Below are 60,011 nucleotides of genomic sequence, written 5' to 3'. Positions count from 1 at the left end.
TGCCAGCCACCAGGTTCTTATAAGAGCCACTATGCCTTATGCCAGCTATATTGCCTCCTTTTAAGTCACAATCAACTCTCTTCCATGCAATAATCAATGCCCTTTAAGCCAGCCCCTATGCCCAAGTGGTATTTAAAAACTGGCAATATCCCTTTACGGGCCACTATGCCGCAATAAAAAGCAACAATGCGCTCACTTCCCCCTTTGCCAACTAGCACATGACAGATACAAATCCCCATGCTAGCCATGACACCTGCCAGACACAATGCCCTCATGACCCCTGCTGTCCCTTATCCCAGTTAAAATGCCCCCAATGTTAGCCACAATTTCATTCATGCCAGCCACAATGCTAACTAACCACAAAAACACCATGACAGTCAAAGTACCCCGTGACACCCAACATGCTTATATGAAATCACCAATATCCCATATCCAAACCAAAATGCCCCCATTACAGCTACAATGTCCCCAGTATCCTTTATACCTCTCACAATTCCCCTTATTCCAGACACATTGCCCTCAATGCCCCCCTTAGCCAACCGCAATAAAACCATGACAACCACAATGGCCTCAGTGCCCCAATGACAACTATAATGCCCTATGACAGTCCAAAAAGTCATCTTGCCAGCCACAATGACTCCATGAAATTTACTAAACCCCCATCTGCAATATTCCTTATCTCCTCAAAATGCCCTCATGACATCCACAATGTTCATAATCCCAGTCACAATACCCCATGAAACTCACAATAAAGCCCACATGAGAGCCACAGTGCCCATGACAGAAACTATTACCCTACAATGGCCAAAATGCCCCAATGACAACTACAATGCTCTCATTGCCCATTTTACCAGCCACAATGCCCACATAAATACCTCAATGCCCTCCATGCCAGCCCTAATACCTTCATAACTATTAAAATGCCCCCATGACAGCCACACTGAATTAGAATTCCTCAAAGACAACTGCAATAAGCTTAATGATCCTCTAATCAGTCTCATTGCCCCATGAAGTCCATCATATCCTTTAGACCAGCTATAGTGCTCCATGCCATCAAAAACTCATATTTTCCAGTCACAATGCTCACCATAAGAGCCAATATGCCACCATGACACCCACAATATCTCTTATCTGAGCCACTTGTCCTTATTACAGCCACAATTAAATTCATGCCAGCCAGAATGCCCTCATTTCCACCTTTCCAGAAGGAAAGTCTCCATACCACCCACAATGCCCCTGTGCAATCTACAATGCCAAAATGACAACAGCTATATCCATTTTCCCAGTCACAAATCCCCCATGCCAGCCACAATGTACTTTATTAAAGCAACAATGCTGTCAATGCACCTTATCCTCGCCACAATGCCTCTTTGACCAGCAAAAGCCTTTAATACCCTTATGCCAGCCACGAATCCCCACTATAACCAAAATGCCCTCACTTCCTCCTTTGCCAGTTACAATGACCTCCATGCCAGCCAGAATGCCCTTAATTTCCTTTTAGCCAACCACAATATCCCCAAGGCAACCACAAAGCCCTCATGCCAGCCATAATTCCACATTCCAGCCACAATGCCAGATACAATGTACTTAATCCCGGAAACAATACTCCTTATGCCAGCCACATTGCCAAAACGACAACCACAAACCTCCAATGCCCGTATACCAACCATATTGCCTCCATGACAGCCAAAATGTCCTCACATCCCCTTTTGCGAGAAACAATACCATCCATGCCAGTCACAACGCCCTCACTTCACCCTTGGCCAAAAACAATGACAACATGACAACCACAAAGCCCCCATGCCAGCCACAATAACACCCGATATGTCTATTATTCCAGTCAAAATGCCACCATAACAGCCAGTAACAATGCTGCCAATGCCCCTTATGCCAACCACAATGACAGCTACATATAATCAATGCCCATGGATAGATAAGCTCTAAGCATATATTGGTTACAGGCTAGGTAAAGTATGGAGAACCAACTTCCCCCCATATTATATCAAATAGACTGCTCCATAATTTATAGAACCATACCGAAGAAAAAAGAGCTAATAGCGTCTAAGTATGCAAGAATATATAAATTTTATTAATAGAAAATAACATACATTTAAAAACACATCATAAAAAGACTCTAGTACTAATACCGTGGTATACAATACAGCACAGGACAGAATTAAACAACAGAGTGGTATATTAGGGCAGACTCATATTCACTACCCATACAATAAAGTATATAGAGTATCTCATCCAAGTGGATCATATACTGATAATTCTCAAAGTCCTAATGTTTATGTGGCAGCAATGGATAAATACCTGGCCAGAATATAGTGACATAGGGAAAATCAGTAATTGTATGGTGAACAATTATAGTGATGCTGTCTTACCCATTAGAAAGTGAGAGTCTCACGATATGTCTGTGCTGAGAGGTCCACAGCACAACCCCAACGCGCGTTTCGCTATCTTTGGTTGCTTCCTCAGGGGGTACATTAAGCCCATAGTGTGTGTAGTCCTTTTATAGTGTGTGTAAATAGAGAAGTGAATCCATATTAGCGCCGAGACAAGAATCGGCGCTTGTCCGATGACACGACCGGAAGAGAGGCATGCCCCACATCTGGCCCCACATGCTGGAGCGCATATCCGGACTCCCGACGCGTAACGGGAGTTCCGGACATGCGCAGTGCATGTATCGAGGCCGAAGGGGGCAGGCGTCGCCGCAGGCTGCCCCACCGAGCAAGCGCACATCATCAAGGAGGTAAGTGGATTCAAAAGACACAATTGACAAGATCAGGATCCCAGAGTCACAAATGTACACTGTATATTGTATTTTGGTAGTTCCGTTGACATAATGATATAATTATAAGATCGTCTTAGATTACAATAGGAATCAAAGGCATATGTGAAGATGCAACAAGAGAGAGACGGTGATAAAGAATCAATAAATAATTAAATATATTTAGAGGCGTGATGCACAATTATATGCAGTACGATCAAATAAAGAAAATGAATTATATAAATAAAGTGAGAGACAAACAGAAAAGTGTAAAATTGTGTATGATATGTCAATGCACATACATTGTATTGCATTAGACATAAATTAAGGGTACAGCATTATGATATACAGATTGTGTGCATATGATAATGTTGTGAGCAAACAAAAATAATTAATTATTGATAATAATATTAATATTAAGAACATAAGGTTGATAGGTATAGCCTGATGCAATACCAGAATCATACACATTGGTATGATATACCCTATCAAGACAAACACCAAATTAAATGTAGAGCGTTACAGAGAACACTCTCCCCAGGTGATATTATATATAGACTCAGTTGCATCAATACATATAACTCCAGAGATTCACTAACTTAGACATTGTTCCTGAGTGCGTCAATATCGAAAATGTTACATTTCTACCCTATTATATTTAGATTAGTCTCATGACAGGCCATTCATAGGAGACTTCTCTATTTACACACACTATAAAAGGACTACACACACTATGGGCTTAATGTGCCCCCTGAGGAAGCAACCAAAGATAGCGAAACGCGCGTTGGGGTTGTACTGTGGACCTCTCAGCACGGACATATCGTGAGACTCTCACTTTCTAATGGGTAAGACAGCATCACTATAATTGTTCACCATACAATTACTGATTTTCCCTATGTCACTATATTCTGGCCAGGTATTTATCCATTGCTGCCACATAAACATTAGGACTTTAAGAATTATCAGTATATGATCCACTTGGATGAGATACTCTATATACTTTATTGTATGGGTAGTGAATATGAGTCTGCCCTAATATACCACTCTGTTGTTTAATTCTGTCGTGTGCTGTATTGTATACCACGGTATTAGTACTAGAGTCTTTTTATGATGTGTTTTTAAATGTATGTTATTTTCTATTAATAAAATTTATATATTCTTGCATACTTAGACGCTATAGCTCTTTTTTCTTATATAATCAATGCCCATATGACAGACAAAATGCTCTCATTTGCCTAAAAACAAAGCCCTTCATGCCAGCTACAATGTACTCATTTCCTCTTTGTCAACCACAATGTCCACATGACAGTCATAAATCCCTATGCCAGCAATGATGGCACATGTCAGCCACAATGCCCTCCACGACAGTCACAATGACATTATTAGCCTATGCAAACTAGAATGGCCTTGTTCTAACTATAATGCCGCTAATTTAAGCCACAATGCCCACATAACACCCGCTATATGCCTTATTCCATCTGGAATACTCCAACGCCAGCCATAATGGCTCCCATTCAAGCAACAATGCCTAAATGCAAGCCATAATACTCCTATAAGAGCCACTTTGAACCCATTTTACCCACAATGTCCCTTATACCGGCTACAATATCTCCATGACAGCCAAAATGTCCTCTATGCCAGCCAAAATGCCCTCATTTCTGCTTTTGCCAGTCATAATGCTCCATGACAGCCACAGTTACCTCATTTCTCTCAATGCCGGCCACAGGGCCCTCCATACCTGCCACAATGCCCACATGACAGCAAAAATTTCCTATTGGGAAAGGGGAGATGGTGATGAATGTGTATGTTGGAATGTAAATGCAGTAAATCCATGTGCAGAACGCAAAGGCATTTACAATGCCCTGAAATATCTGTAGCCAATATATGTACTACTAGACATGTATTCTTATATACTAGGAAGGTATTACCACACCTCTGAAAGTCCAGAGCTAGAAACTGGCCTGATAATTATCAGTAATTAATAATAATATTAATTACCAGTTCTCTGATTCCTCTATTGCCGCTGACTGGAGGATTCCATATCTTGCTTCTTTTCACTTTCAAATAGACACCTAGAAAAAAAAAAAAGAGGTGTGATAATACGTTCCTGGTATATGCTATAGATGTATTGGATCAGTAAAGAGATGTTAGTGTGCCTAGTTTCTCATAAAACAAAAGTAATTATTAAAGGGCAATTGAACCCATTCTGGGATACCTTCTGATGAGCCAAACTAGAGATACCACCTGAAGAATTCCTATCTAAGAATCTGCAACGACCACCCCATCCTGACTAGAAGCCACAAGTAGCATAGAAATGTCTCTGACCACATTCCCTAATTTACTCACCAATCACATTCTCAAGAATATCTTACAAGAACAATTACTATCGAAAAAAACAAACCTTTTGCAAACCACAACCAAACACAACCTGACCAGGGAAATCCAACTCAAAATCATTTTATTATCAAAACTGTGTGAATTATTTCTATCACACCTACTTTACATAATGATAATACTTTCAAGAGTAATTTTATCAACATTTATTAGCCCCACAAAAGACTGAAAACATACTTTTACCCAAAAGTATAAGTAACCATTTCTCACTTAACTTATGCCTCCTGGAATAAAAACCCTTTTGAGTAAAGTTATTTTTTTCTTCTTTGCTCTCCTAAATTAAGAAGTCATGACAGTCACAATGTTCCAATAACAGCACAATGCCCGTTTGAGAACAGCAATACCTAAAAAGCTGGAGTACCTGCCACAAAGTCCTCAGTGCCAACCACCTTTCCCCATGACAACCACAATGCCTTTAATGAACCCTATAAAAGCCACAATACCTGCTAGGCCAACCAAAATTCCCACATGACAACCAGAGTGCCCTCTATACCAGCCACAATACCCCAATAAAAGCCACAATGCTCTTCAGGCCAGCCATAATGCCCCCATAACACCCACAAAGTACCTTATGCCATCTACTATGCCCCATGCCAGCCACCAGGTTCTTATAAGAGCCACTATGCCTTATGCCAGCCATATTGCCTCCTTTTAAGTCACAATCAACTCTCTTCCATGCAATAATCAATGCACTTTAAGCCAGCCCCTATGCCCAAGTGGTATTTAAAAACTGGCAATATCCCTTTACGGGCCACTATGCCACAATAAAAAGCAACAATGCGCTCACTTCCCCCTTTGCCAACTAGCACATGACAGATACAAATCCCCATGCTAGCCATGACACCTGTCAGACACAATGCCCTCATGACCCCTGCTGTCCCTTATCCCAGTTAAAATGCCCCAATGTTAGCCACAATTTCATTCATGCCAGCCACAATGCTAACTAACCACAAAAACACCATGACAGTCAAAGTACCCCGTGACACCCAACATGCTTATATGAAATCACCAATATCCCATATCCAAACCAAAATGCCCCATTACAGCTAGAAATGTCCCCAGTATCCTTTATACCTCTCACAATTCCCCTTATTCCAGACACATTGCCCTCAATGCCCCCCTTAGCCAACCGCAATAAAACCATGACAACCACAATGGCCTCAGTGCCCCAATGACAACTATAATGCCCTATGACAGTCCAAAAAGTCATCTTGCCAGCCACAATGACTCCATGAAATTTACTAAACCCCATCTGCAATATTCCTTATCTCCTCAAAATGCCCTCATGACATCCACAATGTTCATAATCCCAGTCACAATACCCCATGAAACTCACAATAAAGCCCACATGAGAGCCACAGTGCCCATGACAGAAACTATTACCCTACAATGGCCAAAATGCCCCAATGACAACTACAATGCTCTCATTGCCCATTTTACCAGCCACAATGCCCACATAAATACCTCAATGCCCTCCATGCCAGCCCTAATACCTTCATAACTATTAAAATGCCCCCATGACAGCCACACTGAATTAGAATTCCTCAAAGACAACTGCAATAAGCTTAATGATCCTCTAATCAGTCTCATTGCCCCATGAAGTCCATCATATCCTTTATACCAGCTATAGTGCTCCATGCCATCAAAAACTCATATTTTCCAGTCACAATGCTCACCATAAGAGCCAATATGCCACCATGACACCCACAATATCTCTTATCTGAGCCACTATGTCCTTATTACAGCCACAATTAAATTCATGCCAGCCAGAATGCCCTCATTTCCACCTTTCCAGAAGGAAAGTCTCCATACCACCCACAATGCCCCTGTGCAATCTACAATGCCAAAATGACAACAGCTATATCCATTTTCCCAGTCACAAATCCCCCATGCCAGCCACAATGTACTTTATTAAAGCAACAATGCTGTCAATGCACCTTATCCTCGCCACAATGCCTCTTTGACCAGCAAAAGCCTTTAATACCCTTATGCCAGCCACGAATCCCCACTATAACCAAAATGCCCTCACTTCCTCCTTTGCCAGTTACAATGACCTCCATGCCAGCCAGAATGCCCTTAATTTCCTTTTAGCCAATCACAATATCCCCAAGGCAACCACAAAGCCCTCATGCCAGCCATAATTCCACATTCCAGCCACAATGCCAGATACAATGTACTTAATCCCGGAAACAATACTCCTTATGCCAGCCACATTGCCAAAACGACAACCACAAACCTCCAATGCCCGTATACCAACCATATTGCCTCCATGACAGCCAAAATGTCCTCACATCCCCTTTTGCGAGAAACAATACCATCCATGCCAGTCACAACGCCCTCACTTCACCCTTGGCCAAAAACAATGACAACCACAAAGCCCCCAAGCCAGCCACAACAACACCCGATATGTCTATTATTCCAGTCAAAATGCCACCATAACAGCCAGTAACAATGCTGCCAATGCACCTTATGCCAACCACAATGACAGCTACATATAATCAATGCCCATATGACAGACAAAATGCTCTCATTTGCTAAAACAAAGCCCTTCATGCCAGCTACAATGTACTCATTTACTCTTTGTCAACCACAATGTCCACATGACAGTCACAAATCCCTATGCCAGCAATGATGGCACATGTCAGCCACAATGCCCTCCACGACAGTCACAATGCCATTATTAGCCTATGCAAACTAGAATGGCCTTGTTCTAACTATAATGCCGCTAATTTAAGCCACAATGCCCACATAACACCCGCTATATGCCTTATTCCATCTGGAATACTCCAACGCCAGCCATAATGGCTCCCATTCAAGCAACAATGCCTAAATGCAAGCCATAATACTCCTATAAGAGCCACTTTGAACCCATTTTACCCACAATGTCCCTTATACCGGCTACAATATCTCCATGACAGCCAAAATGTCCTCCATGCCAGCCAAAATGCCCTCATTTCTGCTTTTGCCAGTCATAATGCTCCATGACAGCCACAGTTACCTCATTTCTCTCAATGCCGGCCACAGGGCCCTCCATACCTGCCACAATGCCCACATGACAGCAAAAATTTCCTATTGGGAAAGGGGAGATGGTGATGAATGTGTATGTTAGAATGTAAATGCAGTAAATCCATGTGTAGAACGCAAAGGCATTTACAATGCCCTGAAATATCTGTAGCCAATATATGTACTACTAGACATGTATTCTTATATACTAGGAAGGTATTACCACACCTCTGAAAGTCCAGAGCTAGAAACTAGCCTGATAATTATCAGTAATTAATAATAATATTAATTACCAGTTCTCTGATTCCTCTATTGCCGCTGACTGGAGGATTCCATATCTTGCTTCTTTTCACTCTCAAATAGACACCTAGAAAAAAAAAAGAGGTGTGATAATACGTTCCTGGTATATGCTATGTGGTATATGTATTGGATCAGTAAAGAGATGTTAGTGTGCCTAGTTTCTCATAAAACAAAAGTAATTTTTAAAGGGCAATTGAACCCATTCTGGGATACCTTCTGATGAGCCAAACTAGAGATCCCACCTGAAGAATTCCTATCTAAGAATCTGCAACGACCACCCCATCCTGACTAGAAGCCACAAGTAGCATAGAAATGTCTCTGACCACATTCCCTAATTTACTCACCAATCACATTCTCAAGAATATCTTACAAGAACAATTACTATCGAAAAAAACAAACCTTTTGCAAACCACAACCAAACACAACCTGACCAGGGAAATCCAACTCAAAATCATTTTATTATCAAAACTGTGTGAATTATTTCTATCACACCTACTTTACATAATGATAATACTTTCAAGAGTAATTTTATCAACATTTATTAGCCCCACAAAAGACTGAAAACATACTTTTACCCAAAAGTATAAGTAACCATTTCTCACTTAACTTATGCCTCCTGGAATAAAAACCCTTTTGAGTAAAGTTATTTTTTTCTTCTTTGCTCTCCTGAATTAAGAAGTCACGACAGTCACAATGTTCCAATCACAGCACAATGCCCGTTTGAGAACAGCAATACCTAAAAAGCTGGAGTACCTGCCACAAAGTCCTCAGTGCCAACCACCTTTCCCCATGACAACCACAATGCCTTTAATGAACCCTATGAAAGCCACAATACCTGCTAGGCCAACCAAAATTCCCACATGACAACCAGAGTGCCCTCTATATCAGCCACAATACCCCAATAAAAGCCACAATGCTCTTCAGGCCAGCCATAATGCCCCCATAACACCCACAAAGTACCTTATGCCATCTACTATGCCCCATGCCAGCCACCAGGTTCTTATAAGAGCCACTATGCCTTATGCCAGCCATATTGCCTCCTTTTAAGTCACAATCAACTCTCTTCCATGCAATAATCAATGCCCTTTAAGCCAGCCCCTATGCCCAAGTGGTATTTAAAAACTGGCAATATCCCTTTACGGGCCACTATGCCGCAATAAAAAGCAACAATGCGCTCACTTCCCCCTTTGCCAACTAGCACATGACAGATACAAATCCCCATGGTAGCCATGACACCTGCCAGACACAATGCCCTCATGACCCCTGCTGTCCCTTATCCCAGTTAAAATGCCCCCAATGTTAGCCACAATTTCATTCATGCCAGCCACAATGCTAACTAACCACAAAAACACCATGACAGTCAAAGTACCCCGTGACACCCAACATGCTTATATGAAATCACCAATATCCCATATCCAAACCAAAATGCCCCCATTACAGCTACAATGTCCCCAGTATCCTTTATACCTCTCACAATTCCCCTTATTCCAGACACATTGCCCTCAATGCCCCCCTTAGCCAACCGCAATAAAACCATGACAACCACAATGGCCTCAGTGCCCCAATGACAACTATAATGCCCTATGACAGTCCAAAAAGTCATCTTGCCAGCCACAATGACTCCATGAAATTTACTAAACCCCATCTGCAATATTCCTTATCTCCTCAAAATGCCCTCATGACATCCACAATGTTCATAATCCCAGTCACAATACCCCATGAAACTCACAATAAAGCCCACATGAGAGCCACAGTGCCCATGACAGAAACTATTACCCTACAATGGCCAAAATGCCCCAATGACAACTACAATGCTCTCATTGCCCATTTTACGAGCCACAATGCCCACATAAATACCTCAATGCCCTCCATGCCAGCCCTAATACCTTCATAACTATTAAAATGCCCCCATGACAGCCACACTGAATTAGAATTCTTCAAAGACAACTGCAATAAGCTTAATGATCCTCTAATCAGTCTAATTGCCCCATGAAGTCCATCATATCCTTTATACCAGCTATAGTGCTCCATGCCATCAAAAACTCATATTTTCCAGTCACAATGCTCACCATAAGAGCCAATATGCCACCATGACACCCACAATATCTCTTATCTGAGCCACTATGTCCTTATTACAGCCACAATTAAATTCATGCCAGCCAGAATGCCCTCATTTCCACCTTTCCAGAAGGAAAGTCTCCATACCACCCACAATGCCCCTGTGCAATCTACAATGCCAAAATGACAACAGCTATATCCATTTTCCCAGTCACAAATCCCCCATGCCAGCCACAATGTACTTTATTAAAGCAACAATGCTGTCAATGCACCTTATCCTCGCCACAATGCCTCTTTGACCAGCAAAAGCCTTTAATACCCTTATGCCAGCCACGAATCCCCACTATAACCAAAATGCCCTCACTTCCTCCTTTGCCAGTTACAATGACCTCCATGCCAGCCAGAATGCCCTTAATTTCCTTTTAGCCAATCACAATATCCCCAATGCAACCACAAAGCCCTCATGCCAGCCATAATTCCACATTCCAGCGACAATGCCAGATACAATGTACTTAATCCCGGAAACAATACTCCTTATGCCAGCCACATTGCCAAAACGACAACCACAAACCTCCAATGCCCGTATACCAACCATATTGCCTCCATGACAGCCAAAATGTCCTCACATCCCCTTTTGCGAGAAACAATACCATCCATGCCAGTCACAACGCCCTCACTTCACCCTTGGCCAAAAACAATGACAACCACAAAGCCCCCAAGCCAGCCACAATAACACCCGATATGTCTATTATTCCAGTCAAAATGCCACCATAACAGCCAGTAACAATGCTGCCAATGCCCCTTATGCCAATCACAATGACAGCTACATATAATCAATGCCCATATGACAGACAAAATGCTCTCATTTGCTAAAACAAAGCCCTTCATGCCAGCTACAATGTACTCATTTACTCTTTGTCAACCACAATGTCCACATGACAGTCACAAATCCCTATGCCAGCAATGATGGCACATGTCAGCCACAATGCCCTCCACGACAGTCACAATGCCATTATTAGCCTATGCAAACTAGAATGGCCTTGTTCTAACTATAATGCCGCTAATTTAAGCCACAATGCCCACATAACACCCGCTATATGCCTTATTCCATCTGGAATACTCCAACGCCAGCCATAATGGCTCCCATTCAAGCAACAATGCCTAAATGCAAGCCATAATACTCCTATAAGAGCCACTTTGAACCCATTTTACCCACAATGTCCCTTATACCGGCTACAATATCTCCATGACAGCCAAAATGTCCTCTATGCCAGCCAAAATGCCCTCATTTCTGCTTTTGCCAGTCATAATGCTCCATGACAGCCACAGTTACCTCATTTCTCTCAATGCCGGCCACATGGCCCTCCATACCTGCCACAATGCCCACATGACAGCAAAAATTTCCTATTGGGAAAGGGGAGATGGTGATGAATGTGTATGTTAGAATGTAAATGCAGTAAATCCATGTGTAGAACGCAAAGGCATTTACAATGCCCTGAAATATCTGTAGCCAATATATGTACTACTAGACATGTATTCTTATATACTAGGAAGGTATTACCACACCTCTGAAAGTCCAGAGCTAGAAACTAGCCTGATAATTATCAGTAATTAATAATAATATTAATTACCAGTTCTCTGATTCCTCTATTGCCGCTGACTGGAGGATTCCATATCTTGCTTCTTTTCACTCTCAAATAGACACCTAGAAAAAAAAAAGAGGTGTGATAATACGTTCCTGGTATATGCTATGTGGTATATGTATTGGATCAGTAAAGAGATGTTAGTGTGCCTAGTTTCTCATAAAACAAAAGTAATTTTTAAAGGGCAATTGAACCCATTCTGGGATACCTTCTGATGAGCCAAACTAGAGATCCCACCTGAAGAATTCCTATCTAAGAATCTGCAACGACCACCCCATCCTGACTAGAAGCCACAAGTAGCATAGAAATGTCTCTGACCACATTCCCTAATTTACTCACCAATCACATTCTCAAGAATATCTTACAAGAACAATTACTATCGAAAAAAACAAACCTTTTGCAAACCACAACCAAACACAACCTGACCAGGGAAATCCAACTCAAAATCATTTTATTATCAAAACTGTGTGAATTATTTCTATCACACCTACTTTACATAATGATAATACTTTCAAGAGTAATTTTATCAACATTTATTAGCCCCACAAAAGACTGAAAACATACTTTTACCCAAAAGTATAAGTAACCATTTCTCACTTAACTTATGCCTCCTGGAATAAAAACCCTTTTGAGTAAAGTTATTTTTTTCTTCTTTGCTCTCCTGAATTAAGAAGTCACGACAGTCACAATGTTCCAATCACAGCACAATGCCCGTTTGAGAACAGCAATACCTAAAAAGCTGGAGTACCTGCCACAAAGTCCTCAGTGCCAACCACCTTTCCCCATGACAACCACAATGCCTTTAATGAACCCTATGAAAGCCACAATACCTGCTAGGCCAACCAAAATTCCCACATGACAACCAGAGTGCCCTCTATATCAGCCACAATACCCCAATAAAAGCCACAATGCTCTTCAGGCCAGCCATAATGCCCCCATAACACCCACAAAGTACCTTATGCCATCTACTATGCCCCATGCCAGCCACCAGGTTCTTATAAGAGCCACTATGCCTTATGCCAGCCATATTGCCTCCTTTTAAGTCACAATCAACTCTCTTCCATGCAATAATCAATGCCCTTTAAGCCAGCCCCTATGCCCAAGTGGTATTTAAAAACTGGCAATATCCCTTTACGGGCCACTATGCCGCAATAAAAAGCAACAATGCGCTCACTTCCCCCTTTGCCAACTAGCACATGACAGATACAAATCCCCATGCTAGCCATGACACCTGCCAGACACAATGCCCTCATGACCCCTGCTGTCCCTTATCCCAGTTAAAATGCCCCCAATGTTAGCCACAATTTCATTCATGCCAGCCACAATGCTAACTAACCACAAAAACACCATGACAGTCAAAGTACCCCGTGACACCCAACATGCTTATATGAAATCACCAATATCCCATATCCAAACCAAAATGCCCCCATTACAGCTACAATGTCCCCAGTATCCTTTATACCTCTCACAATTCCCCTTATTCCAGACACATTGCCCTCAATGCCCCCCTTAGCCAACCGCAATAAAACCATGACAACCACAATGGCCTCAGTGCCCCAATGACAACTATAATGCCCTATGACAGTCCAAAAAGTCATCTTGCCAGCCACAATGACTCCATGAAATTTACTAAACCCCATCTGCAATATTCCTTATCTCCTCAAAATGCCCTCATGACATCCACAATGTTCATAATCCCAGTCACAATACCCCATGAAACTCACAATAAAGCCCACATGAGAGCCACAGTGCCCATGACAGAAACTATTACCCTACAATGGCCAAAATGCCCCAATGACAACTACAATGCTCTCATTGCCCATTTTACCAGCCACAATGCCCACATAAATACCTCAATGCCCTCCATGCCAGCCCTAATACCTTCATAACTATTAAAATGCCCCCATGACAGCCACACTGAATTAGAATTCCTCAAAGACAACTGCAATAAGCTTAATGATCCTCTAATCAGTCTCATTGCCCCATGAAGTCCATCATATCCTTTATACCAGCTATAGTGCTCCATGCCATCAAAAACTCATATTTTCCAGTCACAATGCTCACCATAAGAGCCAATATGCCACCATGACACCCACAATATCTCTTATCTGAGCCACTATGTCCTTATTACAGCCACAATTAAATTCATGCCAGCCAGAATGCCCTCATTTCCACCTTTCCAGAAGGAAAGTCTCCATACCACCCACAATGCCCCTGTGCAATCTACAATGCCAAAATGACAACAGCTATATCCATTTTCCCAGTCACAAATCCCCCATGCCAGCCACAATGTACTTTATTAAAGCAACAATGCTGTCAATGCACCTTATCCTCGCCACAATGCCTCTTTGACCAGCAAAAGCCTTTAATACCCTTATGCCAGCCACGAATCCCCACTATAACCAAAATGCCCTCACTTCCTCCTTTGCCAGTTACAATGACCTCCATGCCAGCCAGAATGCCCTTAATTTCCTTTTAGCCAATCACAATATCCCCAAGGCAACCACAAAGCCCTCATGCCAGCCATAATTCCACATTCCAGCGACAATGCCAGATACAATGTACTTAATCCCGGAAACAATACTCCTTATGCCAGCCACATTGCCAAAACGACAACCACAAACCTCCAATGCCCGTATACCAACCATATTGCCTCCATGACAGCCAAAATGTCCTCACATCCCCTTTTGCGAGAAACAATACCATCCATGCCAGTCACAACGCCCTCACTTCACCCTTGGCCAAAAACAATGACAACCACAAAGCCCCCAAGCCAGCCACAATAACACCCGATATGTCTATTATTCCAGTCAAAATGCCACCATAACAGCCAGTAACAATGCTGCCAATGCCCCTTATGCCAATCACAATGACAGCTACATATAATCAATGCCCATATGACAGACAAAATGCTCTCATTTGCTAAAACAAAGCCCTTCATGCCAGCTACAATGTACTCATTTACTCTTTGTCAACCACAATGTCCACATGACAGTCACAAATCCCTATGCCAGCAATGATGGCACATGTCAGCCACAATGCCCTCCACGACAGTCACAATGCCATTATTAGCCTATGCAAACTAGAATGGCCTTGTTCTAACTATAATGCCGCTAATTTAAGCCACAATGCCCACATAACACCCGCTATATGCCTTATTCCATCTGGAATACTCCAACGCCAGCCATAATGGCTCCCATTCAAGCAACAATGCCTAAATGCAAGCCATAATACTCCTATAAGAGCCACTTTGAACCCATTTTACCCACAATGTCCCTTATACCGGCTACAATATCTCCATGACAGCCAAAATGTCCTCTATGCCAGCCAAAATGCCCTAATTTCTGCTTTTGCCAGTCATAATGCTCCATGACAGCCACAGTTACCTCATTTCTCTCAATGCCGGCCACATGGCCCTCCATACCTGCCACAATGCCCACATGACAGCAAAAATTTCCTATTGGGAAAGGGGAGATGGTGATGAATGTGTATGTTAGAATGTAAATGCAGTAAATCCATGTGTAGAACGCAAAGGCATTTACAATGCCCTGAAATATCTGTAGCCAATATATGTACTACTAGACATGTATTCTTATATACTAGGAAGGTATTACCACACCTCTGAAAGTCCAGAGCTAGAAACTAGCCTGATAATTATCAGTAATTAATAATAATATTAATTACCAGTTCTCTGATTCCTCTATTGCCGCTGACTGGAGGATTCCATATCTTGCTTCTTTTCACTCTCAAATAGACACCTAGAAAAAAAAAAGAGGTGTGATAATACGTTCCTGGTATATGCTATGTGGTATATGTATTGGATCAGTAAAGAGATGTTAGTGTGCCTAGTTTCTCATAAAACAAAAGTAATTTTTAAAGGGCAATTGAACCCATTCTGGGATACCTTCTGATGAGCCAAACTAGAGATCCCACCTGAAGAATTCCTATCTAAGAATCTGCAACGACCACCCCATCCTGACTAGAAGCCACAAGTAGCATAGAAATGTCTCTGACCACATTCCCTAATTTACTCACCAATCACATTCTCAAGAATATCTTACAAGAACAATTACTATCGAAAAAAACAAACCTTTTGCAAACCACAACCAAACACAACCTGACCAGGGAAATCCAACTCAAAATCATTTTATTATCAAAACTGTGTGAATTATTTCTATCACACCTACTTTACATAATGATAATACTTTCAAGAGTAATTTTATCAACATTTATTAGCCCCACAAAAGACTGAAAACATACTTTTACCCAAAAGTATAAGTAACCATTTCTCACTTAACTTATGCCTCCTGGAATAAAAACCCTTTTGAGTAAAGTTATTTTTTTCTTCTTTGCTCTCCTGAATTAAGAAGTCACGACAGTCACAATGTTCCAATCACAGCACAATGCCCGTTTGAGAACAGCCATACCTAAAAAGCTGGAGTACCTGCCACAAAGTCCTCAGTGCCAACCACCTTTCCCCATGACAACCACAATGCCTTTAATGAACCCTATGAAAGCCACAATACCTGCTAGGCCAACCAAAATTCCCACATGACAACCAGAGTGCCCTCTATATCAGCCACAATACCCCAATAAAAGCCACAATGCTCTTCAGGCCAGCCATAATGCCCCCATAACACCCACAAAGTACCTTATGCCATCTACTATGCCCCATGCCAGCCACCAGGTTCTTATAAGAGCCACTATGCCTTATGCCAGCCATATTGCCTCCTTTTAAGTCACAATCAACTCTCTTCCATGCAATAATCAATGCCCTTTAAGCCAGCCCCTATGCCCAAGTGGTATTTAAAAACTGGCAATATCCCTTTACGGGCCACTATGCCGCAATAAAAAGCAACAATGCGCTCACTTCCCCCTTTGCCAACTAGCACATGACAGATACAAATCCCCATGCTAGCCATGACACCTGCCAGACACAATGCCCTCATGACCCCTGCTGTCCCTTATCCCAGTTAAAATGCCCCCAATGTTAGCCACAATTTCATTCATGCCAGCCACAATGCTAACTAACCACAAAAACACCATGACAGTCAAAGTACCCCGTGACACCCAACATGCTTATATGAAATCACCAATATCCCATATCCAAACCAAAATGCCCCCATTACAGCTACAATGTCCCCAGTATCCTTTATACCTCTCACAATTCCCCTTATTCCAGACACATTGCCCTCAATGCCCCCCTTAGCCAACCGCAATAAAACCATGACAACCACAATGGCCTCAGTGCCCCAATGACAACTATAATGCCCTATGACAGTCCAAAAAGTCATCTTGCCAGCCACAATGACACCATGAAATTTACTAAACCCCATCTGCAATATTCCTTATCTCCTCAAAATGCCCTCATGACATCCACAATGTTCATAATCCCAGTCACAATACCCCATGAAACTCACAATAAAGCCCACATGAGAGCCACAGTGCCCATGACAGAAACTATTACCCTACAATGGCCAAAATGCCCCAATGACAACTACAATGCTCTCATTGCCCATTTTACCAGCCACAATGCCCACATAAATACCTCAATGCCCTCCATGCCAGCCCTAATACCTTCATAACTATTAAAATGCCCCCATGACAGCCACACTGAATTAGAATTCCTCAAAGACAACTGCAATAAGCTTAATGATCCTCTAATCAGTCTCATTGCCCCATGAAGTCCATCATATCCTTTATACCAGCTATAGTGCTCCATGCCATCAAAAACTCATATTTTCCAGTCACAATGCTCACCATAAGAGCCAATATGCCACCATGACACCCACAATATCTCTTATCTGAGCCACTATGTCCTTATTACAGCCACAATTAAATTCATGCCAGCCAGAATGCCCTCATTTCCACCTTTCCAGAAGGAAAGTCTCCATACCACCCACAATGCCCCTGTGCAATCTACAATGCCAAAATGACAACAGCTATATCCATTTTCCCAGTCACAAATACCCCATGCCAGCCACAATGTACTTTATTAAAGCAACAATGCTGTCAATGCACCTTATCCTCGCCACAATGCCTCTTTGACCAGCAAAAGCCTTTAATACCCTTATGCCAGCCACGAATCCCAACTATAACCAAAATGCCCTCACTTCCTCCTTTGCCAGTTACAATGACCTCCATGCCAGCCAGAATGCCCTTAATTTCCTTTTAGCCAATCACAATATCCCCAAGGCAACCACAAAGCCCTCATGCCAGCCATAATTCCACATTCCAGCGACAATGCCAGATACAATGTACTTAATCCCGGAAACAATACTCCTTATGCCAGCCACATTGCCAAAACGACAACCACAAACCTCCAATGCCCGTATACCAACCATATTGCCTCCATGACAGCCAAAATGTCCTCACATCCCCTTTTGCGAGAAACAATACCATCCATGCCAGTCACAACGCCCTCACTTCACCCTTGGCCAAAAACAATGACAACCACAAAGCCCCCAAGCCAGCCACAATAACACCCGATATGTCTATTATTCCAGTCAAAATGCCACCATAACAGCCAGTAACAATGCTGCCAATGCCCCTTATGCCAATCACAATGACAGCTACATATAATCAATGCCCATATGACAGACAAAATGCTCTCATTTGCTAAAACAAAGCCCTTCATGCCAGCTACAATGTACTCATTTACTCTTTGTCAACCACAATGTCCACATGACAGTCACAAATCCCTATGCCAGCAATGATGGCACATGTCAGCCACAATGCCCTCCACGACAGTCACAATGCCATTATTAGCCTATGCAAACTAGAATGGCCTTGTTCTAACTATAATGCCGCTAATTTAAGCCACAATGCCCACATAACACCCGCTATATGCCTTATTCCATCTGGAATACTCCAACGCCAGCCATAATGGCTCCCATTCAAGCAACAATGCCTAAATGCAAGCCATAATACTCCTATAAGAGCCACTTTGAACCCATTTTACCCACAATGTCCCTTATACCGGCTACAATATCTCCATGACAGCCAAAATGTCCTCTATGCCAGCCAAAATGCCCTCATTTCTGCTTTTGCCAGTCATAATGCTCCATGACAGCCACAGTTACCTCATTTCTCTCAATGCCGGCCACATGGCCCTCCATACCTGCCACAATGCCCACATGACAGCAAAAATTTCCTATTGGGAAAGGGGAGATGGTGATGAATGTGTATGTTAGAATGTAAATGCAGTAAATCCATGTGTAGAACGCAAAGGCATTTACAATGCCCTGAAATATCTGTAGCCAATATATGTACTACTAGACATGTATTCTTATATACTAGGAAGGTATTACCACACCTCTGAAAGTCCAGAGCTAGAAACTAGCCTGATAATTATCAGTAATTAATAATAATATTAATTACCAGTTCTCTGATTCCTCTATTGCCGCTGACTGGAGGATTCCATATCTTGCTTCTTTTCACTCTCAAATAGACACCTAGAAAAAAAAAAGAGGTGTGATAATACGTTCCTGGTATATGCTATGTGGTATATGTATTGGATCAGTAAAGAGATGTTAGTGTGCCTAGTTTCTCATAAAACAAAAGTAATTTTTAAAGGGCAATTGAACCCATTCTGGGATACCTTCTGATGAGCCAAACTAGAGATCCCACCTGAAGAATTCCTATCTAAGAATCTGCAACGACCACCCCATCCTGACTAGAAGCCACAAGTAGCATAGAAATGTCTCTGACCACATTCCCTAATTTACTCACCAATCACATTCTCAAGAATATCTTACAAGAACAATTACTATCGAAAAAAACAAACCTTTTGCAAACCACAACCAAACACAACCTGACCAGGGAAATCCAACTCAAAATCATTTTATTATCAAAACTGTGTGAATTATTTCTATCACACCTACTTTACATAATGATAATACTTTCAAGAGTAATTTTATCAACATTTATTAGCCCCACAAAAGACTGAAAACATACTTTTACCCAAAAGTATAAGTAACCATTTCTCACTTAACTTATGCCTCCTGGAATAAAAACCCTTTTGAGTAAAGTTATTTTTTTCTTCTTTGCTCTCCTGAATTAAGAAGTCACGACAGTCACAATGTTCCAATCACAGCACAATGCCCGTTTGAGAACAGCAATACCTAAAAAGCTGGAGTACCTGCCACAAAGTCCTCAGTGCCAACCACCTTTCCCCATGACAACCACAATGCCTTTAATGAACCCTATGAAAGCCACAATACCTGCTAGGCCAACCAAAATTCCCACATGACAACCAGAGTGCCCTCTATATCAGCCACAATACCCCAATAAAAGCCACAATGCTCTTCAGGCCAGCCATAATGCCCCCATAACACCCACAAAGTACCTTATGCCATCTACTATGCCCCATGCCAGCCACCAGGTTCTTATAAGAGCCACTATGCCTTATGCCAGCCATATTGCCTCCTTTTAAGTCACAATCAACTCTCTTCCATGCAATAATCAATGCCCTTTAAGCCAGCCCCTATGCCCAAGTGGTATTTAAAAACTGGCAATATCCCTTTACGGGCCACTATGCCGCAATAAAAAGCAACAATGCGCTCACTTCCCCCTTTGCCAACTAGCACATGACAGATACAAATCCCCATGCTAGCCATGACACCTGCCAGACACAATGCCCTCATGACCCCTGCTGTCCCTTATCCCAGTTAAAATGCCCCCAATGTTAGCCACAATTTCATTCATGCCAGCCACAATGCTAACTAACCACAAAAACACCATGACAGTCAAAGTACCCCGTGACACCCAACATGCTTATATGAAATCACCAATATCCCATATCCAAACCAAAATGCCCCCATTACAGCTACAATGTCCCCAGTATCCTTTATACCTCTCACAATTCCCCTTATTCCAGACACATTGCCCTCAATGCCCCCCTTAGCCAACCGCAATAAAACCATGACAACCACAATGGCCTCAGTGCCCCAATGACAACTATAATGCCCTATGACAGTCCAAAAAGTCATCTTGCCAGCCACAATGACTCCATGAAATTTACTAAACCCCCATCTGCAATATTCCTTATCTCCTCAAAATGCCCTCATGACATCCACAATGTTCATAATCCCAGTCACAATACCCCATGAAACTCACAATAAAGCCCACATGAGAGCCACAGTGCCCATGACAGAAACTATTACCCTACAATGGCCAAAATGCCCCAATGACAACTACAATGCTCTCATTGCCCATTTTACCAGCCACAATGCCCACATAAATACCTCAATGCCCTCCATGCCAGCCCTAATACCTTCATAACTATTAAAATGCCCCCATGACAGCCACACTGAATTAGAATTCCTCAAAGACAACTGCAATAAGCTTAATGATCCTCTAATCAGTCTAATTGCCCCATGAAGTCCATCATATCCTTTATACCAGCTATAGTGCTCCATGCCATCAAAAACTCATATTTTCCAGTCACAATGCTCACCATAAGAGCCAATATGCCACCATGACACCCACAATATCTCTTATCTGAGCCACTATGTCCTTATTACAGCCACAATTAAATTCATGCCAGCCAGAATGCCCTCATTTCCACCTTTCCAGAAGGAAAGTCTCCATACCACCCACAATGCCCCTGTGCAATCTACAATGCCAAAATGACAACAGCTATATCCATTTTCCCAGTCACAAATCCCCCATGCCAGCCACAATGTACTTTATTAAAGCAACAATGCTGTCAATGCACCTTATCCTCGCCACAATGCCTCTTTGACCAGCAAAAGCCTTTAATACCCTTATGCCAGCCACGAATCCCCACTATAACCAAAATGCCCTCACTTCCTCCTTTGCCAGTTACAATGACCTCCATGCCAGCCAGAATGCCCTTAATTTCCTTTTAGCCAATCACAATATCCCCAAGGCAACCACAAAGCCCTCATGCCAGCCATAATTCCACATTCCAGCCACAATGCCAGATACAATGTACTTAATCCCGGAAACAATACTCCTTATGCCAGCCACATTGCCAAAACGACAACCACAAACCTCCAATGCCCGTATACCAACCATATTGCCTCCATGACAGCCAAAATGTCCTCACATCCCCTTTTGCGAGAAACAATACCATCCATGCCAGTCACAACGCCCTCACTTCACCCTTGGCCAAAAACAATGACAACCACAAAGCCCCCAAGCCAGCCACAATAACACCCGATATGTCTATTATTCCAGTCAAAATGCCACCATAACAGCCAGTAACAATGCTGCCAATGCCCCTTATGCCAACCACAATGACAGCTACATATAATCAATGCCCATATGACAGACAAAATGCTCTCATTTGCTAAAACAAAGCCCTTCATGCCAGCTACAATGTACTCATTTACTCTTTGTCAACCACAATGTCCACATGACAGTCACAAATCCCTATGCCAGCAATGATGGCACATGTCAGCCACAATGCCCTCCACGACAGTCACAATGCCATTATTAGCCTATGCAAACTAGAATGGCCTTGTTCTAACTATAATGCCGCTAATTTAAGCCACAATGCCCACATAACACCCGCTATATGCCTTATTCCATCTGGAATACTCCAACGCCAGCCATAATGGCTCCCATTCAAGCAACAATGCCTAAATGCAAGCCATAATACTCCTATAAGAGCCACTTTGAACCCATTTTACCCACAATGTCCCTTATACCGGCTACAATATCTCCATGACAGCCAAAATGTCCTCTATGCCAGCCAAAATGCCCTCATTTCTGCTTTTGCCAGTCATAATGCTCCATGACAGCCACAGTTACCTCATTTCTCTCAATGCCGGCCACAGGGCCCTCCATACCTGCCACAATGCCCACATGACAGCAAAAATTTCCTATTGGGAAAGGGGAGATGGTGATGAATGTGTATGTTAGAATGTAAATGCAGTAAATCCATGTGTAGAACGCAAAGGCATTTACAATGCCCTGAAATATCTGTAGCCAATATATGTACTACTAGACATGTATTCTTATATACTAGGAAGGTATTACCACACCTCTGAAAGTCCAGAGCTAGAAACTAGCCTGATAATTATCAGTAATTAATAATAATATTAATTACCAGTTCTCTGATTCCTCTATTGCCGCTGACTGGAGGATTCCATATCTTGCTTCTTTTCACTCTCAAATAGACACCTAGAAAAAAAAAGAGGTGTGATAATACGTTCTTGGTATATGCTATGTGGTATATGTATTGGATCAGTAAAGAGATGTTAGTGTGCCTAGTTTCTCATAAAACAAAAGTAATTTTTAAAGGGCAATTGAACCCATTCTGGGATACCTTCTGATGAGCCAAACTAGAGATCCCACCTGAAGAATTCCTATCTAAGAATCTGCAACGACCACCCCATCCTGACTAGAAGCCACAAGTAGCATAGAAATGTCTCTGACCACATTCCCTAATTTACTCACCAATCACATTCTCAAGAATATCTTACAAGAACAATTACTATCGAAAAAAACAAACCTTTTGCAAACCACAACCAAACACAACCTGACCAGGGAAATACAACTCAAAATCATTTTATTATCAAAACTGTGTGAATTATTTCTATCACACCTACTTTACATAATGATAATACTTTCAAGAGTAATTTTATCAACATTTATTAGCCCCACAAAAGACTGAAAACATACTTTTACCCAAAAGTATAAGTAACCATTTCTCACTTAACTTATGCCTCCTGGAATAAAAACCCTGTTGAGTAAAGTTATTTTTTTCTTCTTTGCTCTCCTAAATTAAGAAGTCATGACAGTCACAATGTTCCAATAACAGCACAATGCCCGTTTGAGAACAGCAATACCTAAAAAGCTGGAGTACCTGCCACAAAGTCCTCAGTGCCAACCACCTTTCCCCATGACAACCACAATGCCTTTAATGAACCCTATGAAAGCCACAATACCTGCTAGGCCAACCAAAATTCCCACATGACAACCAGAGTGCCCTCTATACCAGCCACAATACCCCAATAAAAGCCACAATGCTCTTCAGGCCAGCCATAATGCCCCCATAACACCCACAAAGTACCTTATGCCATCTACTATGCCCCATGCCAGCCACCAGGTTCTTATAAGAGCCACTATGCCTTATGCCAGCCATATTGCCTCCTTTTAAGTCACAATCAACTCTCTTCCATGCAATAATCAATGCCCTTTAAGCCAGCCCCTATGCCCAAGTGGTATTTAAAAACTGGCAATATCCCTTTACGGGCCACTATGCCGCAATAAAAAGCAACAATGCGCTCACTTCCCCCTTTGCCAACTAGCACATGACAGATACAAATCCCCATGCTAGCCATGACACCTGTCAGACACAATGCCCTCATGACCCCTGCTGTCCCTTATCCCAGTTAAAATGCCCCAATGTTAGCCACAATTTCATTCATGCCAGCCACAATGCTAACTAACCACAAAAACACCATGACAGTCAAAGTACCCCGTGACACCCAACATGCTTATATGAAATCACCAATATCCCATATCCAAACCAAAATGCCCCATTACAGCTAGAAATGTCCCCAGTATCCTTTATACCTCTCACAATTCCCCTTATTCCAGACACATTGCCCTCAATGCCCCCCTTAGCCAACCGCAATAAAACCATGACAACCACAATGGCCTCAGTGCCCCAATGACAACTATAATGCCCTATGACAGTCCAAAAAGTCATCTTGCCAGCCACAATGACTCCATGAAATTTACTAAACCCCATCTGCAATATTCCTTATCTCCTCAAAATGCCCTCATGACATCCACAATGTTCATAATCCCAGTCACAATACCCCATGAAACTCACAATAAAGCCCACATGAGAGCCACAGTGCCCATGACAGAAACTATTACCCTACAATGGCCAAAATGCCCCAATGACAACTACAATGCTCTCATTGCCCATTTTACCAGCCACAATGCCCACATAAATACCTCAATGCCCTCCATGCCAGCCCTAATACCTTCATAACTATTAAAATGCCCCCATGACAGCCACACTGAATTAGAATTCCTCTAAGACAACTGCAATAAGCTTAATGATCCTCTAATCAGTCTCATTGCCCCATGAAGTCCATCATATCCTTTATACCAGCTATAGTGCTCCATGCCATCAAAAACTCATATTTTCCAGTCACAATGCTCACCATAAGAGCCAATATGCCACCATGACACCCACAATATCTCTTATCTGAGCCACTATGTCCTTATTACAGCCACAATTAAATTCATGCCAGCCAGAATGCCCTCATTTCCACCTTTCCAGAAGGAAAGTCTCCATACCACCCACAATGCCCCTGTGCAATCTACAATGCCAAAATGACAACAGCTATATCCATTTTCCCAGTCACAAATCCCCCATGCCAGCCACAATGTACTTTATTAAAGCAACAATGCTGTCAATGCACCTTATCCTCGCCACAATGCCTCTTTGACCAGCAAAAGCCTTTAATACCCTTATGCCAGCCACGAATCCCCACTATAACCAAAATGCCCTCACTTCCTCCTTTGCCAGTTACAATGACCTCCATGCCAGCCAGAATGCCCTTAATTTCCTTTTAGCCAATCACAATATCCCCAAGGCAACCACAAAGCCCTCATGCCAGCCATAATTCCGCATTCCAGCCACAATGCCAGATACAATGTACTTAATCCCGGAAACAATACTCCTTATGCCAGCCACATTGCCAAAACGACAACCACAAACCTCCAATGCCCGTATACCAACCATATTGCCTCCATGACAGCCAAAATGTCCTCACATCCCCTTTTGCGAGAAACAATACCATCCATGCCAGTCACAACGCCCTCACTTCACCCTTGGCCAAAAACAATGACAACCACAAAGCCCCCAAGCCAGCCACAATAACACCCGATATGTCTATTATTCCAGTCAAAATGCCACCATAACAGCCAGTAACAATGCTGCCAATGCCCCTTATGCCAATCACAATGACAGCTACATATAATCAATGCCCATATGACAGACAAAATGCTCTCATTTGCTAAAACAAAGCCCTTCATGCCAGCTACAATGTACTCATTTACTCTTTGTCAACCACAATGTCCACATGACAGTCACAAATCCCTATGCCAGCAATGATGGCACATGTCAGCCACAATGCCCTCCACGACAGTCACAATGCCATTATTAGCCTATGCAAACTAGAATGGCCTTGTTCTAACTATAATGCCGCTAATTTAAGCCACAATGCCCGCATAACACCCGCTATATGCCTTATTCCATCTGGAATACTCCAACGCCAGCCATAATGGCTCCCATTCAAGCAACAATGCCTAAATGCAAGCCATAATACTCCTATAAGAGCCACTTTGAACCCATTTTACCCACAATGTCCCTTATACCGGCTACAATATCTCCATGACAGCCAAAATGTCCTCTATGCCAGCCAAAATGCCCTCATTTCTGCTTTTGCCAGTCATAATGCTCCATGACAGCCACAGTTACCTCATTTCTCTCAATGCCGGCCACATGGCCCTCCATACCTGCCACAATACCCACATGACAGCAAAAATTTCCTATTGGGAAAGGGGAGATGGTGATGAATGTGTATGTTAGAATGTAAATGCAGTAAATCCATGTGTAGAACGCAAAGGCATTTACAATGCCCTGAAATATCTGTAGCCAATATATGTACTACTAGACATGTATTCTTATATACTAGGAAGGTATTACCACACCTCTGAAAGTCCAGAGCTAGAAACTAGCCTGATAATTATCAGTAATTAATAATAATATTAATTACCAGTTCTCTGATTCCTCTATTGCCGCTGACTGGAGGATTCCATATCTTGCTTCTTTTCACTTTCAAATAGACACCTAGAAAAAAAAAAGAGGTGTGATAATACGTTCCTGGTATATGCTATGTGGTATATGTATTGGATCAGTAAAGAGATGTTAGTGTGCCTAGTTTCTCATAAAACAAAAGTAATTTTTAAAGGGCAATTGAACCCATTCTGGGATACCTTCTGATGAGCCAAACTAGAGATCCCACCTGAAGAATTCCTATCTAAGAATCTGCAACGACCACCCCATCCTGACTAGAAGCCACAAGTAGCATAGAAATGTCTCTGACCACATTCCCTAATTTACTCACCAATCACATTCTCAAGAATATCTTACAAGAACAATTACTATCGAAAAAAACAAACCTTTTGCAAACCACAACCAAACACAACCTGACCAGGGAAATCCAACTCAAAATCATTTTATTATCAAAACTGTGTGAATTATTTCTATCACACCTACTTTACATAATGATAATACTTTCAAGAGTAATTTTATCAACATTTATTAGCCCCACAAAAGACTGAAAACATACTTTTACCCAAAAGTATAAGTAACCATTTCTCACTTAACTTATGCCTCCTGGAATAAAAACCCTTTTGAGTAAAGTTATTTTTTTCTTCTTTGCTCTCCTGAATTAAGAAGTCACGACAGTCACAATGTTCCAATCACAGCACAATGCCCGTTTGAGAACAGCAATACCTAAAAAGCTGGAGTACCTGCCACAAAGTCCTCAGTGCCAACCACCTTTCCCCATGACAACCACAATGCCTTTAATGAACCCTATGAAAGCCACAATACCTGCTAGGCCAACCAAAATTCCCACATGACAACCAGAGTGCCCTCTATATCAGCCACAATACCCCAATAAAAGCCACAATGCTCTTCAGGCCAGCCATAATGCCCCCATAACACCCACAAAGTACCTTATGCCATCTACTATGCCCCATGCCAGCCACCAGGTTCTTATAAGAGCCACTATGCCTTATGCCAGCCATATTGCCTCCTTTTAAGTCACAATCAACTCTCTTCCATGCAATAATCAATGCCCTTTAAGCCAGCCCCTATGCCCAAGTGGTATTTAAAAACTGGCAATATCCCTTTACGGGCCACTATGCCGCAATAAAAAGCAACAATGTGCTCACTTCCCCCTTTGCCAACTAGCACATGACAGATACAAATCCCCATGCTAGCCATGACACCTGCCAGACACAATGCCCTCATGACCCCTGCTGTCCCTTATCCCAGTTAAAATGCCCCCAATGTTAGCCACAATTTCATTCATGCCAGCCACAATGCTAACTAACCACAAAAACACCATGACAGTCAAAGTACCCCGTGACACCCAACATGCTTATATGAAATCACCAATATCCCATATCCAAACCAAAATGCCCCCATTACAGCTACAATGTCCCCAGTATCCTTTATACCTCTCACAATTCCCCTTATTCCAGACACATTGCCCTCAATGCCCCCCTTAGCCAACCGCAATAAAACCATGACAACCACAATGGCCTCAGTGCCCCAATGACAACTATAATGCCCTATGACAGTCCAAAAAGTCATCTTGCCAGCCACAATGACTCCATGAAATTTACTAAACCCCCATCTGCAATATTCTTTATCTCCTCAAAATGCCCTCATGACATCCACAATGTTCATAATCCCAGTCACAATACCCCATGAAACTCACAATAAAGCCCACATGAGAGCCACAGTGCCCATGACAGAAACTATTACCCTACAATGGCCAAAATGCCCCAATGACAACTACAATGCTCTCATTGCCCATTTTACCAGCCACAATGCCCACATAAATACCTCAATGCCCTCCATGCCAGCCCTAATACCTTCATAACTATTAAAATGCCCCCATGACAGCCACACTGAATTAGAATTCCTCAAAGACAACTGCAATAAGCTTAATGATCCTCTAATCAGTCTCATTGCCCCATGAAGTCCATCATATCCTTTATACCAGCTATAGTGCTCCATGCCATCAAAAACTCATATTTTCCAGTCACAATGCTCACCATAAGAGCCAATATGCCACCATGACACCCACAATATCTCTTATCTGAGCCACTATGTCCTTATTACAGCCACAATTAAATTCATGCCAGCCAGAATGCCCTCATTTCCACCTTTCCAGAAGGAAAGTCTCCATACCACCCACAATGCCCCTGTGCAATCTACAATGCCAAAATGACAACAGCTATATCCATTTTCCCAGTCACAAATCCCCCATGCCAGCCACAATGTACTTTATTAAAGCAACAATGCTGTCAATGCACCTTATCCTCGCCACAATGCCTCTTTGACCAGCAAAAGCCTTTAATACCCTTATGCCAGCCACGAATCCCCACTATAACCAAAATGCCCTCACTTCCTCCTTTGCCAGTTACAATGACCTCCATGCCAGCCAGAATGCCCTTAATTTCCTTTTAGCCAATCACAATATCCCCAAGGCAACCACAAAGCCCTCATGCCAGCCATAATTCCGCATTCCAGCCACAATGCCAGATACAATGTACTTAATCCCGGAAACAATACTCCTTATGCCAGCCACATTGCCAAAACGACAACCACAAACCTCCAATGCCCGTATACCAACCATATTGCCTCCATGACAGCCAAAATGTCCTCACATCCCCTTTTGCGAGAAACAATACCATCCATGCCAGTCACAACGCCCTCACTTCACCCTTGGCCAAAAACAATGACAACCACAAAGCCCCCAAGCCAGCCACAATAACACCCGATATGTCTATTATTCCAGTCAAAATGCCACCATAACAGCCAGTAACAATGCTGCCAATGCCCCTTATGCCAATCACAATGACAGCTACATATAATCAATGCCCATATGACAGACAAAATGCTCTCATTTGCTAAAACAAAGCCCTTCATGCCAGCTACAATGTACTCATTTACTCTTTGTCAACCACAATGTCCACATGACAGTCACAAATCCCTATGCCAGCAATGATGGCACATGTCAGCCACAATGCCCTCCACGACAGTCACAATGCCATTATTAGCCTATGCAAACTAGAATGGCCTTGTTCTAACTATAATGCCGCTAATTTAAGCCACAATGCCCGCATAACACCCGCTATATGCCTTATTCCATCTGGAATACTCCAACGCCAGCCATAATGGCTCCCATTCAAGCAACAATGCCTAAATGCAAGCCATAATACTCCTATAAGAGCCACTTTGAACCCATTTTACCCACAATGTCCCTTATACCGGCTACAATATCTCCATGACAGCCAAAATGTCCTCTATGCCAGCCAAAATGCCCTCATTTCTGCTTTTGCCAGTCATAATGCTCCATGACAGCCACAGTTACCTCATTTCTCTCAATGCCGGCCACATGGCCCTCCATACCTGCCACAATGCCCACATGACAGCAAAAATTTCCTATTGGGAAAGGGGAGATGGTGATGAATGTGTATGTTAGAATGTAAATGCAGTAAATCCATGTGTAGAACGCAAAGGCATTTACAATGCCCTGAAATATCTGTAGCCAATATATGTACTACTAGACATGTATTCTTATATACTAGGAAGGTATTACCACACCTCTGAAAGTCCAGAGCTAGAAACTAGCCTGATAATTATCAGTAATTAATAATAATATTAATTACCAGTTCTCTGATTCCTCTATTGCCGCTGACTGGAGGATTCCATATCTTGCTTCTTTTCACTCTCAAATAGACACCTAGAAAAAAAAAAGAGGTGTGATAATACGTTCCTGGTATATGCTATGTGGTATATGTATTGGATCAGTAAAGAGATGTTAGTGTGCCTAGTTTCTCATAAAACAAAAGTAATTTTTAAAGGGCAATTGAACCCATTCTGGGATACCTTCTGATGAGCCAAACTAGAGATCCCACCTGAAGAATTCCTATCTAAGAATCTGCAACGACCACCCCATCCTGACTAGAAGCCACAAGTAGCATAGAAATGTCTCTGACCACATTCCCTAATTTACTCACCAATCACATTCTCAAGAATATCTTACAAGAACAATTACTATCGAAAAAAACAAACCTTTTGCAAACCACAACCAAACACAACCTGACCAGGGAAATCCAACTCAAAATCATTTTATTATCAAAACTGTGTGAATTATTTCTATCACACCTACTTTACATAATGATAATACTTTCAAGAGTAATTTTATCAACATTTATTAGCCCCACAAAAGACTGAAAACATACTTTTACCCAAAAGTATAAGTAACCATTTCTCACTTAACTTATGCCTCCTGGAATAAAAACCCTTTTGAGTAAAGTTATTTTTTTCTTCTTTGCTCTCCTGAATTAAGAAGTCACGACAGTCACAATGTTCCAATCACAGCACAATGCCCGTTTGAGAACAGCAATACCTAAAAAGCTGGAGTACCTGCCACAAAGTCCTCAGTGCCAACCACCTTTCCCCATGACAACCACAATGCCTTTAATGAACCCTATGAAAGCCACAATACCTGCTAGGCCAACCAAAATTCCCACATGACAACCAGAGTGCCCTCTATATCAGCCACAATACCCCAATAAAAGCCACAATGCTCTTCAGGCCAGCCATAATGCCCCCATAACACCCACAAAGTACCTTATGCCATCTACTATGCCCCATGCCAGCCACCAGGTTCTTATAAGAGCCACTATGCCTTATGCCAGCCATATTGCCTCCTTTTAAGTCACAATCAACTCTCTTCCATGCAATAATCAATGCCCTTTAAGCCAGCCCCTATGCCCAAGTGGTATTTAAAAACTGGCAATATCCCTTTACGGGCCACTATGCCGCAATAAAAAGCAACAATGCGCTCACTTCCCCCTTTGCCAACTAGCACATGACAGATACAAATCCCCATGCTAGCCATGACACCTGCCAGACACAATGCCCTCATGACCCCTGCTGTCCCTTATCCCAGTTAAAATGCCCCCAATGTTAGCCACAATTTCATTCATGCCAGCCACAATGCTAACTAACCACAAAAACACCATGACAGTCAAAGTACCCCGTGACACCCAACATGCTTATATGAAATCACCAATATCCCATATCCAAACCAAAATGCCCCCATTACAGCTACAATGTCCCCAGTATCCTTTATACCTCTCACAATTCCCCTTATTCCAGACACATTGCCCTCAATGCCCCCCTTAGCCAACCGCAATAAAACCATGACAACCACAATGGCCTCAGTGCCCCAATGACAACTATAATGCCCTATGACAGTCCAAAAAGTCATCTTGCCAGCCACAATGACTCCATGAAATTTACTAAACCCCCATCTGCAATATTCCTTATCTCCTCAAAATGCCCTCATGACATCCACAATGTTCATAATCCCAGTCACAATACCCCATGAAACTCACAATAAAGCCCACATGAGAGCCACAGTGCCCATGACAGAAACTATTACCCTACAATGGCCAAAATGCCCCAATGACAACTACAATGCTCTCATTGCCCATTTTACCAGCCACAATGCCCACATAAATACCTCAATGCCCTCCATGCCAGCCCTAATACCTTCATAACTATTAAAATGCCCCCATGACAGCCACACTGAATTAGAATTCCTCAAAGACAACTGCAATAAGCTTAATGATCCTCTAATCAGTCTCATTGCCCCATGAAGTCCATCATATCCTTTATACCAGCTATAGTGCTCCATGCCATCAAAAACTCATATTTTCCAGTCACAATGCTCACCATAAGAGCCAATATGCCACCATGACACCCACAATATCTCTTATCTGAGCCACTATGTCCTTATTACAGCCACAATTAAATTCATGCCAGCCAGAATGCCCTCATTTCCACCTTTCCAGAAGGAAAGTCTCCATACCACCCACAATGCCCCTGTGCAATCTACAATGCCAAAATGACAACAGCTATATCCATTTTCCCAGTCACAAATCCCCCATGCCAGCCACAATGTACTTTATTAAAGCAACAATGCTGTCAATGCACCTTATCCTCGCCACAATGCCTCTTTGACCAGCAAAAGCCTTTAATACCCTTATGCCAGCCACGAATCCCCACTATAACCAAAATGCCCTCACTTCCTCCTTTGCCAGTTACAATGACCTCCATGCCAGCCAGAATGCCCTTAATTTCCTTTTAGCCAACCACAATATCCCCAAGGCAACCACAAAGCCCTCATGCCAGCCATAATTCCACATTCCAGCCACAATGCCAGATACAATGTACTTAATCCCGGAAACAATACTCCTTATGCCAGCCACATTGCCAAAACGACAACCACAAACCTCCAATGCCCGTATACCAACCATATTGCCTCCATGACAGCCAAAATGTCCTCACATCCCCTTTTGCGAGAAACAATACCATCCATGCCAGTCACAACGCCCTCACTTCACCCTTGGCCAAAAACAATGACAACCACAAAGCCCCCAAGCCAGCCACAATAACACCCGATATGTCTATTATTCCAGTCAAAATGCCACCATAACAGCCAGTAACAATGCTGCCAATGCCCCTTATGCCAACCACAATGACAGCTACATATAATCAATGCCCATATGACAGACAAAATGCTCTCATTTGCTAAAACAAAGCCCTTCATGCCAGCTACAATGTACTCATTTACTCTTTGTCAACCACAATGTCCACATGACAGTCACAAATCCCTATGCCAGCAATGATGGCACATGTCAGCCACAATGCCCTCCACGACAGTCACAATGCCATTATTAGCCTATGCAAACTAGAATGGCCTTGTTCTAACTATAATGCCGCTAATTTAAGCCACAATGCCCACATAACACCCGCTATATGCCTTATTCCATCTGGAATACTCCAACGCCAGCCATAATGGCTCCCATTCAAGCAACAATGCCTAAATGCAAGCCATAATACTCCTATAAGAGCCACTTTGAACCCATTTTACCCACAATGTCCCTTATACCGGCTACAAAATCTCCATGACAGCCAAAATGTCCTCTATGCCAGCCAAAATGCCCTCATTTCTGCTTTTGCCAGTCATAATGCTCCATGACAGCCACAGTTACCTCATTTCTCTCAATGCCGGCCACAGGGCCCTCCATACCTGCCACAATGCCCACATGACAGAAAAAATTTCCTATTTGGAAAGGGGAGATGGTGATGAATGTGTATGTTAGAATGTAAATGCAGTAAATCCATGTGTAGAACGCAAAGGCATTTACAATGCCCTGAAATATCTGTAGCCAATATATGTACTACTAGACATGTATTCTTATATACTAGGAAGGTATTACCACACCTCTGAAAGTCCAGAGCTAGAAGCTAGCCTGAAAATTATCAGTAATTAATAATAATATTAATTACCAGTTCTCTGATTCCTCTATTGCCGCTGACTGGAGGATTCCATATCTTGCTTCTTTTCACTTTCAAAAAGACACCTAGAAAAAAAAAAGAGGTGTGATAATACGTTCCTGGTATATGCTATGTGGTATATGTATTGGATCAGTAAAGAGATGTTAGTGTGCCTAGTTTCTCATAAAACAAAAGTAATTTTTAAAGGGCAATTGAACCCATTCTGGGATACCTTCTGATGAGCCAAACTAGAGATCCCACCTGAAGAATTCCTATCTAAGAATCTGCAACGACCACCCCATCCTGACTAGAAGCCACAAGTAGCATAGAAATGTCTCTCACCACATTCCCTAATTTACTCACCAATCACATTCTCAAGAATATCTTACAAGAACAATTACTATCGAAAAAAACAAACCTTTTGCAAACCACAACCAAACACAACCTGACCAGGGAAATCCAACTCAAAATCATTTTATTATCAAAACTGTGTGAATTATTTCTATCACACCTACTTTACATAATGATAATACTTTCAAGAGTAATTTTATCAACATTTATTAGCCCCACAAAAGACTGAAAACATACTTTTACCCAAAAGTATAAGTAACCATTTCTCACTTAACTTATGCCTCCTGGAATAAAAACCCTTTTGAGTAAAGTTATTTTTTTCTTCTTTGCTCTCCTGAATTAAGAAGTCACGACAGTCACAATGTTCCAATCACAGCACAATGCCCGTTTGAGAACAGCAATACCTAAAAAGCTGCAGTACCTGCCACAAAGTCCTCAGTGCCAACCACCTTTCCCCATGACAACCACAATGCCTTTAATGAACCCTATGAAAGCCACAATACCTGCTAGGCCAACCAAAATTCCCACATGACAACCAGAGTGCCCTCTATACCAGCCACAATACCCCAATAAAAGCCACAATGCTCTTCAGGCCAGCCATAATGCCCCCATAACACCCACAAAGTACCTTAAGCCATCTACTATGCCCCATGCCAGCCACCAGGTTCTTATAAGAGCCACTATGCCTTATGCCAGCCATATTGCCTCCTTTTAAGTCACAATCAACTCTCTTCCATGCAATAATCAATGCCCTTTAAGCCAGCCCCTATGCCCAAGTGGTATTTAAAAACTGGCAATATCCCTTTACGGGCCACTATGCCGCAATAAAAAGCAACAATGCGCTCACTTCCCCCTTTGCCAACTAGCACATGACAGATACAAATCCCCATGCTAGCCATGACACCTGCCAGACACAATGCCCTCATGACCCCTGCTGTCCCTTATCCCAGTTAAAATGCCCCCAATGTTAGCCACAATTTCATTCATGCCAGCCACAATGCTAACTAACCACAAAAACACCATGACAGTCAAAGTACCCCGTGACACCCAACATGCTTATATGAAATCACCAATATCCCATATCCAAACCAAAATGCCCCCATTACAGCTAGAAATGTCCCCAGTATCCTTTATACCTCTCACAATTCCCCTTATTCCAGACACATTGCCCTCAATGCCCCCCTTAGCCAACCGCAATAAAACCATGACAACCACAATGGCCTCAGTGCCCCAATGACAACTATAATGCCCTATGACAGTCCAAAAAGTCATCTTGCCAGCCACAATGACTCCATGAAATTTACTAAACCCCCATCTGCAATATTCCTTATCTCCTCAAAATGCCCTCATGACATCCACAATGTTCATAATCCCAGTCACAATACCCCATGAAACTCACAATAAAGCCCACATGAGAGCCACAGTGCCCATGACAGAAACTATTGCCCTACAATGGCCAAAATGCCCCAATAACAACTACAATGCTCTCATTGCCCATTTTACCAGCCACAATGCCCACATAAATACCTCAATGCCCTCCATGCCAGCCCTAATACCTTCATAACTATTAAAATGCCCCCATGACAGCCACACTAAATTAGAATTCCTCAGACAACTGCAATAAGCTTAATGATCCTCTAATCAGTCTCATTGCCCCATGAAGTCCATCATATCCTTTATACTAGCTATAGTGCTCCATGCCATCAAAAACTCATATTTTCCAGTCACAATGCTCACCATAAGAGCCAATATGCCACCATGACACCCACAATATCTCTTATCTGAGCCACTATGTCCTTATTACAGCCACAATTAAATTCATGCCAGCCAGAATGCCCTCATTTCCACCTTTCCAGAAGGAAAGTCTCCATACCACCCACAATGCCCCTGTGCAATCTACAATGCCAAAATGACAACAGCTATATTCATTTTCCCAGTCACAAATCCCCCATGCCAGCCACAATGTATTTTATTAAAGCAACAATGCTGTCAATGCACCTTATCCTCGCCACAATGCCTCTTTGACCAGCAAAAGCCTTTAATACCCTTATGCCAGCCACGAATCCCCACTATAACCAAAATGCCCTCACTTCCTCCTTTGCCAGTTACAATGACCTCCATGCCAGCCAGAATGCCCTTAATTTCCTTTTAGCCAATCACAATATCCCCAAGGCAACCACAAAGCCCTCATGCCAGCCATAATTCCACATTCCAGCCACAATGGCAGATACAATGTACTTAATCCCGGAAACAATACTCCTTATGCCAGCCACATTGCCAAAACGACATCCACAAACCTCCAATGCCCGTATACCAACCATATTGCCTCCATGACAGCCAAAATGTCCTCACATCCCCTTTTGCGAGAAACAATAAGATCCATGCCAGTCACAACGCCCTCACTTCACCCTTGGCCAAAAACAATGACAACCACAAAGCCCCCAAGCCAGCCACAATAACACCCGATATGTCTATTATTCCAGTCAAAATGCCACCATAACAGCCAGTAACAATGCTGCCAATGCCCCTTATGCCAACCACAATGACAGCTACATATAATCAATGCCCATATGACAGACAAAATGCTCTCATTTGCTAAAACAAAGCCCTTCATGCCAGCTACAATGTACTCATTTACTCTTTGTCAACCACAATGTCCACATGACAGTCACAAATCCCTATGCCAGCAATGATGGCACATGTCAGCCACAATGCCCTCCACGACAGTCACAATGCCATTATTAGCCTATGCAAACTAGAATGGCCTTGTTCTAACTATAATGCCGCTAATTTAAGCCACAATGCCCACATAACACCCGCTATATGCCTTATTCCATCTGGAATACTCCAACGCCAGCCATAATGGCTCCCATTCAAGCAACAATGCCTAAATGCAAGCCATAATACTCCTATAAGAGCCACTTTGAACCCATTTTACCCACAATGTCCCTTATACCGGCTACAATATCTCCATGACAGCCAAAATGTCCTCTATGCCAGCCAAAATGCCCTCATTTCTGCTTTTGCCAGTCATAATGCTCCATGACAGCCACAGTTACCTCATTTCTCTCAATGCCGGCCACAGGGCCCTCCATACCTGCCACAATGCCCACATGACAGCAAAAATTTCCTATTGGGAAAGGGGAGATGGTGATGAATGTGTATGTTAGAATGTAAATGCAGTAAATCCATGTGTAGAACGCAAAGGCATTTACAATGCCCTGAAATATCTGTAGCCAATATATGTACTTCTAGACATGTATTCTTATATACTAGGAAGGTATTACCACACCTCTGAAAGTCCAGAGCTAGAAACTAGCCTGATAATTATCAGTAATTAATAATAATATTAATTACCAGTTCTCTGATTCCTCTATTGCCGCTGACTGGAGGATTCCATATCTTGCTTCTTTTCACTTTCAAATAGACACCTAGAAAAAAAAAAGAGGTGTGATAATACGTTCCTGGTATATGCTATGTGGTATATGTATTGGATCAGTAAAGAGATGTTAGTGTGCCTAGTTTCTCATAAAACAAAAGTAATTTTTAAAGGGCAATTGAACCCATTCTGGGATACCTTCTGATGAGCCAAACTAGAGATCCCACCTAGCCACAAGTAGCATAGAAATGTCTCTGACCACATTCCCTAATTTACTCACCAATCACATTCTCAAGAATATCTTACAAGAACAATTACTATCGAAAAAAACAAACCTTTTGCAAACCACAACCAAACACAACCTGACCAGGGAAATACAACTCAAAATCATTTTATTATCAAAACTGTGTGAATTATTTCTATCACACCTACTTTACATAATGATAATACTTTCAAGAGTAATTTTATCAACATTTATTAGCCCCACAAAAGACTGAAAACATACTTTTACCCAAAAGTATAAGTAACCATTTCTCACTTAACTTATGCCTCCTGGAATAAAAACCCTTTTGAGTAAAGTTATTTTTTTCTTCTTTGCTCTCCTGAATTAAGAAGTCACGACAGTCACAATGTTCCAATCACAGCACAATGCCCGTTTGAGAAAAGCAATACCTAAAAAGCTGGAGTACCTGCCACAAAGTCCTCAGTGCCAACCACCTTTCCCCATGACAACCACAATGCCTTTAATGAACCCTATGAAAGCCACAATACCTGCTAGGCCAACCAAAATTCCCACATGACAACCAGAGTGCCCTCTATACCAGCCACAATACCCCAATAAAAGCCACAATGATCTTCAGGCCAGCCATAATGCCCCCATAACACCCACAAAGTACCTTATACCATCTACTATGCCCCATGCCAGCCACCAGGTTCTTATAAGAGCCACTATGCCTTATGCCAGCCATATTGCCTCCTTTTAAGTCACAATCAACTCTCTTCCATGCAATAATCAATGCCCTTTAAGCCAGCCCCTATGCCCAAGTGGTATTTAAAAACTGGCAATATCCCTTTACGGGCCACTATGCCGCAATAAAAAGCAACAATGCGCTCACTTCCCCCTTTGCCAACTAGCACATGACAGATACAAATCCCCATGCTAGCCATGACACCTGTCAGACACAATGCCCTCATGACCCCTGCTGTCCCTTATCCCAGTTAAAATGCCCCAATGTTAGCCACAATTTCATTCATGCCAGCCACAATGCTAACTAACCACAAAAACAACATGACAGTCAAAGTACCCCGTGACACCCAACATGCTTATATGAAATCACCAATATCCCATATCCAAACCAAAATGCCCCCATTACAGCTAGAAATGTCCCCAGTATCCTTTATACCTCTCACAATTCCCCTTATTCCAGACACATTGCCCTCAATGCCCCCCTTAGCCAACCGCAATAAAACCATGACAACCACAATGGCCTCAGTGCCCCAATGACAACTATAATGCCCTATGACAGTCCAAAAAGTCATCTTGCCAGCCACAATGACTCCATGAAATTTACTAAACCCCCATCTGCAATATTCCTTATCTCCTCAAAATACCCTCATGACATCCACAATGTTCATAATCCCAGTCACAATACCCCATGAAACTCACAATAAAGCCCACATGAGAGCCACAGTGCCCATGACAGAAACTATTACCCTACAATGGCCAAAATGCCCCAATGACAACTACAATGCTCTCATTGCCCATTTTACCAGCCACAATGCCCACATAAATACCTCAATGCCCTCCATGCCAGCCCTAATACCTTCATAACTATTAAAATGCCCCCATGACAGCCACACTGAATTAGAATTCCTCAAAGACAACTGCAATAGGCTTAATGATCCTCTAATCAGTCTCATTGCCCCATGAAGTCCATCATATCCTTTATACTAGCTATAGTGCTCCATGCCATCAAAAACTCATATTTTCCAGTCACAATGCTCACCATAAGAGCCAATATGCCACCATGACACCCACAATATCTCTTATCTGAGCCACTATGTCCTTATTACAGCCACAATTAAATTCATGCCAGCCAGAATGCCCTCATTTCCACCTTTCCAGAAGGAAACTCTCCATACCACCCACAATGCCCCTGTGCAATCTACAATGCCAAAATGACAACAGCTATATCCATTTTCCCAGTCACAAATCCCCCATGCCAGCCACAATGTATTTTATTAAAGCAACAATGCTGTCAATGCACCTTATCCTCGCCACAATGCCTCTTTGACCAGCAAAAGCCTTTAATACCCTTATGCCAGCCACGAATCCCCACTATAACCAAAATGCCCTCACTTCCTCCTTTGCCAGTTACAATGACCTCCATGCCAGCCAGAATGCCCTTAATTTCCTTTTAGCCAACCACAATATCCCCAAGGCAACCACAAAGCCCTCATGCCAGCCATAATTCCACATTCCAGCCACAATGGCAGATACAATGTACTTAATCCCGGAAACAATACTCCTTATGCCAGCCCCATTGCCAAAACGACATCCACAAACCTCCAATGCCCGTATACCAACCATATTGCCTCCATGACAGCCAAAATGTCCTCACATCCCCTTTTGCGAGAAACAATAAGATCCATGCCAGTCACAACGCCCTCACTTCACCCTTGGCCAAAAACAATGACAACTACAAAGCCCCCAAGCCAGCCACAATAACACCCGATATGTCTATTATTCCAGTCAAAATGCCACCATAACAGCCAGTAACAATGCTGCCAATGCCCCTTATGCCAACCACAATGACAGCTACATATAATCAATGCCCATATGACAGACAAAATGCTCTCATTTGCTAAAACAAAGCCCTTCATGCCAGCTACAATGTACTCATTTACTCTTTGTCAACCACAATGTCCACATGACAGTCACAAATCCCTATGCCAGCAATGATGGCACATGTCAGCCACAATGCCCTCCACGACAGTCACAATGCCATTATTAGCCTATGCAAACTAGAATGGCCTTGTTCTAACTATAATGCCGCTAATTTAAGCCACAATGCCCACATAACACCCGCTATATGCCTTATTCCATCTGGAATACTCCAACGCCAGCCATAATGGCTCCCATTCAAGCAACAATGCCTAAATGCAAGCCATAATACTCCTATAAGAGCCACTTTGAACCCATTTTACCCACAATGTCCCTTATACCGGCTACAATATCTCCATGACAGCCAAAATGTCCTCTATGCCAGCCAAAATGCCCTCATTTCTGCTTTTGCCAGTCATAATGCTCCATGACAGCCACAGTTACCTCATTTCTCTCAATGCCGGCCACAGGGCCCTCCATACCTGCCACAATGCCCACATGACAGCAAAAATTTCCTATTGGGAAAGGGGAGATGGTGATGAATGTGTATGTTAGAATGTAAATGCAGTAAATCCATGTGTAGAACGCAAAGGCATTTACAATGCCCTGAAATATCTGTAGCCAATATATGTACTTCTAGACATGTATTCTTATATACTAGGAAGGTATTACCACACCTCTGAAAGTCCAGAGCTAGAAACTAGCCTGATAATTATCAGTAATTAATAATAATATTAATTACCAGTTCTCTGATTCCTCTATTGCCGCTGACTGGAGGATTCCATATCTTGCTTCTTTTCACTTTCAAATAGACACCTAGAAAAAAAAAAGAGGTGTGATAATACGTTCCTGGTATATGCTATGTGGTATATGTATTGGATCAGTAAAGAGATGTTAGTGTGCCTAGTTTCTCATAAAACAAAAGTAATTTTTAAAGGGCAATTGAACCCATTCTGGGATACCTTCTGATGAGCCAAACTAGAGATCCCACCTGAAGAATTCCTATCTAAGAATCTGCAACGACCACCCCATCCTGACTAGAAGCCACAAGTAGCATAGAAATGTCTCTGACCACATTCCCTAATTTACTCACCAATCACATTCTCAAGAATATCTTACAAGAACAATTACTATCGAAAAAAACAAACCTTTTGCAAACCACAACCAAACACAACCTGACCAGGGAAATCCAACTCAAAATCATTTTATTATCAAAACTGTGTGAATTATTTCTATCACACCTACTTTACATAATGATAATACTTTCAAGAGTAATTTTATCAACATTTATTAGCCCCACAAAAGACTGAAAACATACTTTTACCCAAAAGTATAAGTAACCATTTCTCACTTAACTTATGCCTCCTGGAATAAAAACCCTTTTGAGTAAAGTTATTTTTTTCTTCTTTGCTCTCCTGAATTAAGAAGTCACGACAGTCACAATGTTCCAATCACAGCACAATGCCCGTTTGAGAAAAGCAATACCTAAAAAGCTGGAGTACCTGCCACAAAGTCCTCAGTGCCAACCACCTTTCCCCATGACAACCACAATGCCTTTAATGAACCCTATGAAAGCCACAATACCTGCTAGGCCAACCAAAATTCCCACATGACAACCAGAGTGCCCTCTATACCAGCCACAATACCCCAATAAAAGCCACAATGATCTTCAGGCCAGCCATAATGCCCCCATAACACCCACAAAGTACCTTATGCCATCTACTATGCCCCATGCCAGCCACCAGGTTCTTATAAGAGCCACTATGCCTTATGCCAGCCATATTGCCTCCTTTTAAGTCACAATCAACTCTCTTCCATGCAATAATCAATGCCCTTTAAGCCAGCCCCTATGCCCAAGTGGTATTTAAAAACTGGCAATATCCCTTTACGGGCCACTATGCCGCAATAAAAAGCAACAATGCGCTCACTTCCCCCTTTGCCAACTAGCACATGACAGATACAAATCCCCATGCTAGCCATGACACCTGTCAGACACAATGCCCTCATGACCCCTGCTGTCCCTTATCCCAGTTAAAATGCCCCAATGTTAGCCACAATTTCATTCATGCCAGCCACAATGCTAACTAACCACAAAAACACCATGACAGTCAAAGTACCCCGTGACACCCAACATGCTTATATGAAATCACCAATATCCCATATCCAAACCAAAATGCCCCCATTACAGCTAGAAATGTCCCCAGTATCCTTTATACCTCTCACAATTCCCCTTATTCCAGACACATTGCCCTCAATGCCCCCCTTAGCCAACCGCAATAAAACCATGACAACCACAATGGCCTCAGTGCCCCAATGACAACTATAATGCCCTATGACAGTCCAAAAAGTCATCTTGCCAGCCACAATGACTCCATGAAATTTACTAAACCCCCATCTGCAATATTCCTTATCTCCTCAAAATACCCTCATGACATCCACAATGTTCATAATCCCAGTCACAATACCCCATGAAACTCACAATAAAGCCCACATGAGAGCCACAGTGCCCATGACAGAAACTATTGCCCTACAATGGCCAAAATGCCCCAATGACAACTACAATGCTCTCATTGCCCATTTTACCAGCCACAATGCCCACATAAATACCTCAATGCCCTCCATGCCAGCCCTAATACCTTCATAACTATTAAAATGTCCCCATGACAGCCACACTGAATTAGAATTCCTCAAAGACAACTGCAATAAGCTTAATGATCCTCTAATCAGTCTCATTGCCCCATGAAGTCCATCATATCCTTTATACCAGCTATAGTGCTCCATGCCATCAAAAACTCATATTTTCCAGTCACAATGCTCACCATAAGAGCCAATATGCCACCATGACACCCACAATATCTCTTATCTGAGCCACTTGTCCTTATTACAGCCACAATTAAATTCATGCCAGCCAGAATGCCCTCATTTCCACCTTTCCAGAAGGAAAGTCTCCATACCACCCGCAATGCCCCTGTGCAATCTACAAAGCCAAAATGACAACAGCTATATCCATTTTCCCAGTCACAAATCCCCCATGCCAGCCACAATGTACTTTATTAAAGCAACAATGCTGTCAATGCACCTTATCCTCGCCACAATGCCTCTTTGACCAGCAAAAGCCTTTAATACCCTTATGACAGCCACGAATCCCCACTATAACCAAAATGCCCTCACTTCCTCCTTTGCCAGTTACAATGACCTCCATGCCAGCCAGAATGCCCTTAATTTCCTTTTAGCCAACCACAATATCCCCAAGGCAACCACAAAGCCCTCATGCCAGCCATAATTCCACATTCCAGCCACAATGCCAGATACAATGTACTTAATCCCGGAAACAATACTCCTTATGCCAGCCACATTGCCAAAACGACAACCACAAACCTCCAATGCCCGTATACCAACCATATTGCCTCCATGACAGCCAAAATGTCCTCACATCCCCTTTTGCGAGAAACAATACCATCCATGCCAGTCACAACGCCCTCACTTCACCCTTGGCCAAAAACAATGACAACCACAAAGCCCCCAAGCCAGCCACAATAACACCCGATATGTCTATTATTCCAGTCAAAATGCCACCATAACAGCAAGTAACAATGCTGCCAATGCCCCTTATGCCAACCACAATGACAGCTACATATAATCAATGCCCATATGACAGACAAAATGCTCTCATTTGCTAAAACAAAGCCCTTCATGCCAGCTACAATGTACTCATTTACTCTTTGTCAACCACAATGTCCACATGACAGTCACAAATCCCTATGCCAGCAATGATGGCACATGTCAGCCACAATGCCCTCCACGACAGTCACAATGCCATTATTAGCCTATGCAAACTAGAATGGCCTTGTTCTAACTATAATGCCGCTAATTTAAGCCACAATGCCCACATAACACCCGCTATATGCCTTATTCCATCTGGAATACTCCAACGCCAGCCATAATGGCTCCCATTCAAGCAACAATGCCTAAATGCAAGCCATAATACTCCTATAAGAGCCACTTTGAACCCATTTTACCCACAATGTCCCTTATACCGGCTACAATATCTCCATGACAGCCAAAATGTCCTCTATGCCAGCCAAAATGCCCTCATTTCTGCTTTTGCCAGTCATAATGCTCCATGACAGCCACAGTTACCTCATTTCTCTCAATGCCAGCCACAGGGCCCTCCATACCTGCCACAATGCCTACATGACAGCAAAAATTTCCTATTGGGAAAGGGGAGATGGTGATGAATGTGTATGTTAGAATGTAAATGCAGTAAATCCATGTGTAGAACGCAAAGGCATTTACAATGCCCTGAAATATCTGTAGCCAATATATGTACTACTAGACATGTATTCTTATATACTAGGAAGGTATTACCACACCTCTGAAAGTCCAGAGCTAGAAACTAGCCTGAAAATTATCAGTAATTAATAATATTATTAATTACCAGTTCTCTGATTCCTCTATTGCCGCTGACTGGAGGATTCCATATCTTGCTTCTTTTCACTTTCAAATAGACACCTAGAAAAAAAAGAAGAGGTGTGATAATACGTTCCTGGTATATGCTATGTGGTATATGTATTGGATCAGTAAAGAGATGTTAGTGTGCCTAGTTTCTCATAAAACAAAAGTAATTTTTAAAGGGCAATTGAACCCATTCTGGGATACCTTCTGATGAGCCAAACTAGAGATCCCACCTGAAGAATTCCTATCTAAGAATCTGCAACGACCACCCCATCCTGACTAGAAGCCACAAGTAGCATAGAAATGTCTCTGACCACATTCCCTAATTTACTCACCAATCACATTCTCAAGAATATCTTACAAGAACAATTACTATCGAAAAAAACAAACTTTTGCAAACCACAACCAAACACAACCTGACCAGGGAAATCCAACTCAAAATTATCAAAACTGTGTGAATTATTTCTATCACACCTACTTTACATAATGATAATACTTTCAAGAGTAATTTTATCAACATTTATTAGCCCCACAAAAGACTGAAAACATACTTTTACCCAAAAGTATAAGTAACCATTTCTCACTTAACTTATGCCTCCTGGAATAAAAACCCTTTTGAGTAAAGTTATTTTTTTCTTCTTTGCTCTCCTGAATTAAGAAGTCACGACAGTCACAATGTTCCAATCACAGCACAATGCCCGTTTGAGAACAGCAATACCTAAAAAGCTGCAGTACCTGCCACAAAGTCCTCAGTGCCAACCACCTTTCCCCATGACAACCACAATGCCTTTAATGAACCCTATGAAAGCCACAATACCTGCTAGGCCAACCAAAATTCCCACATGACAACCAGAGTGCCCTCTATACCAGCCACAATACCCCAATAAAAGCCACAATGCTCTTCAGGCCAGCCATAATGCCCCCATAACACCCACAAAGTACCTTATGCCATCTACTATGCCCCATGCCAGCCACCAGGTTCTTATAAGAGCCACTATGCCTTATGCCAGCCATATTGCCTCCTTTTAAGTCACAATCAACTCTCTTCCATGCAATAATCAATGCCCTTTAAGCCAGCCCCTATGCCCAAGTGGTATTTAAAAACTGGCAATATCCCTTTACGGGCCACTATGCCGCAATAAAAAGCAACAATGCGCTCACTTCCCCCTTTGCCAACTAGCACATGACAGATACAAATCCCCATGCTAGCCATGACACCTGCCAGACACAATGCCCTCATGACCCCTGCTGTCCTTTATCCCAGTTAAAATGCCTTCAATGTTAGCCACAATTTCATTCATGCCAGCCACAATGCTAACTAACCACAAAAACACCATGACATTCAAAGTACCCCGTGACACCCAACATGCTTATATGAAATCACCAATATCCCATATCCAAACCAAAATGCCCCCATTACAGCTACAATGTCCCCAGTATCCTTTATACCTCTCACAATTCCCCTTATTCCAGACACATTGCCCTCAATGCCCCCCTTAGCCAACCGCAATAAAACCATGACAACAACAATGGCCTCAGTGCCCCAATGACAACTATAATGCCCTATAACAGTCCAAAAAGTCATCTTGCCAGCCACAATGACTCCATGAAATTTACTAAACCCCCATCTGCAATATTCCTTATCTCCTCAAACTGCCCTCATGACATCCACAATGTTCATAATCCCAGTCACAATACCCCATGAAACTCACAATAAAGCCCACATGAGAGCCACAGTGCCCATGACAGAAACTATTGCCCTACAATGGCCAAAATGCCCCAATGACAACTACAATGCTCTCATTGCCCATTTTACCAGCCACAATGCCCACATAAATACCTCAATGCCCTCCATGCCAGCCCTAATACCTTCATAACTATTAAAATGCCCCCATGACAGCCACACTGAATTAGAATTCCTCAAAGACAACTGCAATAAGCTTAATGATCCTCTAATCAGTCTCATTGCCCCATGAAGTCCATCATATCCTTTATACCAGCTATAGTGCTCCATGCCATCAAAAACTCATATTTTCCAGTCACAATGCTCACCATAAGAGCCAATATGCCACCATGACACCCACAATATCTCTTATATGAGCCACTTGTCCTTATTACAGCCACAATTAAATTCATGCCAGCCAGAATGCCCTCATTTCCACCTTTCCAGAAGGAAAGTCTCCATACCACCCACAATGCCCCTGTGCAATCTACAATGCCAAAATGACAACAGCTATATCCATTTTCCCAGTCACAAATCCCCCATGCCAGCCACAATGTACTTTATTAAAGCAACAATGCTGTCAATGCACCTTATCCTCGCCACAATGCCTCTTTGACCAGCAAAAGCCTTTAATACCCTTATGCCAGCCACGAATCCCCACTATAATCAAAATGCCCTCACTTCCTCCTTTGCCAGTTACAATGACCTCCATGCCAGCCAGAATGCCCTTAATTTCCTTTTAGCCAACCACAATATCCCCAAGGCAACCACAAAGCCCTCATGCCAGCCATAATTCCACATTCCAGCCACAATGCCAGATACAATGTACTTAATCCCGGAAACAATACTCCTTATGCCAGCCACATTGCCAAAACGACAACCACAAACCTCCAATGCCCGTATACCAACCATATTGCCTCCATGACAGCCAAAATGTCCTCACATCCCCTTTTGCGAGAAACAATACCATCCATGCCAGTCACAACGCCCTCACTTCACCCTTGGCCAAAAACAATGACAACCACAAAGCCCCCAAGCCAGCCACAATAACACCCGATATGTCTATTATTCCAGTCAAAATGCCACCATAACAGCCAGTAACAATGCTGCCAATGCCCCTTATGCCAACCACAATGACAGCTACATATAATCAATGCCCATATGACAGACAAAATGCTCTCATTTGCTAAAACAAAGCCCTTCATGCCAGCTACAATGTACTCATTTACTCTTTGTCAACCACAATGTCCACATGACAGTTACAAATCCCTATGCCAGAAATGATGGCACATGTCAGCCACAATGCCCTCCACGACAGTCACAATGCCATTATTAGCCTATGCAAACTAGAATGGCCTTGTTCTAACTATAATGCCGCTAATTTAAGCCACAATGCCCACATAACACACGCTATATGCCTTATTCCATCTGGAATACTCCAACGCCAGCCATAATGGCTCCCATTCAAGCAACAATGCCTAAATGCAAGCCATAATACTCCTATAAGAGCCACTTTGAACCCATTTTACCCACAATGTCCCTTATACCGGCTACAATATCTCCATGACAGCCAAAATGTCCTCTATGCCAGCCAAAATGCCCTCATTTCTGCTTTTGCCAGTCATAATGCTCCATGACAGCCACAGTTACCTCATTTCTCTCAATGCCGGCCACAGGGCCCTCCATACCTGCCACAATGCCTACATGACAGCAAAAATTTCCTATTGGGAAAGGGGAGATGGTGATGAATGTGTATGTTAGAATGTAAATGCAGTAAATCCATGTGTAGAACGCAAAGGCATTTACAATGCCCTGAAATATCTGTAGCCAATATATGTACTACTAGACATGTATTCTTATATACTAGGAAGGTATTACCACACCTCTGAAAGTCCAGAGCTAGAAACTAGCCTGAAAATTATCAGTAATTAATAATATTATTAATTACCAGTTCTCTGATTCCTCTATTGCCGCTGACTGGAGGATTCCATATCTTGCTTCTTTTCACTTTCAAATAGACACCTAGAAAAAAAAAAGAGGTGTGATAATACGTTCCTGGTATATGCTATGTGGTATATGTATTGGATCAGTAAAGAGATGTTAGTGTGCCTAGTTTCTCATAAAACAAAAGTAATTTTTAAAGGGCAATTGAACCCATTCTGGGATACCTTCTGATGAGCCAAACTAGAGATCCCACCTGAAGAATTCCTATCTAAGAATCTGCAACGACCACCCCATCCTGACTAGAAGCCACAAGTAGCATAGAAATGTCTCTGACCACATTCCCTAATTTACTCACCAATCACATTCTCAAGAATATCTTACAAGAACAATTACTATCGAAAAAAACAAACCTTTTGCAAACCACAACCAAACACAACCTGACCAGGGAAATCCAACTCAAAATCATTTTATTATCAAAACTGTGTGAATTATTTCTATCACACCTACTTTACATAATGATAATACTTTCAAGAGTAATTTTATCAACATTTATTAGCCCCACAAAAGACTGAAAACATACTTTTACCCAAAAGTATAAGTAACCATTTCTCACTTAACTTATGCCTCCTGGAATAAAAACCCTTTTGAGTAAAGTTATTTTTTTCTTCTTTGCTCTCCTGAATTAAGAAGTCACGACAGTCACAATGTTCCAATCACAGCACAATGCCCGTTTGAGAACAGCAATACCTAAAAAGCTGCAGTACCTGCCACAAAGTCCTCAGTGCCAACCACCTTTCCCCATGACAACCACAATGCCTTTAATGAACCCTATGAAAGCCACAATACCTGCTAGGCCAACCAAAATTCCCACATGACAACCAGAGTGCCCTCTATACCAGCCACAATACCCCAATAAAAGCCACAATGCTCTTCAGGCCAGCCATAATGCCCCCATAACACCCACAAAGTACCTTATGCCATCTACTATGCCCCATGCCAGCCACCAGGTTCTTATAAGAGCCACTATGCCTTATGCCAGCCATATTGCCTCCTTTTAAGTCACAATCAACTCTCTTCCATGCAATAATCAATGCCCTTTAAGCCAGCCCCTATGCCCAAGTGGTATTTAAAAACTGGCAATATCCCTTTACGGACCACTATGCCGCAATAAAAAGCAACAATGCGCTCACTTCCCCCTTTGCCAACTAGCACATGACAGATACAAATCCCCATGCTAGCCATGACACCTGCCAGACACAATGCCCTCATGACCCCTGCTGTCCTTTATCCCAGTTAAAATGCCTTCAATGTTAGCCACAATTTCATTCATGCCAGCCACAATGCTAACTAACCACAAAAACACCATGACATTCAAAGTACCCCGTGACACCCAACATGCTTATATGAAATCACCAATATCCCATATCCAAACCAAAATGCCCCCATTACAGCTACAATGTCCCCAGTATCCTTTATACCTCTCACAATTCCCCTTATTCCAGACACATTGCCCTCAATGCCCCCCTTAGCCAACCGCAATAAAACCATGACAACAACAATGGCCTCAGTGCCCCAATGACAACTATAATGCCCTATAACAGTCCAAAAAGTCATCTTGCCAGCCACAATGACTCCATGAAATTTACTAAACCCCCATCTGCAATATTCCTTATCTCCTCAAACTGCCCTCATGACATCCACAATGTTCATAATCCCAGTCACAATACCCCATGAAACTCACAATAAAGCCCACATGAGAGCCACAGTGCCCATGACAGAAACTATTGCCCTACAATGGCCAAAATGCCCCAATGACAACTACAATGCTCTCATTGCCCATTTTACCAGCCACAATGCCCACATAAATACCTCAATGCCCTCCATGCCAGCCCTAATACCTTCATAACTATTAAAATGCCCCCATGACAGCCACACTGAATTAGAATTCCTCAAAGACAACTGCAATAAGCTTAATGATCCTCTAATCAGTCTCATTGCCCCATGAAGTCCATCATATCCTTTATACCAGCTATAGTGCTCCATGCCATCAAAAACTCATATTTTCCAGTCACAATGCTCACCATAAGAGCCAATATGCCACCATGACACCCACAATATCTCTTATATGAGCCACTTGTCCTTATTACAGCCACAATTAAATTCATGCCAGCCAGAATGCCCTCATTTCCACCTTTCCAGAAGGAAAGTCTCCATACCACCCACAATGCCCCTGTGCAATCTACAATGCCAAAATGACAACAGCTATATCCATTTTCCCAGTCACAAATCCCCCATGCCAGCCACAATGTACTTTATTAAAGCAACAATGCTGTCAATGCACCTTATCCTCGCCACAATGCCTCTTTGACCAGCAAAAGCCTTTAATACCCTTATGCCAGCCACGAATCCCCACTATAACCAAAATGCCCTCACTTCCTCCTTTGCCAGTTACAATGACCTCCATGCCAGCCAGAATGCCCTTAATTTCCTTTTAGCCAACCACAATATCCCCAAGGCAACCACAAAGCCCTCATGCCAGCCATAATTCCACATTCCAGCCACAATGCCAGATACAATGTACTTAATCCCGGAAACAATACTCCTTATGCCAGCCACATTGCCAAAACGACAACCACAAACCTCCAATGCCCGTATACCAACCATATTGCCTCCATGACAGCCAAAATGTCCTCACATCCCCTTTTGCGAGAAACAATACCATCCATGCCAGTCACAACGCCCTCACTTCACCCTTGGCCAAAAACAATGACAACCACAAAGCCCCCAAGCCAGCCACAATAACACCCGATATGTCTATTATTTCAGTCAAAATGCCACCATAACAGCCAGTAACAATGCTGCCAATGTCCCTTATGCCAACCACAATGACAGCTACATATAATCAATGCCCATATGACAGACAAAATGCTCTCATTTGCTAAAACAAAGCCCTTCATGCCAGCTACAATGTACTCATTTACTCTTTGTCAACCACAATGTCCACATGACAGTCACAAATCCCTATGCCAGCAATGATGGCACATGTCAGCCACAATGCCCTCCACGACAGTCACAATGCCATTATTAGCCTATGCAAACTAGAATGGCCTTGTTCTAACTATAATGCCGCTAATTTAAGCCACAATGCCCACATAACACCCGCTATATGCCTTATTCCATCTGGAATACTCCAACGCCAGCCATAATGGCTCCCATTCAAGCAACAATGCCTAAATGCAAGCCATAATACTCCTATAAGAGCCACTTTGAACCCATTTTACCCACAATGTCCCTTATACCGGCTACAATATCTCCATGACAGCCAAAATGTCCTCTATGCCAGCCAAAATGCCCTCATTTCTGCTTTTGCCAGTCATAATGCTCCATGACAGCCACAGTTACCTCATTTCTCTCAATGCCGGCCACAATGCCTACATGACAGCAAAAATTTCCTATTGGGAAAGGGGAGATTGTGATGAATGTGTATGTTAGAATGTAAATGCAGTAAATCCATGTGTAGAACGCAAAGGCATTTACAATGCCCTGAAATATCTGTAGCCAATATATGTACTACTAGACATGTATTCTTATATACTAGGAAGGTATTACCACACCTCTGAAAGTCCAGAGCTAGAAACTAGCCTGAAAATTATCAGTAATTAATAATATTATTAATTACCAGTTCTCTGATTCTTCTATTGCCGCTGACTGGAGGATTCCATATCTTGCTTCTTTTCACTTTCAAATAGACACCTAGAAAAAAAAAAAGAGGTGTGATAATACGTTCCTGGTATATGCTATGTGGTATATGTATTGGATGAGTAAAGAGATGTTAGTGTGCCTAGTTTCTCATAAAACAAAAGTAATTTTTAAAGGGCAATTGAACCCATTCTGGGATACCTTCTGATGAGCCAAACTAGAGATCCCACCTGAAGAATTCCTATCTAAGAATCTGCAACGACCACCCCATCCTGACTAGAAGCCACAAGTAGCATAGAAATGTCTCTGACCACATTCCCTAATTTACTCACCAATCACATTCTCAAGAATATCTTACAAGAACAATTACTATCGAAAAAAACAAACCTTTTGCAAACCACAACCAAACACAACCTGACCAGGGAAATCCAACTCAAAATCATTTTATTATCAAAACTGTGTGAATTATTTCTATCACACCTACTTTACATAATGATAATACTTTCAAGAGTAATTTTATCAACATTTATTAGCCCCACAAAAGACTGAAAACATACTTTTACCCTAAAGTATAAGTAACCATTTCTCACTTAACTTATGCCTCCTGGAATAAAAACCCTTTTGAGTAAAGTTATTTTTTTCTTCTTTGCTCTCCTGAATTAAGAAGTCACGACAGTCACAATGTTCCAATCACAGCACAATGCCCGTTTGAGAACAGCAATACCTAAAAAGCTGCAGTACCTGCCACAAAGTCCTCAGTGCCAACCACCTTTCCCCATGACAACCACAATGCCTTTAATGAACCCTATGAAAGCCACAATACCTGCTAGGCCAACCAAAATTCCCACATGACAACCAGAGTGCCCTCTATACCAGCCACAATACCCCAATAAAAGCCACAATGCTCTTCAGGCCAGCCATAATGCCCCCATAACACCCACAAAGTACCTTATGCCATCTACTATGCCCCATGCCAGCCACCAGGTTCTTATAAGAGCCACTATGCCTTATGCCAGCCATATTGCCTCCTTTTAAGTCACAATCAACTCTCTTCCATGCAATAATCAATGCCCTTTAAGCCAGCCCCTATGCCCAAGTGGTATTTAAAAACTGGCAATATCCCTTTACGGGCCACTATGCCGCAATAAAAAGCAACAATGCGCTCACTTCCCCCTTTGCCAACTAGCACATGACAGATACAAATCCCCATGCTAGCCATGACACTTGCCAGACACAATGCCCTCATGACCCCTGCTGTCCTTTATCCCAGTTAAAATGCCTTCAATGTTAGCCACAATTTCATTCATGCCAGCCACAATGCTAACTAACCACAAAAACACCATGACATTCAAAGTACCCCGTGACACCCAACATGCTTATATGAAATCACCAATATCCCATATCCAAACCAAAATGCCCCCATTACAGCTACAATGTCCCCAGTATCCTTTATACCTCTCACAATTCCCCTTATTCCAGACACATTGCCCTCAATGCCCCCCTTAGCCAACTGCAATAAAACCATGACAACAACAATGGCCTCAGTGCCCCAATGACAACTATAATGCCCTATAACAGTCCAAAAAGTCATCTTGCCAGCCACAATGACTCCATGAAATTTACTAAACCCCCATCTGCAATATTCCTTATCTCCTCAAACTGCCCTCATGACATCCACAATGTTCATAATCCCAGTCACAATACCCCATGAAACTCACAATAAAGCCCACATGAGAGCCACAGTGCCCATGACAGAAACTATTGCCCTACAATGGCCAAAATGCCCCAATGACAACTACAATGCTCTCATTGCCCATTTTACCAGCGACAATGCCCACATAAATACCTCAATGCCCTCCATGCCAGCCCTAATACCTTCATAACTATTAAAATGCCCCCATGACAGCCACACTGAATTAGAATTCCTCAAAGACAACTGCAATAAGCTTAAAGGAACAGTGTCATCACAAAAATTTTATTAATATGTTAAAGATGTTAGTGCCTTAATATAAACGTTTATTTTCATTTGTGTGTTTGTGTTTTACTGTTTCTTTTTTTCACACTTTTTTTTCCCTATGGGGGCTGCCATTTTTTGTTCCATTTCTGTGTGTGTCGATTAACGACACACACAGACATGGAATACGGCAGCCACAGTCCCATAGGGACTGCGAACGGCTCCCGTCCCATTGACTGCCGTGTACGGCGTCTGTGTGGGAACTGCGCATGCGCCGCTCCCACACAGTCCTATTCGAAATTGGCGCCGTCCGGCGCCATTTTCCTGTGGACCGGAAGTCGCGGCCGGACAGTAATATTACTACTTCCGGTCGCGGCTTCCGGACAAGTGCACATGGAACAGCGGCAGCAAAGGGAGCGGACGGGCCGCGGCGGCAGGAGCAGGTAAGCGATTTCAATGTATGTTAGTGTTTGTGTGTGTTTACTACTGCATGCAAACCTACTACACTGTGGGTTACCTCAAAAAATGGCGACGCACAGTGTAGCAGGTTAAACCTTTCAAACCCCTCGTTTATCCCGGCACTAGCCAGGATAAAGGAGGGGGGGATGCTGAGCGCTCACTAGAGCGATAGCTTTTAACCCAATGTTGCAATGCTGCAATTTTGGGAACTAGCTCCAAACAGCTCCATCTAGTGACCAAAAATGGGTAGTATTATAAATTTGAAAAAATTTATAATATTTCCTGACTCGCGAAAAAAATAAAAAAAATTTGAACAATGTTTTATCACCCACACACTAAATGTTTAAATTTAAAAAAAAAAACATGTTTTTGGGGCGACACCATGCCTTTAATGATCCTCTAATCAGTCTCATTGCCCCATGAAGTCCATCATATCCTTTATACCAGCTATAGTGCTCCATGCCATCAAAAACTCATATTTTCCAGTCACAATGCTCACCATAAGAGCCAATATGCCACCATGACACCCACAATATCTCTTATCTGAGCCACTTGTCCTTATTACAGCCACAATTAAATTCATGCCAGCCAGAATGCCCTCATTTCCACCTTTCCAGAAGGAAACTCTCCATACCACCCACAATGCCCCTGTGCAATCTACAATGCCAAAATGACAACAGCTATATCCATTTTCCCAGTCACAAATCCCCCATGCCAGCCACAATGTACTTTATTAAAGCAACAATGCTGTCAATGCACCTTATCCTCGCCACAATGCCTCTTTGACCAGCAAAAGCCTTTAATACCCTTATGCCAGCCACGAATCCCCACTATAACCAAAATGCCCTCACTTCCTCCTTTGCCAGTTACAATGACCTCCATGCCAGCCAGAATGCCCTTAATTTCCTTTTAGCCAACCACAATATCCCCAAGGCAACCACAAAGCCCTCATGCCAGCCATAATTCCACATTCCAGCCACAATGCCAGATACAATGTACTTAATCCCGGAAACAATACTCCTTATGCCAGCCACATTGCCAAAACGACAACCACAAACCTCCAATGCCCGTATACCAACCATATTGCCTCCATGACAGCCAAAATGTCCTCACATCCCCTTTTGCGAGAAACAATACCATCCATGCCAGTCACAACGCCCTCACTTCACCCTTGGCCAAAAACAATGACAACCACAAAGCCCCCAAGCCAGCCACAATAACACCCGATATGTCTATTATTCCAGTCAAAATGCCACCATAACAGCCAGTAACAATGCTGCCAATGCCCCTTATGCCAACCACAATGACAGCTATATATAATCAATGCCCATATGACAGACAAAATGCTCTCATTTGCTAAAACAAAGCCCTTCATGCCAGCTACAATGTACTCATTTACTCTTTGTCAACCACAATGTCCACATGACAGTCACAAATCCCTATGCCAGCAATGATGGCACATGTCAGCCACAATGCCCTCCACGACAGTCACAATGCCATTATTAGCCTATGCAATCTAGAATGGCCTTGTTCTAACTATAATGCCGCTAATTTAAGCCACAATGCCCACATAACACCCGCTATATGCCTTATTCCATCTGGAATACTCCAACGCCAGCCATAATGGCTCCCATTCAAGCAACAATGCCTAAATGCAAGCCATAATACTCCTATAAGAGCCACTTTGAACCCATTTTACCCACAATGTCCCTTATACCGGCTACAATATCTCCATGACAGCCAAAATGTCCTCTATGCCAGCCAAAATGCCCTCATTTCTGCTTTTGCCAGTCATAATGCTCCATGACAGCCACAGTTACCTCATTTCTCTCAATGCCGGCCACATGGCCCTCCATACCTGCCACAATGCCCACATGACAGCAAAAATTTCCTATTGGGAAAGGGGAGATGGTGATGAATGTGTATGTTAGAATGTAAATGCAGTAAATCCATGTGTAGAACGCAAAGGCATTTACAATGCCCTGAAATATCTGTAGCCAATATATGTACTACTAGACATGTATTCTTATATACTAGGAAGGTATTACCACACCTCTGAAAGTCCAGAGCTAGAAACTAGCCTGATAATTATCAGTAATTAATAATAATATTAATTACCAGTTCTCTGATTCCTCTATTGCCGCTGACTGGAGGATTCCATATCTTGCTTCTTTTCACTCTCAAATAGACACCTAGAAAAAAAAAAGAGGTGTGATAATACGTTCCTGGTATATGCTATGTGGTATATGTATTGGATCAGTAAAGAGATGTTAGTGTGCCTAGTTTCTCATAAAACAAAAGTAATTTTTAAAGGGCAATTGAACCCATTCTGGGATACCTTCTGATGAGCCAAACTAGAGATCCCACCTGAAGAATTCCTATCTAAGAATCTGCAACGACCACCCCATCCTGACTAGAAGCCACAAGTAGCATAGAAATGTCTCTGACCACATTCCCTAATTTACTCACCAATCACATTCTCAAGAATATCTTACAAGAACAATTACTATCGAAAAAAACAAACCTTTTGCAAACCACAACCAAACACAACCTGACCAGGGAAATCCAACTCAAAATCATTTTATTATCAAAACTGTGTGAATTATTTCTATCACACCTACTTTACATAATGATAATACTTTCAAGAGTAATTTTATCAACATTTATTAGCCCCACAAAAGACTGAAAACATACTTTTACCCAAAAGTATAAGTAACCATTTCTCACTTAACTTATGCCTCCTGGAATAAAAACCCTTTTGAGTAAAGTTATTTTTTTCTTCTTTGCTCTCCTGAATTAAGAAGTCACGACAGTCACAATGTTCCAATCACAGCACAATGCCCGTTTGAGAACAGCAATACCTAAAAAGCTGGAGTACCTGCCACAAAGTCCTCAGTGCCAACCACCTTTCCCCATGACAACCACAATGCCTTTAATGAACCCTATGAAAGCCACAATACCTGCTAGGCCAACCAAAATTCCCACATGACAACCAGAGTGCCCTCTATATCAGCCACAATACCCCAATAAAAGCCACAATGCTCTTCAGGCCAGCCATAATGCCCCCATAACACCCACAAAGTACCTTATGCCATCTACTATGCCCCATGCCAGCCACCAGGTTCTTATAAGAGCCACTATGCCTTATGCCAGCCATATTGCCTCCTTTTAAGTCACAATCAACTCTCTTCCATGCAATAATCAATGCCCTTTAAGCCAGCCCCTATGCCCAAGTGGTATTTAAAAACTGGCAATATCCCTTTACGGGCCACTATGCCGCAATAAAAAGCAACAATGCGCTCACTTCCCCCTTTGCCAACTAGCACATGACAGATACAAATCCCCATGCTAGCCATGACACCTGCCAGACACAATGCCCTCATGACCCCTGCTGTCCCTTATCCCAGTTAAAATGCCCCCAATGTTAGCCACAATTTCATTCATGCCAGCCACAATGCTAACTAACCACAAAAACACCATGACAGTCAAAGTACCCCGTGACACCCAACATGCTTATATGAAATCACCAATATCCCATATCCAAACCAAAATGCCCCCATTACAGCTACAATGTCCCCAGTATCCTTTATACCTCTCACAATTCCCCTTATTCCAGACACATTGCCCTCAATGCCCCCCTTAGCCAACCGCAATAAAACCATGACAACCACAATGGCCTCAGTGCCCCAATGACAACTATAATGCCCTATGACAGTCCAAAAAGTCATCTTGCCAGCCACAATGACTCCATGAAATTTACTAAACCCCATCTGCAATATTCCTTATCTCCTCAAAATGCCCTCATGACATCCACAATGTTCATAATCCCAGTCACAATACCCCATGAAACTCACAATAAAGCCCACATGAGAGCCACAGTGCCCATGACAGAAACTATTACCCTACAATGGCCAAAATGCCCCAATGACAACTACAATGCTCTCATTGCCCATTTTACCAGCCACAATGCCCACATAAATACCTCAATGCCCTCCATGCCAGCCCTAATACCTTCATAACTATTAAAATGCCCCCATGACAGCCACACTGAATTAGAATTCCTCAAAGACAACTGCAATAAGCTTAATGATCCTCTAATCAGTCTCATTGCCCCATGAAGTCCATCATATCCTTTATACCAGCTATAGTGCTCCATGCCATCAAAAACTCATATTTTCCAGTCACAATGCTCACCATAAGAGCCAATATGCCACCATGACACCCACAATATCTCTTATCTGAGCCACTATGTCCTTATTACAGCCACAATTAAATTCATGCCAGCCAGAATGCCCTCATTTCCACCTTTCCAGAAGGAAAGTCTCCATACCACCCACAATGCCCCTGTGCAATCTACAATGCCAAAATGACAACAGCTATATCCATTTTCCCAGTCACAAATACCCCATGCCAGCCACAATGTACTTTATTAAAGCAACAATGCTGTCAATGCACCTTATCCTCGCCACAATGCCTCTTTGACCAGCAAAAGCCTTTAATACCCTTATGCCAGCCACGAATCCCCACTATAACCAAAATGCCCTCACTTCCTCCTTTGCCAGTTACAATGACCTCCATGCCAGCCAGAATGCCCTTAATTTCCTTTTAGCCAATCACAATATCCCCAAGGCAACCACAAAGCCCTCATGCCAGCCATAATTCCACATTCCAGCGACAATGCCAGATACAATGTACTTAATCCCGGAAACAATACTCCTTATGCCAGCCACATTGCCAAAACGACAACCACAAACCTCCAATGCCCGTATACCAACCATATTGCCTCCATGACAGCCAAAATGTCCTCACATCCCCTTTTGCGAGAAACAATACCATCCA

At 42.5% G+C, this 60,011-nt stretch overlaps 2 long non-coding RNA genes across 2 annotated transcripts; both read right to left on the bottom strand.

Moving 5' to 3' along the window:
- Positions 1-10,437: 10,437 nt before the first annotated feature.
- LOC142701636 (uncharacterized) lies at positions 10,438-41,796 on the bottom strand. The gene is made up of 6 exons (XR_012866971.1): positions 41,681-41,796; positions 38,033-38,106; positions 34,337-34,410; positions 30,640-30,713; positions 26,943-27,016; positions 10,438-23,322 (listed from the first exon to the last, which is right to left on the bottom strand). It is a non-coding gene; the product is annotated as an uncharacterized LOC142701636 (long non-coding RNA).
- Positions 41,797-41,802: 6 nt separating this feature from the next.
- On the bottom strand, positions 41,803-60,001 carry LOC142701637 (uncharacterized). The gene is made up of 4 exons (XR_012866972.1): positions 57,291-60,001; positions 52,740-52,813; positions 49,065-49,138; positions 41,803-45,450 (listed from the first exon to the last, which is right to left on the bottom strand). It is a non-coding gene; the product is annotated as an uncharacterized LOC142701637 (long non-coding RNA).
- Between the last annotated feature and the right edge of the window lie 10 nt (positions 60,002-60,011).

The sequence above is a fragment of the Rhinoderma darwinii genome, unplaced genomic scaffold, assembly GCF_050947455.1.
Source record: "Rhinoderma darwinii isolate aRhiDar2 unplaced genomic scaffold, aRhiDar2.hap1 Scaffold_2145, whole genome shotgun sequence".
Taxonomy (NCBI): domain Eukaryota; kingdom Metazoa; phylum Chordata; class Amphibia; order Anura; family Rhinodermatidae; genus Rhinoderma; species Rhinoderma darwinii.
Note: the sequence above shows the minus strand (reverse complement) of the source record. Positions and strands in the feature narration are given on the sequence as shown.